The 60,491-nt window shown below is 37.6% G+C and overlaps 2 protein-coding genes and 1 long non-coding RNA gene across 3 annotated transcripts in view; 1 reads left to right on the top strand and 2 right to left on the bottom strand.

Moving 5' to 3' along the window:
• The window catches only part of mpzl1l (myelin protein zero-like 1 like), an 18,521-nt gene extending 18,423 nt beyond the window's left edge, over positions 1–98 (bottom strand). The window contains exon 1 of the mRNA XM_042431634.1: positions 1–98. This exon is cut by the window's left edge and continues 41 nt beyond it. Within this exon, the coding sequence (XP_042287568.1) occupies positions 1–32 (32 nt within the window). The 5' untranslated portion in view covers positions 33–98.
• An 11,509-nt stretch (positions 99–11,607) lies between these two features.
• Positions 11,608–47,084, bottom strand: rabep1 (rabaptin, RAB GTPase binding effector protein 1). The gene is made up of 18 exons (XM_042430773.1): positions 46,924–47,084; positions 41,558–41,686; positions 41,056–41,259; positions 37,859–38,019; positions 36,215–36,334; positions 33,917–34,052; positions 32,470–32,648; positions 31,296–31,406; positions 29,799–30,260; positions 28,646–28,750; positions 27,567–27,683; positions 22,078–22,176; positions 21,107–21,247; positions 17,854–18,043; positions 15,594–15,649; positions 15,079–15,177; positions 14,455–14,571; positions 11,608–12,349 (listed from the first exon to the last, which is right to left on the bottom strand). Exons 1-18 carry the CDS (start codon positions 46,967–46,969, stop codon positions 12,248–12,250), a joined length of 2,574 nt encoding a protein of 857 aa, XP_042286707.1. The 5' UTR covers positions 46,970–47,084; the 3' UTR covers positions 11,608–12,247.
• LOC121909916 lies at positions 28,278–37,965 on the top strand. The gene is made up of 3 exons (XR_006099552.1): positions 28,278–28,319; positions 29,021–29,078; positions 37,880–37,965. It is a non-coding gene; the product is annotated as an uncharacterized LOC121909916 (long non-coding RNA).
• Positions 47,085–60,491: the final 13,407 nt, after the last annotated feature.

The following is a 60,491-nucleotide window of genomic DNA, read 5'->3' as shown; positions in this document are numbered from 1 at the left end:
CTGCAGGTGACATTTGGCAGTTTTATCTCCATTATCTTCTTGTAAACAGGAGTAACGTTAGTTCAGCTCTCTTTTTTTCACCAACTGTCGTCCCGAAGCTTTTCTTCTTCGTGGAATGTTCCTGCGGCGAGATACGTGGTTCATAATGCGTCTGCTGCCCCCTACAGGAAGTACAGGTACTACAGGTACTAAAAGGAATTGCTGCTGCCTCACATTTTAGCAGTGGTGGAAGAAGTATTCATTTACTTAAATAAAAAGTACAGCAAAGTAAAAATACTCCATTACAAGTAAAAGTTCTGCATGAAAAATCCTACTTGAAGATCTCCCCCAGACATGTATTAAGACATTTAAAAATATTCTGCTTGAAACAACAGTACATAATACATTTAATTTGTACCGCACTTTTCATTCATAGTGAAACTCAAAGTGCTACTGTATTAATAACAGAGAACACACAACATAAAGAAAATAGTGCTGAGAATTAAGATGAAAAAGCCTCCCTGAAAAGAAAGGTTTTCAGGCCTAGGGTCTCTGCTGCCCTCAGATGGTTAGCAAGGCTGTTTCACAAGTGTGGTGCAGCAGAGCAGAAGGCTGAATCCCCCATGGTGCGGGGCTTAGTACTGGGGGCCCGGAGGAGCCAGCTGCTGACAGATCTGAGAGTGTGGGTGGAGGTTTGTGGTGTGATCAGTTCCTGTTGATTGGGAGGCACATGTCAGTTGATGGATTAATATGTGAGTAGCAGGAAGGAGACAGTGCAATGAAAACAGAATTGGTGTTATATGTTTCACTCTCATCAGGATCCTGGCAGCGCTGTTCTGAATGTACTGGAGCTTCTGGATGCTCCTGCCAGGGATCCCTGTGAGGAGCACATTGCAGTCCAAGTTTCTCTGCATTTGACAGGGTGTTGCAGATGCAACACTGAAGGACTATGTTAGGGATATTGCTGTAAACTGCTGATGTGTTTCATATATGCCATTATAGTGCTAAACACTTGTTGATGTAAATGCAACAAAACAATGCTTAACACAAACAGCCCAGGACCGTATGCAAAAGCAACGCTACAAATAGAGCTGTTATACTGGCTAAACAAATGACAAGCATGGTAAGAAATAAAGCAAAGTGTAACGGGAATAAATGATATGGTCTCACCAACTTTGTAATACTTTCCCACAGGAAATATGATTAGAAAGGAAAAATACAATACAAACCGCTTCTGAATTCCATTTTAATTTTAACTCCACACTTTTCTTTTTCGCATATCCTCCGCCGAGCAGGGCCACTCTCCTGAGGCAGTGGATTAGCTACCAGGGAATGACAACATGCCAGACAGCCGCACAGTCAGGCTGTCACCATTTGATTTACACATAGGCTAATCAACTCCTAACTGGATCACATTGGACTGCAGGTACATGTAATTTAGGATAGAGTGTGAACTCACAGGGCTTTTGACAGGCAGAGATATCGTGTCCCTCTGGTAATGAAGGAGAGAGGAGTATTAATCTCGTTGGCCCCTGGTAGCTCTGTCATGCTAACTGTGCACAATGATGGAGGCTCGGGAGCCAAACTTTTGTGCTTTGCCAGTTTGATCAACAGCTGACTGACTCTGGAGTTGCCAGTTAATCCAAAGTAACCCCAGTGCAAGTGTCATTTCATCAACCCAAATTAACAGTTCAGTCAGCCAACTCACGTGGAATAGATTATTATTTAAATGTAGAGAATGTACAGCATTAGTGGTTGGCATCTAGGCTCTGACCTCGTTGCTCCCCACAAGGAAACATTGATCTCACACAACAGGAAGTGGGGAGCAACATTATTAACATCCCCCCCGAGGGGAAGATAGACTTCAAAGTCTACAGGTGGATGCTTGGGTGGAGGCGAAGCTTTTGAAACTTTATAGGAACGGCAGCAGCAAACATGTGAGCGGTCTGGCAGCAGGCATGCAGCAGAGCACTGACAACTTAAATACGCTGCCATGATTATAAGGGAGATAAGCAGAGTATTAATATGATGTGTAGAAGAGGTGTTCAGTCTTTACGAAGCAGTTAACACTGACAACACACAACATAACATAGAGTAAAGCTCATGTTTGTATTAAGTATTTGTCTATACAAATAATATAAAGAGGAGAGGTGTAATCAGTAAAGTGGACACACCTTTGTGTTTCTACTGGGCTTCATGTAAAGTTTGTGGGAGACAGACGGAGGAGACGCAGTGAATATCTGAAGATTATTAGATCTACAGTGAGGACTGTTGCTTGTTTCCACAACTGTAATCAATAACTGTGTGTGTGTTTGTTACCTCTTGGAGATCGTTTCCGGTATAAACACCGACCTTGTCTGGACCAGTAGTCCTCATGGGGACAAAATCCTGGTCCTAATGAGGCAAAATGTCATTTCTGAGGTCCTGGTTAAGGTTGGGGGATTGGTGTAAATTGAGGTTAGGCTAAGGTTAGGGATAGGGTTTGGGGTTAGGATGTTCATAACGAACGGAAGTCAATACAATGTCTTAACAAGGACAGCTTCACAAACTTGTATGTGTGTGTGTGATGAGTCCCTGTAGGATACGACATAATAGCTGACATTAAAAATGTCTCCATGAGAGGAGCAAGCATGGATATTAGACCGAGAATTTAACCGTTGGCTTAACCAATCATAGACAGGTGTGTCCGTTTCTGCACAGAGAAGTCCTATCGAAATAATTTTGCCATTCACTTTTCTCTGAGTGGCTTTACTGAAGATGCTGTTGCATTTGATATGTATGTATTCCTTAAAATAAAGGAGCTCCAGCATACACCAATACTATTCATCTTATATATGCTAATATTATTCAGAAAAACTCCATAAATTCTCATCGTTATGCGGATGATACCCAATTATATTTATCAATGAGGCCAGATGAATCCATTCAATTAACTTAACTCCCAGCATGCCTTAAGGACATAAAGATCTGGATGACCTGCAATTTTCTGCTACTAAACTCAGACAAAACTGAAGCTATTGTTGCTCGGCCCTAAACACTTTAGAAACACATTAACTGATGATATAGCTACAGAGCATTGCTCTGGCCTCCAGCACCACCGTAAAGAATCTGGGAGTTATCTTTGATCAGGATATGTCCTTTGACTCCCACATAAAACAAATTTCAAGGTACATCCTGTCTCAAAGGCCAGGCTTGCCTTGGACCAGCCCTCAGTTATGCTGCTATATGTCTAGACTGCCAGGGGACTTCCCATGATGCACTGAGCTCCTCTCTCCTCCTCCTCCTCCTCTCCATCTGTACGCATTCATGTACCATTAATGCATGTAACTAATATGGCTTCTTCCCTGGAGTTTTTGTGCTTTCCCGTCTCACAGGAAAATCCAGAGTCCGAGTTGTGGGCCATGGCTGCGGGCATGGTGATGTGGTCCTGTTTTATTATCATTTTTATTGTTATTATTGTTATTATTATGCTTCTCCGTGTCATCTCTGATCATTTCATGAAAGAGGACAAGTTTGTCTACATTTTGACATTAAAACTGTTTATGAAAGTTGAAAGAAGAGGAAAAGAAAGATGAAAGAAAAAGCTGAAGGAAAATGACAGCTGAAGTTACAGTGAGTGACATCACTGACACAGTACACACTAATGCAAAACTTTGAAGAAGACCAAAAAAAAAAAGCTGAAAACTTAATGATGAGTCAAAAGTTGAAAAGACAACAAAAAGCTGATTTAAAGTTGAAAAGCTGAAAGTCTCTACTGGCTTACAAAGATTAAACGATGACTGTAGCCCAAACTATGATGAAGTAAGAAGCTGACAAAAAGATGAATGTTTGAAGAAGTTTGAAAATTCTTCTCACAGGAATCTATTTAGGAAAAAAAAAAGCTGAGAAAAGTTGTTTCTATGCCAAACGATGCAGAAAGAGATAGACACCATAAAAAGGGGGCAAAAATCCAAACAGACTGTAATTAAAACTGTGTTAGAATTCACACAATATAATGTAATTTCTGGTAGGTTTATTTGACTTAATTTCAGTGCATGTACTGTTCTATTAGTACAGCACAACATCGATGGCCGAAGAGCAAAACCTCCTATCTGAAAAATGCACTTTTTTGAGAAAACTAAAAAAAACTTGTTTTCTTGCAGAATGCTATTTGTTAAGGATACCCAACACATAATACACTGTTTTTGGACTATATTATTATATTATGTGTTAACAATATCGACTAGATATTAAAGCCTCACAGTTGGAAGAGGTTCTATAAAACGATGCTCTAAATTAAGTTAATAATTAAAATTAAATTAAAAATAAAATTAAGTTTGTTTTCAGGTAAAAAGATGTAGTAAATGTAATAGTTACTACATTGTAGTATACTAGGGTCAGAATTCCTTAAGTGGGAAATTCCTTAAATTCAGTGTATTTGCTTCCTCGTCCACTGGAAATGAATGTTCAGTGATTGTGTAACACACTCGTGCTGTAGCCTCTCTACACATCCAGGGACTCTGCGTTGTGTTTTTGTTTTGTTGTGTGACTTTTCCGTCACAACGAAGGGTAGGATTATCTTGCAGACAGACTGAATATGACCAGCCTTCCTTGTTCTCATCATCCAAAGTGAAATCCACCAATCAGAAAATTCTGCAGATAAGAAGTTTTGTGCTTTGGCCATCGACATGGTTTTAATGCCACCTCATGTGGGGGCAAGATGAGATATAACAAGGTTATATTCATTGGGATTTACATGAACCTTGTGTCTATTATATCCTCTATCCACAACAGATTTCTGAAACATTATGATACAGTTTTTATGTAAACTATTAAAGTCAAAACTTCAGTTTTCATGAGGTGGCCAAAATTTTTGCTGGAGGGCCGGCACCATAACTGCTTTTCTACGGAAACATAACAACCCATAACTCTCAAGTCTTGTGAAGGACAAATAGAAAGGACAATAACAATAACAGAGAGAAAATAACATAAATAAATTAAATAATACATTAAAATAAAATAAAGTAAATGCAAATGAACTTCTAAATGTTTTCAAAATTGTAGTTATAATAACTAACTTAGCGAGACATATTAGAAAGTTTTGAAAAATATGTAAAACCATGAAGGAAAATAGTAGCAAACTGGTAATATTTTCAAAAAACACCAAAACACAATCAAATTTTCAGTAAAATCAATCTCTCTATCTTGCACTTAAAATATGTTATAACATCTTTAATATAAAGTTTTAAATTATGTATATGTTGGAAATAAATAACTAAAATCTGACCAAAATTTAGCTGTAAAGTTACACTTGAAAAAGTGGTGAGTGATTCATTTTCTTTTCTACAAAAATATTGACATCAGTAAAGCATGAATTAAAAACATTTTTGGGGTTTATTTTATGTTACTTAGGATTTTAAAATGTATTTCTCACATTTTTTTGAGTATGCAGAATTTATATGGTAATGGTCATGTTTTATTGCAGTCAGTATTCTCAAATTATTCACTTCAATTATTATTCTCTCATTGTTCTTTGTTTTTAAACGAAAAAAAATGTTTAAAAGAAGTGAAATGGTTACTGCCATGTTGTTTTTGTTGCAGTTGAGCTGCGACGACACACACTCGAATCACAATCACAGAAAACGTCCCTGTGAGCATCCTCCCTCCCCCCAAGAGTATTTAGTACCACCTCCGCAGGGGTGCCAACGTTTAGCTCCAGGAACTCGTCTCCAAACCAGGCAGAGGACAGTAGAAACACAAACGGAGATTCAGCGACGGGTCGGTAAATTCCTGCAGTGGAAAAAGCAGCTGTATTAAATTTTACAAATCCTCCTTTGATGATGTGGTGTTACAACGTGAGGGGTAGACGACCACGTTTTCATGAAAACTCAAGACACAAATTCAGTGGGCAGAACTTTATAGTAAATATTGTTTGAATGTCATTGTATTCATCATTCAGTGTGCTGCTCATGCCTCTCTAAAATTACATTTCCAGTCAACATTTCACCTTTTTTTTTTTTTTTTTTTTTTTGGACAGTTTGAATTTGTAACAAGTGGTTTCACAGGAACACACATTAGGATTGGACCGATATGGGTTTTTGAAGGTACATACTGGTATTTCTCATGTGCTAACATTGAAGTTTGACCATTTTTGTGGCATAAAACCCCCAACATCATGAGTATTCAAGGCCTAAAAATGTTATTCTTGTCGGGGTAAAACAGCATTTACACCTCTGCTGAAACGCACAATTATTTTAGGTGGTACACTGAAGGTCTGACTTCTCCCTCAGCTGATTTATTCTAATTTCTTAAAAAGGTAGAAACACCGTCAGACTGAAAGCAGCTTGCTCAATGTCACTGTCAGCAAACAGGAATATGGGTTGAAATCTAGTACAGATCAAATATAAAACATGTTTGCATCAATAACGTATAAAAGCTGCCTCTGAAAGCTCAAACTGTGCACTCGTGAGTCAGAATTAAGTGGTAACAGACATGTTAATTACCAGTAAGATGCAAAAACAAATCTCAAAAGAATCAATCCATATTACCAGTTGTTGTTGGTTCTTTTCACAATTTATTGTCAATGCTTTTTGATGCTAGGACTGACAGGTTACAGCTTAACATGTTGTATAATCTGAGGTTGTGAAAGTTCAGTTTACATTTGTGTAAAAACCGTAGTGATTCAGTAATTCTGGGTTATGAAAATTCAAAAAAGCACATTTCCAACAAGTCAAATACTTGAAAAAAACAAAATCAATACCGCTGATATTTCGATTGCACAAAAAAATCTGGGTTGTGAGTGTACTACATTTGTGGAGAATTTGTTTTTATACTAAAGACCAAGTAGAGGTTAGTACACAGTGTGAGCTTTCAGATCTGTATGTCTCTTAGATCTCATTTTGGGGATTTAATGTTAATTTTGCAAATAATTCAGCAATGTTAGACTTTTGTAGATAAATTATTCAATAAAAAATCAACTCTCGGGGATGACAACAACAAATGAGTGAATGTCTGGGACGCCATGAGTAAAGGATTTGTTACTGTAATAGACTGGCATTAAAGGATAGGTTCACAATTATATCAAGTTTTTCTTATAATAGTCAGGTGCCCAATTGAAACAGGTTTTGCTCACTGTAATCATTCCTCCTGTCCAAACTGGCCACAACATAAGTGATGGGGGATAAAATAAAGTCCTCATTTTGAGCAAAAATGCTTTTAAAGGTTTATCTGAAGATAACATGAGGCTTCAGCCGTCTGAGTCAGTCAAATAAAGTGGATCTCTTCCACAGTTACAGTCTTTTTTGGTGAAAAAAAAATCTCTGTCTCGATGGACAGTGTTTTCCTGCTCAGCTGCAGCAGAAGGATCATAACAAAAAGACTGAAATTGGCACTGAAAAGACTGCAACGTTGAAAGATATCTGCTTGATTTGACTCATATGGACGGCTGGAGCTTCATATTAGTATCAAATAAACTTTTAAATACATTTTTGCACAGAATTTTGGCTGATTTACTCCTTCAGATGCACTTATAGGATGGTTGAATAACTTTGGACCCCCCCGCCCACCTTTCTGACAGCGGATTAGCGGCTGTGCTCGGCCCTTTCTGTAACTTTACAACACCGACGAGCCAACATGCACACCCACTTCCCGCAGTGATTGGGTTTGAACTTCTCCCACTAGCTCTCCTCTTTCTATTCAAGACACAACTATTTATGTCACTTTTCATGTGAGACTGCGACCGCTTTCCAGGAGAGACTGTCCCGAATTTAAACATGTTTCCTTTCTCTACTCCACTTTTGAGTGAAGCCGTTCAGAAAAACTATATAAAACACATTTAATTTCCAATGTGGTAAGACAACACATCCTAATAACCAGTTGGTCAGTATGAACAGGAAGAATGATTACAATAAGAACATGTTTGGGCCCACATCTGGGCAAAATTTAGAACCTGTCCTTTAAATTACATGAGATATCACACATGAAATTAAAACACACCAAGCCAATGCAATAAGGCCTTTTAAAGAACATTATGTCCTGAATTCAACAGTAAAAGGACTCACACCGTAAAATTTCTACTTTAAGTTCACCAGTTGTCAGTCTGTAGCCGAACACATTAACACAACCGATCAGCCCACAATCACACAAGCCAAAGACATACAGTTTTCTGTCAGTGCAACTCAGGCTGGCTTGCCCACACATCCACACTATCTCATAACACATTGCATGAATCTATCATAAATATCAATTCAAGATATCTACAGTATAGACATATGCAACAGAGGGAAATGTAATACATGCAACTCAAAACAAAACAGTGATCAACATGTCTCTAAAACATACAATGCTGCTGTATGGATGCGTATGTATATATATATATATTGTGTACTTTTCAAATCACAATGCAAAGAGAAGCCCTCCATCAGTGGAATATTTTTTTTTTTTTTTTTTTTTTTACAAGAGAAGAAGATTCATTTGTGTTCATATGATCCATGAAACCACATTTGCAGCCTTGTGTAACCAAACATTTCAACTGCTGAGTGCAGAACAATGAGTCACACCTTTACTAGAAGACCTTGACTGTATTATTGAGAAATACATCTTGTTAAAGGGGACGTGTTGTGAACATTTCCAGGCCTATATTTATAATCTAGGGCTCTACTGGAATATCTTTGCATGAATTGCAGTTCAAAAAACTCCTTATTTATCTTATACTGGCCCTTTATGCAGCCCCTCAGTTCAGCCTCTGTCTGAAACAGGCCGTTTTAGCTCCTGTCTCTTTAAGGCCCCGCCTCCCAATAAGCCCATTCTGTTCTGATTGGTCAAATCCTTCGACAGACTTTCTCCTCCTACAGTAGTCGTAGGATATCACTTCTTTTTCTCGTTCTTTACTCAAAATGTCAACTTCTTAAATACATCTATACATGTTCAAGTCAAAATCAGATCCGAAATACGTGGGCGGACAATGTGAACAACCCATTAAACAACCTTAGCAACAAAGATTACAGAACAAACAGCCATTTATGGGCATTCGCGAACAATCTGATGTCAATTTAGAGGTAAAATTACACATAAAGCTCGGGATTTTGACTTTCAGGGAGCATTTTTACATATGTTCACCTCAAGTTTTGGAGCTTTGACCATGTTTAACACAGACATCTGAAATTACAACAGTATATAAATGACAGGAAGTTACAAAAAAGCATAATAAGTCCCCTTTAAGTTTTAACATGTGATGGCAGAAAACATCCCAACTATTCAGTGGGGTTCTCGCCATCATGTATTTTCACTGCCTGCACACTAGATGAAAATATATATATTATTTTTTCAGTCTTACAGATGACAAGTTCCAATTTGTCTATTAAGACTCAAAATTAGAGATGCAATTTATCCATTGACATTGAAAGGTAATCGATTAATCATTTTCAAGCAGTTTGCAGCTTCTCAGGATTTTCTGATAATAAATTGGATAACTATTGTTTTGGTCTGTTGATTGAATGCAACATAAAATTTGAATATATCAGCTTGGCCTGTGGGAAATAATAATGGACATTTTTCACAATTATCTTTTTATAAACCTTTAATTGGTAGACTAACTGATAATGAAACTAATCCTTAGTTGCAGCCTTACTCAAACTTTTTCTGTGCTCACTTTGACTAAATCATAGAGCAGTAAGATGCAGTGGCAGCATTACACATTTATACATACAGTGTATCAACCGAATATGTACTACCTTCTTGAGTTGTGTGATAACTTGTGGTTATTTAAATAGGTCAAAACCTGACACTGGTGAGTACATGAAGCCACATACTTAGACTGATTACAACCTCTCACAGCCAATTAAGATTCTTGCATTTATTTATTCCATTAAGAAAAAACGGTTTGGAGGGGAATGGGCAGCTTTGTTGTGGTTCAGACCCTACTCTTAATCAAACTGCCTGGATTATTATGTTTTATTAAAAGGATGCAGCAAAATAATTGTTTTTTAGTATAGGAAAAGGCCTCAGTATGCTTCAAAAGAAGGTCTTGTCAGATTGGCTAACAGCATCTGAAACCACCTTTCTGACGGCGGAATCCGCAATTATTTGTAACTTTCTCAAACAGATAATTCGACAATCACACCCACTTTACACACTGATTGGCAAGAAGTGTGAACAGTGTGAAAGAAGACGAGTGAACTTCTCTCTCAAGCTCTTTTTTTTCAGTCTTTGCACAACTACCTCCATCGCTTTTCACGTACAACCAAGTGCGACACCATGAAGCCTTTGAGGAGAGACCTCTGAGAGTTTGTGCCGTTATCTACGTTTGTACAAATCGTCGCATCAACATTACAAAGAGTGCAGCGACTGAAAAAGACCAAGTTCATCTGAGACATACCGAGTCCTTTAAACTATATGATAACTCTCCTGCTTGATTTGGGCAGCCACAGTCAGTTAGCATGTCAGTTATCCAAAAATTGGATTTTATGGCTACCAGTAATTAGCCAACATTTAGTCAAGTTGCAAAGTCTTCCAGTTTAACCGTTTTGTTTTTCCTTTTTTTGCCCTTTTTTTTCACAACATATCAAACACAAATCATTCATGCTAACCAAATTACATCCTTCAAAGGGGAACGCCAGCAATTTCACACATCAAAGTCAGTCGCTACTGGCATAACACACCTGAATCTCTGACTGAACTCTGTCCAGAAGCATTGTGGGTAATGTAGGCGCCAGGTTTTAACAAGGAAGAAGAAAGTATGGAATAAAAAAAAGACGATATCTCTGGTTCTGCTGCATTGATTTTGATCCTTTTTTTTTTTATTACTGTTCATTGTAAGTCCAAAAATGTTATAGGAGTGCAATGCTAAATCGGTGGAGTACTCCAACTGCCACCACAGTGTTAAACAATGCGAGTCTGTACAGGGCTAATCTTAATTAAATTCATCAACAGTCTGAGAGAATTTCTTGTAGTGATGAATGAACCGTTTTATTACTAGAAGACACACTGTAGATATGAAGTCCTTTAGCTTGTAATAACCGCTGAATTTTGCAGTCAGACAGAGAAAATATTTGTAAAGAAGTCACTCTGCTCCTCACAGGGTAGCCCGTCAGTTAGAGAGGCTCGTTTTTCCAACTGAGTGAGTCAGGTTCAAACCTCCCACCAGCCTAAAGTGTCCTTAAGCAACCAGCTACCGCCTCTGCATGTGACCCTAACCTCTGATCTCCCTGTGAACGCTCAAAGAAAAACATCTGTGTCCAGTGTTACGAAAGTGTGCTCTTACGTTATAATTTAAAAACTGCCCACTGTAATTTAAGAGCTTTAGAATTATGTTAAGAAAGTCAATTCAAAAAAGCCATCAATAAAAGGAATAAAGTGTTGAATGACAAGACTTAAGTATTAAAATCCTTTATATTCCATTTACACTTTGCCCTTTCCTTTGCCTGACATGAACTGGGTTAACTAGTGTTTCGAGGGAATCCTTGACAGTCAGTCAAGTGTGAAACAGACAAATGAAACCCACAACTTTGAGCATGACTAATGTTTCTTCAATGTATTTCAGCAGCTTAAACAGAAAAGGCTTCTGTCAGACATTATGAGCGAAGACAAAGCAAAAAACAGTGGAGGAGTTTTAAGAAATGGAGGGTATTGCTTGCATTGTGTTACTGTATGTTCCTTTTTTTTTTTTTTTTAATCCCAGTAAGTTATGTGCAAGTATCTTCCATGAATTTCCTTCATCGTGTCTTTGTCATAGATGGAACAGGGTGAAATGACCAGGACAAAGTGGAAAATATCACAGAAAAATAGCCAGAGGGTGAGGGGAAAAAAAACAAAAAAACACATGGAAAGAGGAAGTGAGTGGAACGAGGAAGCGATTATCAACTACTTTGGGAACAGAAGGAGAAAAGTTATGCATCCAATTTTTCTCTATTTACCTGTTTCAGATGAAAAGTGCTTTAGAAGATGACTAACCTTTTTGGTTGAGCTAATACAGACAGTCATATCTACAGTAGAAACAAGACATAAACAGACCCACAGGAAGGTGGACTTGCGTTCCCTCCGTCCATAGACAGACATTTAGTTATTTACATTTTTTTTTTTTTTTAGTAGTGTTCTTCTTCATTATTCTATCCATGGTGTGTTCCAAGACTCTTAATGTACACAAAAAAGGCCATGTCTGTCCTTGTCCCTCCAAACTCTTCCACAGTGGTTAAGGGGAGGAGGGGCTTGGGAGGGTCAGATCAATAACGTTATCGGGCCAGTGATAGAGAAAGAGGGGAATGAAACTGAAGGCAGTTTTCATTCAGTGGCATCATGTCTCTGGTAGCTGGTTGATGTCAGTCAAGTTGGTGTCATTGAGGATTACTTTGATTCGATCCAAGGAGTCCGCCTGTCGTATTCGCTCCAGCTGTACCTGGAGACACGGAAAAACATTGATTGATTAATTTAAATGATCTTGTTAGGAGAATTTAACTGTGAATACCAACAAACAGACAGTTTGTCTACACAGGTGGCTCTATAAGTGTGTAACTTTTACTCTTTAAGTCTATTTTCTTGTGTTTTACGTACATTACCACATTGATTGTTTTTTTGGGCTCTCTATACTCAATAATATGGAGAAAGGTTCATTATACCTTTTCATTTTTAAATCCATGTTTGGTTTAACAACGTTTGTGAAACGTTTTCTCCTGTTTATCAGACCAGATCGTCTATTTGGATAATCTTCAGTCTGCTCAGAACTTGGTAAAACTTTGTATATCTACACCTAAAGTTGTCTTTTCACAGTACTGATGTTGGCGTTTATAACTTATTTTTACTATTTTTCAGTTTATACTTTGTTATTGTTATGTTTGTCTATCTTTGTCTTTGATTGAGCCGTGTCAAAAAGAGGAATTTCTGTAATTACGTGACACACAATAAAGTTTCTTCACCTTTGAATCTTGAAAACTGCATTTTCATATTATGCACCCTGAGCTTGGAAAAATAGAGAGAGATAAACTTTATCTGGAAACACTGCCTTCATATCAGACATTCAAACATCACACTAAAAAAATGTTTCAAGAGGAAAGTAATTGTTTTAAATGGTAAAAGTTTGCATCTTTCTCATGTCTCTCAGGTCCTGTTTTTATTGTGTTGGATGTGATTGTTGTAAATTAATGTGTTTTTATGTAACTTTGTGTGTATCTTATGCTGCCATTTTGGCCAGGTCTCCCTTGTAAAAGAGATGGAAGAGATGAGATATATGTACATGTATGTATAAGAGACTTCCTGGTTAAATAAAAAGATAATAATAAAGTGAACGCATCCGCATAAAAGATGTATTCATAAGGTTTAACACACATGTTGTAATAAGTTAACTGTGTTTTTTGTGTGAGGAGACACAGCCTGCATGGACAAGGAATCCTGCTTCCTTTAACCATCTGTGTGGTGAAAGAAGTTAATTTTTATTCCACTTAACATTTATTGACATTCGTATTGTATTCAATCTGAAACACTGACCACAGTGTAGTCAAACAATGACCATGAAGCCGGATTTTAATTCCTGCTGGCAACAGTTGTGCTAACATCATATTACTTTACACATTTAATTTTTTTTTAAAAGTCAAAAGCTTTAAAGTACGGTTAAGAAAAGTTTGTCTTGTCCTAATTTTTGTTTATGCAATAATTACAAAAAAAACAAATGCACAACATTGCATTACACAAAATGGCAACAAAAGGTTTATGATTTTTTAACACAAATAAATACAATCTCACGTTTAAATGTAGAATATATGTTATTATGTTTTAGTTGGAAAAATGTCAAAACCAAACCACTCAAACTGTTTTATTATGCAATAAGGTTTTATTCAATATTAGCTTTAAAAAATTATGTTTTTTTACTAGTGTTGATGAGGGCCGGGTATCATTTAAAAAGTTACGATACCAGTACCCTTAAAGTCATGCAGATATTAATAGAATACTTCATTCAATACCTTTTTTTTTTCTACTTAATTCAACACCCATCATGTGAATGGAAGCATTCAGTTGCATAAAACACCACCGCTCTTCTCCATCCAAATGATTTTTACATAAATACATTCTGAAAGTGTTCCAATTATTGAAATATTTATTAAATAACTGTGTACAATGAAGTATTATCACCACAGACTGTATGGGGCGTGGCTGCTGCGGTGGTGAGCCAATTGCACGTTGCATTAAATCGAAGAAGGCTTGCTGTGATTGGCTACGAGCAAAACCATACAAATAGTCATTTTTTTCTAGATCTGTGTACAAAAAGGATCAAATGCAGGAGTCGTCTGACTGGAGAAGTTTCGATACTACTTGGTACTGGGTTATTCTAATCGATACTTTAAAGGTTTCGAGAACCGATATCCAGCCCAGGTACTGATTGAATTAAAGTCCCAAAGAAATTTACAGTAAGCTATAACCAGAATTACTCTCTACTGATGCACATTCACCACTCTGTCTTCTTTAAATTTTATACATAATTCTGTCCATGAACCCTCAGTTCGTCCTTACCTGAAGAGTCTGAGAAAGTTTGACGAAGTCCTTCTGAACCTGCTCACTGACATCCAGCTCCGTTTGCAGCCGCTGGGCTTTGTCTTTCTCCTCAAAGACCTGACTCTCTAGTGCACTCTGCAGCAGACACACACATATATACACAGTCAATTAGACAAGCCTAATAGAGCCAGTACACCACAATGAAACAAAAATCAACATTACAGCGTAAATAAACATAAATATTTCACTGAAGCACAGCTGATGAATAATTTAAAATGATGTAGACTCTGAATGGTTCAGTGTCTTCACAGTTCTCTGTTGCATAGAAAGAACCTCATTCTCAACTTCATCTAACCTGCTACTACTTTTGTTTTAAATGAGAAAATATCATATACTGTACTTCTTACCAATAATTTACAATATCAAATAAAACATTCACATAATTGTTGTTGTAATTATAAACAGAAGTTAAGATTTTGTTGAAATACGTTGGTGGATTACATGTTTTATTCTGACAAGAAAAGAATGATGTCTTAAGAGTTAAAAATATGAAAGCTAGGATTTATATGAGATCCTCTCGGCTCTGTTATTATTGGTTAAACAAAGTAGTATCTTGAATAGAGTTTGGGGCGGCAGGTCTACCTTTGCCGTGGTGAGCTCTTTAAGCTGCTGCTCCAGTCTGATCCTCAGGGCTTGGATGCTCTCCAGTGTCTCAGTCTTCTCTGTTAGACTGCTCTGCAACTACATAATCAAGGTAATACATATAAATATACAAAGGTACTGCAAATATTAAGTTCTACCAAGAGTTTACAACTAATGTTTACAACAGTGTTGTTACAATTAGGGATGTCACGAGTAAAAAAAAAACAACACAAAAACTTCTGTAATTATTTGACCAAGAAGAGGAAAGTTAAAGTCAGTTGTTTTCACATTCATCTGCTGAAGGAGGAAAGTTTCTCTGTGCTCATCGTACCTACGAGCATGATTTGTGACATTACAACTAGTCTGGAGCCAATCCTGGTCCAGTATATGACTTACACAAACGTTATGTGCATATACATATGTATAATATAATTTTAAACACATTTAGAAGGGCTGTAAGTAAGTCCTTTTCACTCACTGAGGTGTAATACAACATGATATCACAGAGGAAGTACCTGCTCCTTCTCAGCTTTTACTCTCTCTAGCTCCGTCTTCAAACTGGAGAAAGATGCTGTGGGAAGAAGACATCATTAGAGGCTCATCTGAATCTCAAAGTCCAAATATTCTCTCTGTAATTATTACGTTGGACCCTTAAAGGTAGGTTGGAAATTCATGAATAATGCAAAAAAGCTGCACCTTTAGTGAAGGAAAAGCTGCTGTGTGTGCGACAAACCCTATAAGCTACTGGACCCACTGAGCTTTCACACTAGAGTTGAACTAAAAGAAAAAATTACACTAGAAAACATAAAAAGGTTTATTTTACTATATTGACTTTTTTTGGGAACTTGGCTCACTGGTCACTTTAAAAGAGAACTGGTGCCAATTATTATCTCTGTATACAGCAGATCTGTCAGGTGTGAATGCTCATTTTAAGCACCCAAATTATGAAGACAAACCTTTTAGTGATCCAAACAGTATGTTTTCCATTGTTTATAAATTTTTAAAAAATGAATAAAAACAACTTTTAAATTTTGCACTTTTTGTGGTCACAATTGTTCAGAAAAAGAAATCATAAAACAATAAAAAGTTCCAAACAGATCAATTTCACTTCCAAAAAGTGACTATTTTGTGTATTTATTTTTTAAGGTATGAACTAGACCTGAAAAAATTAGTGAATTAATCGATTGTCAACTGACACCAGGGACAATGATGGAAATAAGTGCAGGACTTTATTGATCTATCCCTAACAAAGTCTGATATGCTGTATTTTATAATATGTTGTCAATAAACCTACAGACAGAAAACTAATTGGTATATTCATATATGTTACAGTTGTTTATTCAGGTAAAAATGGCGAATATTCTCTGCTCCCATCTTCTCAAATGTGAAGATCATCTGCTTTTCCACGTTTTATATAATCTGAAGTTAAATATCTTTGGGGTTTGTTGGTTGGACAAAACAAGACATTGAAAAAAAAAAAAAATCACCTTGTGCTCTCAGAACTTGTAATGGGCTTTTTCACAATGTTTTTGTCATTTAATATGCTTAACGATTAATCGAATGAATAAAATTGAAAAAACAATGGACAAATTAATCAACAATTACAATAGTTGCAGCCATAGTTTAAACGTCATGTTAATGTTAAACCAGACAAAACAATTAACCAAAAACAGACTCAATTTTGACACCAAATCTTCACATGCTGGAAAAGTGACCAGTAAGCTTAAGCTCCCGACAAGTGAGTGCAGTCCTTTCAGCAAACATTAACGCATTCATAATGTTTAGGTTGTGAGTGCAAACATACCATTTTACTAAGTGACCCATCAGTGTTACAAACAAACATCTTTGATATGATATATGAATTTACACTACGATGTGCTCTAACCAATCTGTAGGGCAGCACAACATAAGAGTACGGTGAATTATCTATTAATGCACAATAGCTAGTACAGTTCAAAAAGTGTGAGGGAAAGCACTACGTCTCAAGCTCACTACGGTTATTAGTCTAACAACTTTGTCGTTAACACACACATACAGGCAGTTAAAGTGCGCTTGTTCAAAGTGTTCATCATACCTTCCAAGATGTCTGAATGATAGTGATCAATGAAGAAGAAACACAAGAAGAAACAGAGAAGAATGTAAAAAATGTCCAGAAAATTAAAAATTATGGGTAACACTTTATTTCACAGGTATTTTACATAATTTTATACTAATTTCCCGGAAATTTTCATAGTAATTTGCAGGTATTTCACGGTATTCACGTTTTTAGCACATTTTACAGAAAAGGTGTGCGATTTGGTACAAATCATAAGAAAAATAGGAGAATTCATGTGTAGCTGTTAATTTGTAAACAATTTTAATAGATTAAGACTCTTAATCATTCTTTAACAGTCAGATAATAATTTGTTTTTTCAAGAAATGTTCTCATTAAAGAGTTTTTGTGAAATAATCTAATACGCCAATACTAATACAAACTAAGTGTTTGCTTTTCGTTAAATAATTGTTCTAATTTATTGAGAATTTAACTATGACTCAAAATATTATGAGTTAGAACATTTTTTCTTATAATATGTACCAAAAAACACCATCCTTTCAGTAAGATTTCCTAAAAATTAACCGTCAAATACCTGCACATTACACGGAAAATTTCCAGGAAATTGGTATACAATTAAAGGACCTGTAAAATAAAGAATTACCAAATATGTATCCTGGAAACGTCCCCGTTGGCCTTTTACTAAAAATGATTGGTTTGATATCTTGGTTAGTAAGTCTCACCTATCTCCTCCTTACAGCCCTCAATCTCCAGCTGCAGGGTATCCTCCAGGTTCTCCTTCAGACACTGCTCCGCCTGGATATGCTCCTTCAGAAACAGAATCTCAGCCTTCAGCTTCTCCTCCACGTGATCAGCAGACGTCCGTACCGCCACCATGTCCTCACGAAGCTGCAGCACCAGGCGTTGTAGTTCCTGAAGAAGAATCAAACTATGTTACAGGCATCTAAGTGGGGAATCATCATCATCATCAACTACTTGGTCGAATACCGCACAATGTAACAGAAAATATAATATAGAGGGAGTTTGCAGATGAGACTTTCTTCCTTTAAAGGTCAAGTTAAAATGTAGCTGGAAAAATGTGACACTGTATGCTGATGACAACTGCCTCTATATTCATGTGGTGAAACAGTCTAAACTACAATACAAAGTTACACAGCAGAATAAGTCTGCATTCACTGTGATGAAAATTGAAGTGTTTTGACAAAAAAATCACAGAAATCTGAATGAAATGTTGACAAAGTATAGTAGAGTCTTTCTCACAATAAAAACACACTTTTCAACATGTTGTTCATCAGGAACAAATTTAGCATCATTATAACGTGTTTATTAAGTAAAGCATCAAATTAAAATGAGTTGCACCACGCAAATTTTTACTTACATAGATTAGTTGTCACTAACTAGTTAATACGGTTGGAATATGGGTGACATATCTGACCTGACAAATGAACACAATGCTGTTTAGTTTGTTTAATGATGTAAACTGGAAAGATTTCAAATTACATTTCACAATTTTAAAAAAACCATCAAATTATACCAGTTACATTATGCCACTAATGTATGACTTAATGACTGAATAAGGTCGGTGAAACTGCATAATCAGATAATTCCCACTCACTCTAAATGGCATGAATGTCACTAATTCTGACACTATTTCTTCATGTATGCATATATAAATAAAACAAAGCAATCCCTACATATGCATAGGATTGGAAGTTAAGTTTAATATATCATTTGGTATCTTCTTAAACTATTTATATTTGTGACTGACATTACTGTAGAGCTGTAGCAATTAGACATTTAATTGATCAACATAACATTAATTGGCAGCTGTTTTGATCATCATAATTGTTGTACTTAACAATTTTAAGTAAAAAATCCAAACAATCTCTTGTTTAAGGTTCTCAAATGTTGACAAGTTGCCGCTTTTCTTTGTTGTCACATTGTAGAAAATTGGATTTTTTTTTTTGTTTAAATTACTGGTTGGAAAAAATGACATTTGTTGACATCACTTTGTGCTCTAGTGAATTGCAACAGGCATTTCTTAAACTGTATTCTGATGTTATATAGGTCAAACAACTAATCAATTAATGGAGAAAATAATCGGCAGATTAATTGATTATGAAAATTATCATTAGTTGCAGCCCTGCATTACAGCAAGTGATACTGCAGTGATAACCCTAACCTTTTTGATTGGACGGGTGTTTCCTTGTAATAATGTTGCAACCAGATTTAGTAAATCACTAGATGGAAACTAACTAGGAAGGACTTTACACAAAAGCGTAGTAATGGATTTACAAATATCTGGTGTAACGTGACATAGACCTTACTCAAATTCTAGTAGGCAACCAAGTGCATGACATCTTGCTATAGCTGCAGTATCTTGTGATGATAAATGCTTAGAGGCACAACAAAGACTCAAATGTGAACAATGAGAAGTTACACTGCACCGGTTCTCCCTCATATTAATGTGTTTTGGTGACCTTATCCTACAGTACGTGATTGAGGCTGCACACACCGCAGTGGGAGGTGATCTGGCTAATACAGATCAGATTTAAATGTTATGTGTGCAGCTTGTTTAACCACCAACAAGTTTAAAATGTCACAGGATTGTCAGTGCTACTCTGCCTCCACTAAAACACAGGCCCACTCCTTTTTATACAGCAAAATTCAGAAAGAGGCAGTGAGAAACAGTGTGGGAGGAGATGTGTGTGTTTAAAGAGGGAACAGAGAGGAGAGTACAGAGTCATAAAAAAGATTCTCACCTTGTAAGATAGCTTCAAATGAGTAATGGTGCCATTAATCACTGAAAATGAGCTCGTGGAGCCACTAAGGCATTACCACAGAAGCAATTGAGTCTCTGACCGCTGCACAGCTGGGATTATTTTCCTATAATTTGGTGTCAGTTCCCTTTTCTATATGTGGCATGAATAACACCACTGCTCATACTGTGACAGTGTCTAAATGGAGTGTAGCACGTTGTTCAGTGGCACCCAGAAGCACATCCTCACATAAACCAATATTACTCTTCAATGATTGCAAAATTAGACCATTCATGTTTGTCGAAACATCTATCTAGATGTATATGATTTGCAGAAGATATGTGAGGTGAAACCCAGTGCAAATGCAGAGAAAATTCAGATTATGAGAACTCATATATATGACATATGAATGCATGGCACACAGCGGTTCTGCAAGATAAAGCTTGCAGAATCAGTAACTTAAATCACTTCTTAAAACTCATTTTATAGATACTTTTATGTGATGTCATCTCCTATTCATTTTACTTATTATTATTTTACTTATATTAATATGTTTTCTTAATGTTTTTTTACTGTCTTTTTATCTTTCATTGTCTTTTTGTCTTCTCTCTACTCTGTTTTTGAATCTTTTGTCTTCTTGTCTTGTCGCTATATTCATTTTGTCTTGCTTTTGTTTTGTTTTGGCAGCACATTTGTTAGACCACAAGGATTAACACAGTGCGTTTTGGTGAGTAACACTCAATGTAAACATAACTTTTGTTTACAAGAAAACTCCACAAGGCACCTTTAAGTTTTTGCAAAAACTTTCCCTTTCTGACTCGAGCTTCCTAGCTACTGTAGCTGGCAGTAGTGACGGTTTACTTAAGGTCTGATAGTGTCAACTGAAACTCCACAAATAGAATTCAATAACTTCCTGCAGCACAATCCACTGTTGCACCACTTTTCACTTGTAGCTTATAAATGTGTGAAGTCTCCCAACAGCCCACAACCACAACCAAAAAGAGTGTTACTGTCTACAGCAGGAAAGAATATTCAGACCTTTGTACAATAAATTTAAGACTTTTTAATACCTTCTATGGCTTTATTTTGAAGGAACGGAATTCAAAGCTTTTTAAGACTTTTCAAAAAGTGCAGATACCTTGTTTGAGGTTCGATACCCAGCTGTATTACTAACGTTAATGTTAAGTTTGAAAGATGCGAGTTAGATTTCACATACTTGCACAGTATTGGGCATCTGGAAATCTTCTTGTTGCTGCAGTTCTACGTGCAGTCTGTGTTTTCCCTGCAGGCTCTCGTTGTCTCTCTGTAGTCGGCTTAGTTCATCCGCCACCTGCTCCCTCGACTGCACCAGCACCACCTGAAACAAAAACAAACAAAATAAAGTCACTCCATCTCATCTCATCATGCGTCAGTTTGTTTCCCTTTTTTCTTCTTTTTACTCCTGTAATACGGAACGAGCACCACGTCTCCACACGGTGAAGACTGACTCACCGGCCAACGTCTGCTTTTGGAGCCACATTCCATCTAATTCTCCCTGCAGAACTATCACTTCGCTAGGTGTGTCATTACGACTGAATTTATTCGAGTATTAAGACTCATCCATCTTTAGATCAAAGCCACATGCAGCAAAAGGCATATCTCATTCCTCTGGCTGACAAGTTTGTCTGCAAGGACTTTAGAAGCACATTAATACATGTGCTATGGTCCAACTTGCAGCTGCACATCCATTATTGAAGAATGTTTCTGTCTCACATCTTTCTTCTTGTTTTTCCTTCACAGTTTGGACAATCATCTGTCAGAAAAAGTGAGTGCACGTACTTTACTTGCCAGTGCACACGGTAATTTCTACGGTGATTCATTTGACAGCTGTAGTGGCGGATGAGTAGCTTTTGGATGTATTTAACTTTATTTTTACAAGCGAAAAATCTTCATCTTGTCGACAAATTATTTGCGGTAGTGAGGAGCATTGACGTCACTGCCGTAGAGGCCAAAAAAGTAAATCCAAACAGGCATTATCCATAATTCAGTTTGGCTGCACAGTAGAGCAGATAACAGAGCTAGAGCCTGCTGTCAAACCAACGAATGAATATGCTTATTTGAAAGGCTCAAGTCTCACCATCACTAGCAGGCACCATAACATCAAACACAACTGGCAATAAAACAGCACTTATGGAATATGTTGCTCACCATCTGCTCCTGTGTGTTCCTCTTGGCTTCACTGAAGGCCTGTTGTAGTGTGCTGAGCAGCGTTTCTGACTCCTGGACTCTCTGAATGAGGGCTGACACCTACAACACAGAGAAGAGCATCGCTAAGACGAGAGAAGAGAGTATACTGAACATAAATTATGAATATTGTATAATATAATACAGTTAAATGTAAGGCTTATGCTTGTGGTCATCTTAAAAAAAATACACCGCCATGTTCATGATTCACAAGATCATAAACTCACAATACATACAGCTGCATGTATCTTTATTGCTGACTAAAGTGTATGAAGAGGCATTACAGCAAAGTTACAACCTAACTGTGAAGCTGGAGCAGCAGTTTATTACCACAAAGTATAAAATAAAAGCCAGTAATCTAGTTTAAGAACTACAGCGCTCTATAGCACCGATCTGCAATTGAAAGGATTGCTGACCCCACATTGTTTCAAACAGCTTCAAACTGTTTGCTCAGTAGGAAAGAGGCCAAACTGTTCCTGCACCACAGTGGTGACAACTGCCTAAATTGAACTAAACTGAGGTTTGTGAACTGACAGAAGTTCTCACACTACTGTGGTCTGTGGTCAATGTGACAAGACCTGTGATGCAGAAAATATTATTGTTTGTGCGGTGACACCACAGAACCAACGTGCTGCTCTCAGCTGCTTGAAAAGTCGGCCATATTGTTATCAGACGATAGAGAATTTAAAGAAATTACACATTTCCTGTACTTCCTGCCAGTGGGACTGCTGCACATACACTGTCACAATATGTGGGCTTTAGACACAAATCTAGAAAAAACCTTTCTAGAAAGGCACTGGGTTGTATTTTCATGATTCATGGTGCAGATTGAAAAGCGCAGCAGGCTTTTAGATAGTTGCTTAGCATCCAGGGTACACATGACAATAGGGTGGGATAAGGAAGAATCCATTTTCACGCATTATCAGTTGGCGTGTTAGCAGTTTGTTAGGAATTATTATCACGTTTTTAGGAAAGAAAGAAAATGAGGAAGAGGAGGAAGACTTCTCTTGTATGTTCAAGATCATTTTAAATGTGTAGAAGTACATCTTAATTCCTTACGAGACTCGGAAAGCATTGCTGTCTCTATTGTATTGTCCCCTCATACATCTTTCACTGTTGTTGGCATATACCGACCCTCTAAATCTAATAAAAATTTTTATGACAAACTGAAATCCTTGCTAAAGGTAATGACAAGACGGAGTAAATTAATTGTTTTGGGTGTTTTAATATAAACTGGAAAAAGCTCAAAAGTATCTCAAATCATTAAAATCACACTCAAATAATTCAAGGCCCACCAAGAGTTACTCAATCATCATAAACGCAGATGGATCTTACTTTTAGTAACAAACCTGAAAGAATCACAAAATCTACATTTAAAATCTACCATTTAAAAGCAGCGTTTTCCTCACTACGACATACTGACAGTTTGGTAATAAAGTGGAGTCGGGAAAAGCTTTTTCCTGAGAAGAAACGACAGTAATAAACTCTGAACAGGACAAGCAGAGTTGTAAATGTAAATGTACAACAGCATAAATCTGCTCATGCTTATAATACTTTGATTTTTGACTTCTTAAGTGTAACTGAAAGTCTAGCAGTCACTTTGTTTGCCATACATGATTTTCTTTTTTTTGACTCACAATGATCTACACAATAACCACATTTGCAGTTATGAACGTCACTGTAGTTCAATAAATTATATAAAAGCAAAATTTAAAAGACTGGTCTTGTGTTTTGTCTTCATTCATTGATTGATTGCTTAAGGTTGTATTCAATTTAATATATCTGTGTTACGTGCTGAAAGGATTGGTTGAATAATTGATTATTTAATCGTCAGAAAGTAAATCTGCAACTGTTTTGATAATCACAAAGAAAAATGCCACACATCCTCTGTTTTAAGGTTCTCAAACTTATGAATTTCCTGCTTTTCTTTGTTTTTTGTGATAATAAACTGAATATCTTTTGGTTTTGGACTGTTGGTCTGAAAAAACAAGTAATTTGACGATGACATCTTAACAAATGTTAATTTTTCAGTTCTCTGACATTTTACAGAGCAAACTATAAATTGTTCAATCAAGAAAATAAAAAGAGGATTGATCAATGCTAAAAATAATGGATTTACAGCTCTAGTGTGTTTACAATAACATTATGTTACTAGGGCTGCAACTATTATTTTCATTATCAATTATTTGTTTGATCTATAAAACATCTTTAGATGTCTTGTTTTGTCCAATTAACGGTCCAAAACCTGCACATATTCAATTTACTATCATGTAAGACCATGAAAAGCATCAAATTCACACATTTAAGAACCTGGAGCCATCAAATCCTTTGCATATTTACTTAAAAAATTACTTTAATTCATTATCAAAATAGTTGCCATTTAATTTTCTTTCAATCAGCTTATCGTTATCACACCTGTAAATGTCACTACTGCCAAACTGGGAACAAATAGTCTCTGTGAGGCATCGCACTGCTGCACTAAGTAACAGTTTCACTTAATAATCGTCTGTTAATCATCGACAAATAACTCTATATTAAAGTGTTGTTTCTGGTTACAGTAGTGTGAAATTGAAGCAACATGATTATATGAACAGTCATGATTCTGCTCCACCACATCCTGCTCATCTTCGCACCCACAGGCCCGTTGAATAAAAGATGTGATGCCTCAGGCACTAGTTTTGTTAAACCCGCTCAAAGAGAAGATGACTCATGCGGCTGTTGCCCTGGTAACCTGCTGTTGTTGGATGAGGAGAAAGGACTGATGACTGAGGAGACAGAGTAATGAATTGTGATTTTTTTACGTAAGTGTTCGGACTGTGTGTCCAATGAATCTTGAGGAGATCAGTGTCACTCTTGATGAATATTTCTGCACAAACCGGCATCTGGAGTACTAAGATATAACCCACTTTTTTTTTTTTTTTTTTTTTTTTTTACTACAGTCTGGTGCAATTTGCTCAAGATTTAATCTATGTAACCATGTGTAATAACACTTTCACAATGCTACAAATCACTAAATTAAAGACACCTGCAGAGTGGACACACACATTGCTTTAAGATATATAAAGAGGTAATCAGCTGACGTTTTTCAAGCAAAAATAGAAAACATTCTCTGGTTTTAGCTTCTCAAATGTGAAAAATTGCTGCTTCTGTTTGTCATAAATGATAGTAAACTGATTATGTTTCAGACTGTTGGTTGGACAAAAGATGCTATTTGCATATGGCACTTTGAGCTCTGGGAAATCACACTTTTTTTGACATTTTATACACAATTAATAAAGAAAATAACGAGCAGACTTATCGATAAAGAAAATAACTTTTGAAGAATGTGCAAGAAAGTGAACAGAGAAGCAAAGTATGTGCAACCATTCCTCTCTGAGGAAGACACTGAAACTCTGATTCATGCTTTTATTTCTAGCAGGCTGGATTATTGTGATGTTCTGCTCTCAAGCTTCCCCAAGAAATCTTTAAATAAACACTCAAAATCCAGCAGCACGTCTCCTCATCAAAACTAAACCCAGGGAACATATCGCCCCCGTTTTAAAAGCCCTTCATTGACTCTGCCTTCGTTTTTGAATCTCTTAATGGATCAGCACCAGATTATATTTCTGACATGCTGGTTAGATACGCCCCTCCTAGACCCCTTGAGATCCTCAAACTCTGGTCTCCTGAACGTCCCCCAGACCAGAACTAAGACCTATGGTGATCCTGCATTTTGTTTGCTCCCAGAGGAGGTCAGGGCATCAGACACAGCGGATAACTAAAAGTTTTTTTTTTTAGGCTTGCTTTTATGTAGTTCAGTTCACTATGTTTTAGTTCCTGTTTTTATTTGATCTTATGTCTTTTATGGGTTTCTTTTGTCTTGTGTTTCATCATTTGGATTTTACTGATGTAAAGCACTTTGAATTGCACTTCTTGTTGCTGAAAATAACACCTTTTCAACAGGCGTTTGAGTAATTCTTGTAAGAAGTTGACATTTTATATTTCCTTGTTTTATTGTGTATTTTTCTGTTCACTTTTTCTATGTTTTTTTACTGTGTACTTTTATTACAAATTGTTTATTTCTCCGTATTTATTTGTGGCATCATGCTTATGTAAAGCACTTTGTGACGATTGTCTGTGAAAAGTGCTATATAAATACATTTTACTTACTTATTATTATCTTTATTATTATTATTATTAAAAAGGGTTTGTTTTTAACAACTACAGCAACAGAAAAAGTGCAGAATATAGGTGCACCATGTATTGAACTGGTCCAAGTGCACGATGAAACGCATAAAACACTGAACTTTGTCACCAAAATCTGCCCTCACTGTAGTGACTCACTGGAAAACTCAACCAGCACAGATGAGAAGAAACCTTTCTGTGCTTCTTTGTCTGTGCAAATCTGCACTTTAGGCAATGCACATGCATGTTTTCTTGCACATACAGCAAAACAGGAAGTCAACACCTACACTACTTTCAAAACAATATTAATCTAAATCTGGGTGCTCAGAGGTAGAGCCGGTCGTCTAATAATTGGAGGATGGGTGGTTCGATTCTCAGTTCCTCCACTCTGCATGTCCAAGTGTCCTTGGGCAAGATACTGAACCCCAAATTGCTCCCGTAGGCTGTGCCATCAGTGTGTGAGTGTATGAATGTGTGTGTGAATGGGTGAATGTTGGCATGCAGTCCATTTACCATTTAAATTCCTGAGCTCGAATCATTTGGGATTTTAAGAAGCTGCAAGTTTTTGCTTCATTTCATCCGTTACTGACCGTTAACTCGCCAGGCTAATGCACTGGCTGAACTCTGTTTATTCTACCTGCTTCCCAGAGGGCATTGGTTATCAGCTTGCAACACATGACACGCGTCAACACAGACAATTAGCAGAGAGTCAGTGAGAGAGAGATACGGATAATTAAGTAACATTTGGAAATACTACAACTCTGACCAGAGTGCGAAGCTTTGTGCGAAAAAACCGAGCAGGTGAGGATGCTGAATTCAAGGTTGCACTGAGTCACGTTAGACAAAAAACATGTCAGTTATACATAGACATAATGAACAATGACCGAGCATTATTTAGGAAGAATGTTTCATAACCTTAGATGGTGGGGATCTGTACAACACCAGTATTTTCTCATTTCTTTGATTACATACAGAAATAAAAATGCAGATTGACTCAGTTCTCTTCCTGCTTTAAGGCAGTCCTGCACATTTAATGAGGAATTCAACCCCATGAGAACGAGTACAAAAACATACTGTAGAAATCAACACAATTAATGAACCAGCTTAAACTGGGATGACCTAATTCTCCTCTAGCAATCATTATGCACTATCAAATTGAATCTGAGAATGACATACTGAGACTGAAATTTTAAATGTACTAGTCCGCACTCGCACATCAAACACCTCACATCTGAGGGGCATATTCAGTGTTTTTTTTTAAGTTATTAATACATTCACTGTGTTCATACCTTAGCAGCAGTTTCTTCGTTGCCTAATTTGACTGAATCTTCCAGACTCTGTTTCTCAGTCATCGTCCTCTCCAGCTGATCGTTGGCCTGACGAAGCATCACCTGCAGTTTCTTCACCTGGAGGGGGAGCAGGACACAGAATGGTTAAATCTCAATCCAGTCCACACAATATCATGCTTTAAAAAAAAAACTAGGGCTGTAGTCTGCTGGTCGATTGGTCGATATGCTCTCGTCCGACTAAATTCTCATTGGTCGAATAATCTCCGTGTTATTTTCATAAGGAGAAAAGTGCTACAACAGCTTTCCAGGATTAATCCATTATTTCCTGCGGCGGGAGGGACAAACTAACAAATTACCTGTGAAAACAACGGGGGTGTATTCAAAACACCCCCGTTGTTTTCACAACTTTGAACTCGCCCAACCTAACGGAGACTGCTGGGTCTAACTGTACTCAACGTTTACTGAACGTTTACTGAATCTGTGTTTCTCCATAATGACACAACGAGAACCCCCGCCAGGCCAAAAAAAATATTTTTTAATATTTGATATTTAATATTTCAATATCCATTCATTCGGAGATAGATAGCGTTTGGGAGTCTCTGAGCAGCGCTGTTCCGGTACGTGAGTAAACGTCTGTCGTTGCCTGGGAAACCGTTGGTAGCGTAGCTCCGTTAAGGAGTATGTTTGCGTAGCGAGTGGGAAAGAGCGACGGTCAGAGAAGTGACGGTGGATACGAGCGGGGCAGAGGAAAAGGTTAGTAGTAAGTTGTCAGTCTGGCAGTAAATGTACAGTACAGACTACAGTGCGTCAGTTAATAAATGCTAAAAAGTTACGTCTGTTGTTTCCCCAAATGCGGGAAAAGTGAAGGAGGTTAGCTCCAAAGTTAGCAACAATGGGCTAGCATAACCTGAAGACACAAAACAGAGAAAGAAGAGTTGAAGATTATGTACGATTTTAGTCGACCAAGATTTCTGTTGGTTGACTACAGCCCTAAAAAAAACATCTGTGGTTTGATATCAACAAAAATTTCTGTAGTAAAAAAAAAAAAAAGTTCCTGGAGTGACAGCAAAGACAGGAACCTGATCTCGTGTCTCAGCCTCTTGTCCTTGGATGGCCTGCAGCTGCTTCTCATAGTTGGAGCACATATCACAACGTCTGCCGAGCTTCCTGCCAGCATTCTTCACCTGGTGACAGACCAATAAAATGTCACCCAACATAATGGAATATCTTAAGAGAGACAATTTTAAACATCTATATGGCATATGCATTAACAGCGACTAATTTTTTTTTTTTTACTTTTTGTTTTTTTACTTCAAAACAATTTATGAAATCCTTGGGTTTGCTATTCTGACAATTAATGGAAACGTTAATCAATGAAACGTGGAGATCTTCTCCTCTAGGACTTGGGTTGAATACTGGGAATTGACATCCTGTTATTTGTTGTGAATCCTCAGCAAAATCTGGTCCCGTTTCCTGGAAAACATGCCTGCAGGACCCTGGGATTCTCATCAGGTATTTGCATGTGCGTCTATGTGCACTTGTGTGGTCGTATACTGAAAAATATCGCATGCACTGAAATGAAGAAGCCATCTCCAAACGTCACCGATGCTTCCTTGGAACTGGTCTGAACTTAAATTCCAGTTACTGCAGTAAGATAACTCTTTCAACTTTTCACCTGCAGCAGTTTATTCCACTTACTTTTGATGCTTTATATACTTTTCAGACACACAAATCAGAGCGATATGGCAAATTGCAGAGCAGCATTCAGTAAGTGGAGCACTGAGTGAAGAAGATTGATCTAACATGCTTCAGTTCCTCAAACTACCAAATTAACATGCAGAGAGACTGCATTCGATAGATTTTCCTTCCCTGCCACTGCACGTGTTAATAATCTCAGATAAAACCTATAAAAGATGGCCAAAGCACCACTCAGATGTAAAACAGGCTCAAATTATTCTGTATGGTCAGCGTTTTGGCTTTTTCCACCTCAAAGATCTAAGAAAAATTGTTGTACTACTAAAAGACATTAATTTGAAAGAAAAGATTGGAAAATTAGTCTACAATTAACTTTTTTGATTAATCATTTGCAGAATATCGGGTGGTACATTCACCCCGAGGGAAGCATTTTTAAAAAAAACTTCAACCCTAGCTAGTACTGTACAAATTAAATGGTTGGGACCATATTTAACCATCGCAGTGTATTCAAACTATTAAATCTTCTTGGTGATGCACCTCTTGCTGCAGCAGGTTCCACTCGCTGTCGCTGACGAGTCGGTAGCCTACAGGCGGTAAGAAGGCGGTGTCGGGGGCGTGAGAGATGCTGGACAGCAGCGAAGCCGTCTCTTCCTGCTCGGGCGTCATGGCTTTAATGGCCTTCTCCTGGTCTTTAGTCAGCAGGAAGTGGCTCGCCGTCAGCTTAATAGAGCTTATGGACGAAGTTTCACCAAAACTACTGTCTGTGGCCCCACAGTCGGCCCCCACTAAGGGCCCAAAGTCTGACTCGTCCAAGTGGCTGGCCGACTTGGCTTTGTGGTTTTGGCCGCCGAGGCCCTGCTGAGCAGACAGCGAGGAACCGAGGCTGTCTGTCGACTGAACTCTACGCAGGTTTTCCTTATAGGGGTCCATGGGGCCTCCTACCACCACATCAGCGTCTAAGGAGTGCATAGAGCCATGAGCGCTTAGGTTGGCGTGGGGCTGAGAAAAAAGAGAAAATAAGAGCAAATAAGCTGCCAGAGAAATTTCTAAATAAAGTGTTTTTATAATGTCAGAAAAAAAAAGACATCCACAAGAAAATGTGTTATTGCTGTTTCATTTTTCATTAACACTGAGGATGAGATGGAGAAAAAGCAAATGTGATTATTGAATCAATCCTGATCGATCCATCCATTACGACATGGGATCTGATTCAAACAAGGCAGCGTTACTTTGTGAAATTCTACGATGAACATAAAAAAAGTAAAAATATGGAGCCGCAGATGGTTGGTAATATCCCGGCAATATGATCTGTCTGTTTTGGTTCAGTTCAGCTTTATTTCTATCACAGCTCGGTCTCAATTAAGACTACAGAGGCCTCAACATGTGAAATACTAATAACATTAAATCAAGCTCGCTACAGTTCATAATGGAGCAGCCATGTGAAGCTGACTGAAACTGTCTGAGATGCCAGAAATCCAACTGATCATCCAACAGCGAGGTTATTGATTGTTCAGGCAATTAACGAGGCAAACTGAACATCAAACGACTACAAATCTAACAGAAAATTCTGACATTAGTCGGGGTTAAAAATCAGGCTTAATCCGTACAGTGTTTAACTAGCATTAATGCAACTCAAAACACATAATTATGACTTAAGAGTAATAATGTGTCTTGGTGAACATACATTTTACATGAGATAAAATCATTTGTCACACTAAGTGTTGCTGCACATTTTCTTTGGCTAAAGAAAAACTTAAAGCTTCAACGGAAAAAAATGGTCATTCAGCTTTTTATAATTAAAAAAAAAAGTTTAAATCAAATAAAACAGCCACTGTAAACCTTACATGGAGATAAAATAGCTTTTTCAAACAATCACTGGCGCTCAGTTTTTGACCGCTAGAAACACAACACACAAGGGTGAAAGTGCAACGTTGCCTGTCTGCGGATCGCATTACTCAAAGGTCAATATAACATGATGATAAAAGCCTGCTCTGTTCTCTCTGAAGGACGTATCGGATTACATGATGCTCTCACCTCCTCAACGCTCAGCCCGAGGAATAAGTCCTCCAAAGGCTCAGTGTTGTCTCCTCCATCATCCTCGTGCAGGTCCTTCACTTGGCTCAGTCGCTCTTTTTCATCTTCCTCCTTGGATGAAGAAAAACGTTTCACCATCAAGTAATTTGTCACATAATTATTCCATCTACTAAATTTACTCGGACAGATCCGACCACAATTGAAAAGCACAAATGTACTTAATAGAAAACGGTTTAATTAGCTCCCCGGCCACATTTACTCATCAACATCTCGTCTTTCAGTCAATAATCTGATCAACTATTACAGTCGGTGTCTGGCTGGTCCATTAATTGATCCCAGTTTGAGATTCTGTCTCTACCCAACTCTTACTGGGATGCTGGGAATGGGGATTCTACCCTTTCAATCAGGGCTGCAACTAAGGATTATTTTCATTATTGATTAACCATTTTGTCTATAAAATGTCAGAAAAAAATGTTATAATTTCTTAGAGCTCATGTTGACATCTTCAAATGTCTTCTTTTATCTGATCAACAGTCCAAGATCCAAAGATATTCAAATCCTCATATTTGAAAGCTGCATCCAGCAATTCTTTTGCATTTTTCCTTCAAAAATGACTTAAAACGATTCATCTATTATAAAAATAATTGCTGATTCATTTTCTGTTGCAACTAATTGTTGCAGCTCTACGTTAAACTCACAGCTCAATGAATGAAACACAGGGTTCATTTGATATCAAATCTAAATGAATAATTTAGTAATTCAATTTCATGCTGCTACTACAGGCCATTAAAGATGATGCAGACAGATGGAAAAAGCTGCCACGATCATTTTTGGGTCAAATATCCAAAGTCTACATGTTTCAGATCGGACTGCGGCTCAAACGTGTATGAATGTACTTGAGAAGTTGACATTAGAGCAAAGAACGAGAAGTGAAATTCTATTACAATAGTTTGTTGTGTGGTTTGTTGACGTAGCCTCGGGAGCTGGCCGAGGGGCAGCTTCAGGAAGCTAACCAATCAGAACAGTGAGCTCATCGGGACCGGGGGGCCTTAAAGCGACAACATCCCATATTTCCACAAAAAAAGTCTCCCTTTTTACAGTTTCTCCAAAGCTGATCCTTTATCACTCCAAACACAGTAAACTGAAGTGTTTATGTGTCTGAGTGTGTGTGTACCTGGTCTTTCTTCTTCATCTCCTCCACCTGGCGGAGCTGCTCAGACGACAGCACGCTCTCTATCCTCTGCATGTCCCTCATGAGGAGGCGTTGAGACTCCAGGAACTGGTCGTTGGCTCTCTGCCACGTGTGTTTGAGTTGATTGTGCTGCTGCCGCTCCAGCTCCAGCTTGTGACAGACTACGACAACAAAGAGAGAGAGAGATGAAAGAGAGAGAGAGAGCAAAGGTTGACGTTATAGTGTATTTATGGAAAGTCAGAAACATAATGGTCCAGCTTTCATACACATGTCACACTTCAAAGTGACATTTTGTTTTCCATTATGACTGTTCACAACCCTATTAGCTCGCTGATGTTTATCACAAATGAAGGATCTCAGATCTGAACAGGACAGCGCTGGTGTGTTCCTCTCTCAAGCAGCTGCGGCCCTTTTCTTATGTTCTCCTTCAGTTTGTTTACATGCACTTACTCAGAGAAACCAGTTTATACAGGTCATTTTTCCGCTTGCACATGCAGAATGCAGCAGGTGTGTGATTTCACCAACCTTATATTGGAAGTGGGGCTTAGTGATTTTAACTGTATTGGTGAGAGAGGACACCACTTTCTTTTATAATGGAAATTGTGAGTGTTTTGTGTCCCGATACGCAATAAAAATCTTTTATCCTGCCTTCCCCGGATCTGACAAACTTATCATGCTATCGTCTAAAGATGTGAGGGGTATCTGTGCTGAAATGGACAGAAATAAATGAAAATGAATTTCTTGTTGTCAGACATAATGCAGGATTGTTTCTTGCACATCAATATCCAAGATGTTTGCTATTCAAGAATGTGGGTGGCGTCGGGGTTGTTTGTTTGTGTGCTTGTTCGATTTAGAAGCCAACACAGATGGTGTCGTTCTACTGACTCCCCTCAGGACATGGTAAATGCCAGCTCGACCACTCAGTGCACAAGATATTACAGCGTCCATAGATTCTGCTTCTCCCGTCCGTCTAGTGATCCATCCTTTCGTCTCCTCAATTCTTTCCATCATCTGCAAAAATCCGCTTCTCCGATTTGCCAAAAAACTTTGACAATCAGACAATTTATCTACCAGATTCAACGGTACAAGACTGTGGATTTAACGACGTTGGTTCAGTGCTTCCTGTCGACTCAAACTCTATTTATAGTGATGGCAGTTATACGGGGTTGCTGCTGGGTTGAATATGAATATTTTGACCAATAAAAAAACAACAATAAATGCCAAATTTACCAGATTCAGCAGGTTTCAGTGACATGAGACACAGAAAAACGTGGAGCTAGACGGCAGCATTGGTTCAAAGGAAATTGTTTCTGTCTTAAGAGACTCATTTACCATCCAGACTTCACAAATCTTCCTTCTGACAACTCCTACCTCTATCCAACCTGTTCTTTCCCCTCTATCTCTCAAAAAAAGTTTTGTGAGGAAGTACCATCATGAAGCTCTTTCCGTAGTTTCTCTGCATCTTCCTGCAGGACAGACTTCTGAGTGTTCAGCACGGCCACGTACATCTCCAGGTCCGTACGACACGACTTCTCAGCCTCAAGAACATGATTGAGCTCTTTGACCTGTAAAAGAATTAAGTCATTAAGTCATTTTCCTTAAGTTTAAAAGTTGGACAGACAACTTAAAGCAGTGTTCATCGATTTTTTTTGGCCACTTGGGGGAAGCGGAACAAGCTGTCAACTCGACTGTGACAAATTAACACCTTGTAAAATTGTTGTTGCTAATATGTTATCAAATAGTTGCCTGAAATGGAGCAATTAGCATTCATTTGGAGTCATTTTTCTGACATTACAACAAATATAAGTCCAATATTCACTCTCCGTTTAGCTCTGCTTTCTACCAACTCCTGAGGGAAATATCTGGCTCTTTTAGCTGCTAAATGCTGCGTGATGTTCACCAGCTAGTCGCTAACTTTGCCTTTCTCGGTAGCGTCCAGTACTTATGACACTAAAACACATTTTAGGTGCAACATAACTTCATTTTCTTTTTTCCTGTGCTTATATATAAATACGATTAAGTTTTTATGAGTGTGCAAATCATCAACAACGCTGTCTAACACTAATAATACTGTAATACTTAATACAAACTAAGACTTTAACTGGACTTCTGCAGGGTTTTAAGACCTTTTTTTTACCCCATATAACTAAATTTAATGCAATCATTACAGCCTTATTATGAAAACAAGTAGGAGTTATAAGACCTATAAAATTCTACTCAGTACATGAATTTACTGACATTAAATCACATTTTTGTCAGCACTTTCCAGCTGTATGTAATAATTCCTAATATATAGTCCATTAAATCAATTTGCTACAAAACACTGAATTAATTAAAGGTTATATATAGTATATGAATTGTACAGGTCAGAGGTCCAGAACAATGTCAGCAGATTCTCCAACAAGAATAAAAGTCAATAAATTCTCACTTAAACATAAAATATAAACTCAGTAATTCAACATGTCCAGTAACCTAGCAACACTCAAACAGTTTAATACATGTACAGAAACACACACACACATCTTATAAATAATTAACATCTACAACAGGCAAGAAAAAATAGATTTCTTAATAACTTCAAAGGCCCTTTTTTAAGGGAACAAAATTAAATACTTTTTCAGACTTTTTAGGCCCCTGCAGATACCCGACTTTCAGATCAAATGAAGCAGAAAAAGAAGATTGTGTATCTTATGTAAAAGGTACATTGTCTCTCCATAATGACACTATATCATAACAAGAAGTCATTAAGTGCAATGCCATAATGTCCTGAATGCCATGTAATGAGGGACGGTACATAAAGATCTAGAGCAGGGGTCAGCAACCTTCAGCGTACAAAGAACCATTTGAGCCCATTTCCCACCAAATAAAACCCACCTGGAGCCGCAAAATCTGTTTGATCCCTAAAATGACGATTACATCACTTATAGTCACATTACACTTATGAGTGAATATCTAATTAGGGCTACATATTTCACATAAAGTTTAGAAATTCTCCATCAGTGAACGGCTTCCCTGAGCTGCCACAAAATTAACCGAAGTGCATGAGTTTGTAGACTTCATCCACCTCTTCAAAGTGTTTTTGCTCTGGTCAGTTTTCCGCAGCAGTTCCAAAACTGCTCTTTTTCGATCATCTCCAGCTGGGTATTTTTCAGCGAAAGATAAGTGTTTGTTTTGGAAATGTCTTCCAAGGTTTGATTTTTTGTTGTTCGCCAGTTTCTCCCCACATATTAACCGTTATCATCAATAATAAAAGCAAATAAATCTGTCCATGAAGCATTAAAAGTTCTATTTTCATCAGAAATCTTTCTTTTTTTTTTGATTTTTCCATCGTTAGCTTACCGGGGGTAGACCACTCAAAAAATGCACTTGCCTGTTTCCCGGCAACGGCCTGGCAGGTGATGTATATTTTTTTTTCCATTACAAGATCACCCAACTCTCCAAAATAACAACTATATAACTACATTAAAATAAACTAACTAAATGAAATAAAATAAATTAAAATTAAATAGCCATTATTTATTGATATTTTGTTTCAAAGCCACAGGGAGCTGGGCAGAGGAGCCACGGGTTGCCGACCCCTGATCTAGAATAAGCAGAAAGGCTTTTTACTTGTACTATAATGTAATATTTAAGAAATAGTGGCTGCAATGCCTGGTCAACATCATAATCCATGATCATCTTAACCGTTTCTTTCCCTTTCTGAATCATCGAGTCGTTGCAGACTAACCTTAGAAGCCTCCAGTTCCTTCACCCGGTCCTCGGCTGTTGTCAGTTTGGCTTTCAGGGCTGCGATCTCATGCTCCATGGGCATCACCACTGAACGCAGCTTCTCTGCATCCTCCTGGGCCTTTAAAAAAGTTTTACAATCTCTCATTAAAAATGTACACGTGTAGAGCTACACAGGTTACAACAGGTTTTATATGCTTCATTTCCTTTTACAACCACAAAAACATGAGATAACACGTTGTTAAAGAAACTGACACTGCTTTGCATCCAGAAATTTGTGTAACACTTTATTTTAACCTCTTATATTCATCATTTATAAGCGGTACATAATCAATTAATTGAAACACACTAAAATGTAGCTGTAAGCAGATATAAGGACATCTTTATTGATGTAATTGTCAACAATTAGAACTTCAACTTCAAAGCATTTATAATTGTGCATAAACAGTTAATGAATAATATAAGAAACAAAATATATATGAAATATTTATTACATTAATTAATTATATTCATTCTATATTTATCATTATTATTTATTAAGCATGTAGGAGTAGGTAATTATGAATAAATAAATACTTCTTCAACTCTCCGTAACAACTGAGCAAATACATTAATTAACACTTAAAAATGTTCACATATCTGCTCACATTATAATGTGTTTTAAACAATATATTATACGTTTATATACAGCTTATAAATGCTAAATAAGTAAGGACGTTAATGTAAAGTGTTACAGTGCACTTCAATTCTTACAATAGATAATCAGTTTGATGCAAGGTATTAAATGATAAAATGAAAAAAAAGGAGCAGACAAAACTTAAAGGGGGCATAATATGCTTTAAGTGATTTTCTGTCATTTATATACTGTTGTAATGTCGGATATTAATGTTAAATATGGTCAAAGTTCCAAAACTTGATGTGAAAGTATGTAAAAATTGCACTTTATCAGTAGGCGGGCCTTAAAGAGCCAGGAGCTAAAACGGCCTGTTTCAGACAGAGGCTGAACTGAGGGGCTGCTTAAAGAGCCAGTAGAAGATAAATAAGGAGTTTTTAACTGTAAATCATGCAAAGATATTCCAGTAGAGCCCCAAAATAAAAAATATAGAGCTGGAAATATGCATGATACGTCCTCTTTAAGGTGTAAGATCCAGAGTATTCTTATGGCCCAGTACCAGTTTGATTGGGACCGTTTGACAATAAGAAATGTTTCCACTTCTTGGACTTCTCAAACTTGTCCCTGGCTATGAAAATGGTCAAATTTCAATATGCCAATAGATGACACAAAGCAGCAGCTATCGACAGCTTTAATCTTGAAAACTCCAGAGTGAATAATGGCATCCAATTGCAAAATTCAACATCATTCAGTCCAACTGGCTCGAGCATCCAGCACACAGTGAGCTCTCTGGCACTCAGGTTGTTTTTTTCGAGGGGAAATTCTAAGGAAAACACTAGAAACTTGGGACTTCATATCAGCATAAAATATCATCTCTTCAGCTTCACTGCAAAAAGCTCCGCCAAACCGTAGAAAACTCATTAGCTCCAGTACGGTATTGGAGAACAGTTATAGCATCATATACAAGACACACACACACACACATAGCAGACAAGATACATTCCCACGCCGAGATGTAAAAACAAAGCCTACTTTTTTCATTTCATCCTCCAGGTTCTCCTCCTCCTGGCCCTCGGTGAGGCGGCGTCTCAGTTCGCCAAGCTCCCTCTCCACCGCCTCGCGGTACTGGTTCCACTGGCCTCGCTCCTGCTCCAGACGCTGGTGGAACTGGACCTCATACTCGCACACTGTATCTGAGGGATGTGAGAAAAGGAACAATACCATGAAACAAAAAAAAACTTACATGTTTCAAATTAATTCAGGCTAGCATGGAACCTTAAAGTGTGTTTTGTTTTCTTTGATGGTGGAAAAAAAGGTTTATTTTTATTTCCTAAAGTATTCTACTTATAGAGGCATGTAGACACTTGCTGTATACAGTATGCTATAGGCAATGCAAGCAGATGAACGCCTGCTATATGAACTAAATGCAGAACAGGTTTTTTTTACTTCAGGTATAGACTTGCAGCAGCTGTGTGTGCAGCAGTGCATTTACACATCTACATCTGAAAATGAGCTACTTTTAGCACACACGATTCACACATAAATACTGTAATGTTCTGTATGTCTTGTATATGATGCTATAACTGTTACTCTCTGCCCCGTCTGCCTGTTGCTTGATTTGTGTGGCTGCTATCTGTGTTGTTTCTGCGGGTAGTTCAGCTGCTGTGTGCTCTCCTCCTTCTTCAGACACCCTGTGGTTTTTGGGTTTGACTCACTTTTCTGCACTATACAACACTGCACTGCAGCTACTCATACACTCACCTACACGTCTGATCTCACTGACTACACATGCCATTTTAGGTTTTTCTCTTAGGTTATTCCTCTTTTTTTTTTAATAAATTGGTTGTTAATTGGTTTGTTTGTGTGCGTCTCCCTCTTTTGTCATGGCCGTGCAGCCCGGTTTGTGATAATCAGCATATTTAACAGTTTTATTTGCACTATTTTTAGTTATTTTATTTCTTACTGTTGGTGTGAAAAGTTAAGAAACAGGCATTGGGCCTCATGCAAGAACCACTTTTACAAACAGGTTTATTCTAAAGTGGCACATATGAGTGAGTTAAAGGATATATGGCTTGTGATTTTCTATATTTTTCTTATTGTCAACAAATTTTGTAAATTATAAAGAACTTTAGTACAAAGTCAAGAGGTTGTGATATGGTTTTTTTTGCTTTGCATTGTACTACTTTTGCTTTGTCTGTCAAAGCACTTTGTAAACTGTGTTTTTAAAGGTGCTATATAAATAAAGATTATTATTATTATGTAGCACAACAAGCTAGTGAATCTCTACGCGTCTGCCGTACATGGAACTACTCTCCTGGGAGTGAAAATGTGATCGCTGTTGTAAGCCTTTGGGGCCGTTTCTAAGCACGCTAACTTGTGGTGAAGGAACGTGTCACCTGGTGCAGCTGTGTGGTTCACTGATGTGTTTTTAGTAGTTTTTGGACAACGACACAGAGGAATAATACATATCAAGCTTTGGGTACACAAACAATACTTGTAAATAAGATCACATGAGATTTCTTGACGATAAGAAAAATAAAGAAACTTTAAGAAAACTTCTCACATTCACCATATGGGGAAAAAAAAATACTTTAATTCTTTTTTTTTTTTTTTTTTTACTTTTCTCCCATGAAGCATGTATATGTACTTAGTGGCTGCAGCACTATTATTGCTTCGTGACCGGAGGCTGGTGCTGCACGCACATTGAAATCATAGCAGGAAGGAAAAGGTCATTTTCACTCAGTGAAAAACGTAATCTCCTTGAAACTAATGACAAACTGCCAAAAATGATCCATTCGGATGCAGCAGCGAAGCAACAACCAGCGTTTGAAACAGCTAGTATAAAGCGAAGCTGCCTGTTTCATCACTTTCTATTCATGTAACAAATATACAAATGTCAGTTAGATGGTAATCTGCATGAGAAATAAAGAAAAACAATTTGGTTTTAATAATCATGCACTTATAGCGATCAATTTGACCCGGACAGACATGATCACTATAAGCAGTTTCCAGCTTGTATTTATAATTTAGTCTCAGGAATGAACAAAATTCACAAGTTATTGAGTTGTATGAGTCTGGATAATATGCCTCTCTTCACGGGAAAAACACTTGTTTCACTTAAAAATGACAATGTTTCATGAATTTCTAGTTTAAAGTCCAGGGCAACATCCTCCATCACACCTGACGATGTAACATTACCTACATTACACCTTGACCTCCTCCCGTTTAAGCCGTGGCTGCTTCGCTTTAGACCTTTTTTCCTCATCTACATGAATGTCGAAGCGTTCCTTCTTTACTCCTGTCACAGTTCGGCTCACACAGCATCGACAGCTGTAATAATATTTTAATGTCCCTGAATATGACTTCTGGCGCAGCTAAATTAAAGTTTTCGCCTTCTTCTTTTTACTCCTGGGTGACATTTTAGTGAATGAATCCACACACAAACGGAGCGGAACAATTAAATGGCAAATCAGAGGTGACGATTATGCTAACGACGGCAAAAATCTCACTTTCTCATCAACAGGTGGCCTTCATCGAGGTGAAAGAAACACTTAACAACACATTTGTGCAGTTAAAGCGAGTCTGACTCAGAGCATCCTCACAGAAAAGAGTAAGAGAGGTTTAGGATAAGAATAAAATCATGTTCTCGCATGAGGTCCACTGTGTTGACACTCTTTGCAATTTATTTATAATGTAAGAAGTGCTGTTTTGCCTCCTTTTGACTTCCAACTGCATCGCCTTGCCTTTCTCCCGACACTCACCCGCTGCTTCTCTGCTCCCTTCATGCCGTGTGAAATAAAACGTGTGAGAGTTATTACAAGTCTCTCTCTTTCCCTCCTCCTGTCTCACTCTCTGCTTTCCTCACTCACCCAAATACAGACCGGCTTCCCCTGTCCACTTTAATTTAGAAGTGCTGTGATAAAAACACGGGTAAAAAAAAAAAAAAAAGCAACATTTCACACCAGCAAATAAAGCTTTAGCAAACCATCAGTGAAAACAGTCAGTTCTCTTCTTTCACACGTCTATGTACAAGATCAAATTACTGCGGATCGCTTCATTAATAATGCTACAAGAGCAAATCATGTGTAATAAATGTCATTTATTGTATATTTGGGATCGTTTGCTTCTGTTGAAAACCAGGAAGTATTTGGTGCTCTTTGTTAAATGATAACATGAGATTAAAAATAGAGGTTTTCACTGCGCTGCACACGTAAGAGCAGCTGCTTTACCTTTCATGATGGCCTGCAGCGAGGCCACCTCCTCCTGCCACTGGCTGCGGACCTGGTCGATGGCTTCCTGCTTGGTGTTTTCCGACACGGTGGCCACGGCTTTGATGGTCTCTATCTCGGCCCGGGCCTGAGACAGCTGGACCTGGACGGAGCTCAGCTCGGTCTGGGCGCCTTCCAGCGCCGCCGTCTGTCTCTTCAGCTCCTCTGGAGAAGGAAAAGATGGACAATGAATGATGGGAGAAGGAGGTAAATGTGCGGGAATAGAAAGAAAAGGAACCAGAAGAAGAGGGAGAAGGAACCAGTATGGAGCCAAAAAAATAGCAAAACAAAGGACAGATAAAATAAAGAGCCACACCGTGTTACTGGCTACATTTACATGTGCATTATGAGTATTTCAGATATACCATTATGACCAGCACTATCTTTGTTTCCTAGGCTCTCCTGTCAATGATTTATCCAGGAAAGGAAGCTACTGTATGTAAGAGTCAGGTGAGCTCCGTACCTTCCTTGGACAGGTAGAGCTCTTTGAACTTGGCTCGTTTCTGGTTGAACTCGACCTCCAGCTGCTGCTTGAGTTTGATGAACTCGGCCCGCTCCTGCTCCAGAGCCGCCACTCGCTGCTGGAGCACCTCTGGATCATGGAGGAAATAATAACAACAACAAGACGGGGATGTAATTAATCAACTGCTGATTAAATATCATCAAAAACAGAGAAGTAGATTAATAACACTAATTGATTAAATGTTGGAGAATTGAGTTTAATTAATGAGCCACAATTGAAATACAAATTCAGTAGGGATGAGACTAGTTTGGCAGAAGCTGGTTGGTTAAACTAGACAGTAGCGAGGAGTTATACGAGTCTATATCAGGTTGATGTTTGTCAGTAAAGTTTTGAGGCAACGTTTGATCTGACAGATCGAAACATTGCCTCAAAAAAGTCAATAAAATGATGTATTGGGAGCTCAACAGTGTGCAGATCTCACTCATTTGTGCCCTGCAGTGATTTTTGTCTCATATCACAATATTGATACTGAGACACAAGATTAAATATCATCTTGGATTTTATTCATCATAATATTGTGATATAGCTTAAATTGAGTCTTTTTCCTTTTCTTAAAAGCAGAACAGCTCAGTCACAGCTCTAATTTCTGAACCATAAATCTATTTTTCATTCATAAATATTTCATCAGTCGTTAACAAAAAGGATGATTAATACTTAATGACACTTTCAGAGAGCAGAGACTGTATTCTCTTTAGGTTTGACACTATTTGTTTATGAAGGAAAAACATTTACAATCACATGATATTATGCTCCTATGTTACCTAAAACATACAGCCATCATGATTACAATGAATTTTATTGAATTATTTCATTTGAATGCTGCTTTTTGAATAAATAAAGGTCAAATTTAAGTGAGAACATCCTTTACAACATGTACAGAAATGTTGAAATATTTCCATTTCCGTATATTCTGTGTCACTTTGGGAACATTTCAGGCTGAAAGAAAAGTGTTTCTCATGTTTTTACTGCTATTAAATGTTAAAAAAAAACAACAAAAAAAACGGATTTCATCCAAATTTGATCTGAGCAGTGTGTGAGGACAAATTTACATAACAGCGTATCAGCAGGGGACTATAATCCCATACAAGCGCTGAGTGAGTGCACTTAAATCAAGGATTGGATGTGTCACAATTTACTTCAATTCAAAAGGAAGAACGATTAACAGTCATTTGTAACGTTAAAAACCCCGAACCAAGCCAGAAATGTTGGTGTAGTCATGGACTCAGACCTGAATTTTAACAGCCACATTAAGACAATTACAGAGTCAGCCCACTATCACCTAAAGAATACATCAAGGATTAAAGGACTTATGTCTCAGCAGGATTTGGAAAAACTGCTCCATGAATTTACTTCAATAGACTCGACTACTGTAACAGCGTCTTCACAGGTCTCCCTAAAAAAAATCAATCAGACAGCTGCAGCTGATTGAGAACACTCAGGTCCTCACCAAGACCAAGACAGTGGATCATATGACTCCAGCTCTCAGATCTTTACACTGACTTCCTGTCTGACAAAGAATTGATTTTAAAACACTGCTGTTGGCTCATAAAGCACTAAATGGTTTAGGGCCAAAATACATTTCTGATCTGCTGTTACGTTATGAACCATCCAGACCTCTCAGGTGGTCTAGGACAGGTCTGCTTTCTGTCCCCAGAGTCAAAACTAAACATGGAGAAGCAGCGTTCAGGTTTTCTGCTCCACACATCTCAGTGTTTCCTCATATAATCGTACAGGCCTGGTGGGCCAGCGGGCCAACGAGAAATCTTTATTTGAATCCCATCCATTCATTTGAAAATCAATAATCAATAGCGTTCGAGAGCCTCTGCGCGACACTGTTCCGAAAAGCGAGTTAACCTCCGTGTCGTTGCCTGGGAAACTCTTGATGTGGTGCGAGTGCCGCCGCTATCAAGAGTCCCTTTAAATGACTGCAGAGAGAGAGCGTGTGGGATGCAGGTAACGTAAGCATGGCGCCGCCTTAAAAGAAAAAAAGCTCAAACAAATACATCAACGTTTTTCTCCAAAACTCTGGAGTTAAGCAAAAACACAGATGGGGAATAAAGTGAGAGGGGCATCTTATTAAGTCATCCTCCTCCTTGTGAACACTTTGTTTTAAGTCTTGAATATACCGAGCAAACAAACATTTATATGCATATATAAATTGCAGACCGCCTGCTGCGCCACCTGACCGAAGCCGTCCCGCGTGTCTCGTCCCTTCAGGGGTTTTTTCAGTGCGTACCACCAGGCCTGAACAAAAAAAATCTCAGGGAAACACTTGATCTGGAACAAACTCCCAGAAAACTGCAGGTCTGCTGCTGAAGACTTTTCTGTTTGCTGCTGCTTTTATTAAACCAAATTTGAGGCTTTTGTACTGTTTTATCTGTCTTATTCTATTTCAGCTTATTTCTATAATCTATTTAACTGTTTTTAATTGTATTTCAATGTCTTTTTATCCTGCCTTCTGTTGCTTTTACATTTTATCTTGATGCCTTTTATGTTTGATGTAAAGCACTTTAAACTGCTGTGTTGATTATATTTGTTCTGTTTCTCTCATTATAAAAGCTAAAACAAACTAATATATAACGACACTTCATCAAACATCTAGTCAGTTAAACAATATATCAGCTGACTTATTAGTCTTCCCACACATCAACATTTAGACAGAAATTCATCTGTCACGTAGCATAAAGTATGATATATTTTTTCCTCTATAATAAGTCACAGTTAGTTTTTTTTCCCTACATCTAGTGCATCTTACACCCTTATCTGTGTCGTTTCTTGTTCAAAACCAGCGGAGCGAGGAGAAACAGAGTCGATGATATTCTCAAACACAGACAGACTAATGGAAACATTTACTCGCACAAGCAGAAGGGCGGTTCGACATAAGAACTCCACAGAAATCATGTGACGGCTGAACAAACTCTAAAGCAGAAATTCCACCACCGTGGAAGCTTTAACATACATAAGACACACATTCATAACTTGAGCGGATGCCAGATCGAAAAGCTCTTCTGCACTCCATTTACTGTAATTCATGCTTTTAGAACAGCAACCCAAACACACTTTTAATCATAGTGTGAAAAACAAACACATGAATCTCTATGTAAACAGCAATTAACCACTAGACTTTAATTTCCATTTTCACCAAGGATGCAAATATGGATGAAGCTCAATCTCACAAATGTGGCAACATCCAGGAGGAGAATAGTGAAGCATCTCTACAAACCACGTGGAAGCAGCCTGGATAACAAAAGTATGAGCAAAGAGGCTCCGGAGATAATGAGGGATCATTAAATATAAACTGGGTCAATGTAGATTCCTCAGTGGAAGTGCTGTGGACTGACAGAATTGGCGTCGCCTCGGAATATTTGAAGCGTTACGTGTGCGATGAAGAAAACAATGCAAAACTACAAGCTGTATGTCTGACACGGCCTGCATGATCACCTGATACAACAGGCTGCACAGTGAATGTTCTTCCTGCAACATCATCTCAAAACTAATCCTTATAGATCCTGCATTACACTCCACTATAGCTATTAATACAGCCTCCAATCCAAATACTGATTAATCATTTTTTTTAAATGCTAGTGAGATCTGTGAGTTGATGGAGGTCGAGAAGCGGGTCAGATGCTTTAGTTTTGTCACGGTTTAAGTGATGATGCCGCTCTGAGCTGTAACTTAGTGGTAATAACGCCGGTGAATAAAGCTCCTTCGAAAGGATGAACTGGAGGTTCTATACATGACTTGACTGGCTGAGTAGGTGGTGTGGGATGTTAGGGTACAGACAATTAACTGCCAACTATTTTGATAATCAATTTATCATTTTTAAAAGGAAAAAATATGCCCAAAATTCTCTCATTGCAGCTCCTTAAATGTGAATATCTTCTGGTTTCTGGTTAGCTTACTGTCTTCTATGACAGTAAACTGAATATCTTTGGGTTGTGGACTGTTGGTTGAGACAAAACAAGACATTTTAGGTTGAATCTTGGGCTTTGGAAAACAGTGGTCGACATTTTCTGACAGTCCACAAAATGAATCGATTGATATCGATAATTTGTCATGTGTCCACAGCGGTGACACTGCAGGTAAGAGCTGTCTTTGTCAGGTGTCCATATGAACACTGAAACAGGTTTTCCTCGCTGTAATCATTCCTCCTGTTCATACTGGCTATTAAAAGATCCCCTTCAAATGTGCTTTAGATGTAAATGATATCTGCCATATTTACATTCTTTTTAGCATCAAATTCCCTCTTTGTGTTTCCCTGTTGAGCTGCAGTGGAAGAATAATAACAAAAAGAGGAACACTGGCAATTAAAAACACTGTAACGTTGAAAGATATCTACTTGATTTGACTCATTTGGACGCTGAAGCTTCATATTAGCTTCAGATAAACTTTTAAATACATTTTTGTGCAGAGGGAGGACTGTGGATTTTGTTTCCCCATCACTTAGATTGTGCATTATGAAGGGATCTTCTGATGGTCGGTATAAACAGGAGGAATGATTATTGCAAGAGAAAAACATGTCTCAATGTTCATTTAGGCTCCTGACTGTTGCTTTAAGACAGACTTGAAAAACAGTGAACCCGTCCATTTGTGGGAAGATATTTGTTGCTGTGGCACTGACTGCAAAGATGTATAGTAGTGTGCTGTGGACAACCCTCATACATAATTTGCCACTAAAACCTCCATAATAGGTATAGTTGCTAATAACAACTATATTTTGAGTGCAAAATGGAGCAGAAGCTGATGGCTAAACTGAAATTATTATCTAGTGGGTGTAAGACTCCCTGCAGGACCCCAGGATGGTCCACGGACCCATGTTTGAGAAGCAGAGGGAGAAACCTCCTGCAGGATGGATCAACCTCCTTTATTATGGTCCATCCCCCAAGTGTGTAGGCCATACACAACACACTGTAATGGGCTGATGAGACCCATATGATCCAGGTTAAAGACTGACAAGGCTGGGCCAGGCTGACAGAGGCCAGTGCCGACCTTTAGATCAAATTAGTCAGACTAGCTCAAGCTACGGGCTGAGCAGCTAGGTTGTAGTATGAGTGGTTATATTAGTACGCAATAACACACTCGTATGCATTAATACAAAGCTTAAGTGACCTCCGACTGATTAGTTAAAGTCGATATTTATAAACGCACCCGCTGCATAGTGTAAAATGTACAATGTGAGCCGGTGACAGCCAGTGACACGTCGCCCTGATGATGCTAACAAGCTAATGTTGTCAAGGATGCAGAGGCCGCTGGCTGTCGCCCCACAACACTCCCGCTACAAAACCCCGCAAACACAAGAAATTTACCGTCATGTTGGGACGACAGAGCGGATCCCGAGGCCTGTTCGGCCATGGTTTCCCGAGGGGGGGTCGAGGCAATTACCAGAGCAGTGGGATAAGAGCTAGCAGTGTCCAAGAAGAAAACAAGCTAACATCACAACTAGTGTTAAGCTAGCGAAGTGGGTGGAAGCGTGACTTCCGGTTTAACCTTCAAAATAATATTCAGTGGTCCAGTGGTGAAAGAATTCAGATCCTTTACTGCAGTAAAAGTACATATACTGCAATGTACAAATACTCCATTACAAGTAAAAGTCCTGCATGAAAAATCCTACTTAAGTAGTATTGCAGTAAAAGTAGTAGTTTGGTCCCTCTGACTTATATATTATTCTATATGACATCATTAGATTATTAATAGTGAAACATCAGTGTTAAAGCAGCATGTTACTGTTGAACTACTTTATATACAGTTAGCTAGTTTAGTCCACGGGTTCCCCACCTAGGGGTCAGACTCCCCCAAAGGGTCACCAGATAAATCTGAGGGGTCATGAGATGATTAATGGGAGAGGAAAGAAGAAAAAACAAAGTTCTGATACACAAGACTGTTTTCAGTTTCTGGACTTTTCTCTAATCTTTGATTTTTGATGAAATATTGGATCATTGAATGAATGAAAGCATGTGAGAAGTTTAGAGGAAAAAAATCACTATTTGGTGGAGCTGTTAACAACTCATAGACATGTGAAATGTGACCCCGACTACACACTGCTTTTTTTTTGACAAGACGTCAAAAGCCAAAAAGGTTGGAAACCACTGGTTTCATCTTTAACAATGTGTTGTATTTTAAAAGCTTGTTATATTATCCATTGTGTCAAATCTTCATCTGAAAAGTAACTAAAGCTGTCAAATAAACGTAGTGGAGTAGAAAGTCCAATATTTCCCTGAAATGTAGTGGAGTGGAAGTATAAAGTAGCATCAAATGGAAATACTCAAGTAAAGTACCTTAGAATTGTACTTAAGTACAGTACATGAGTAAATGTACTTAGTTACTTTCCATCACTGCCAGTATCAACATACAAACAAAGAAAATTTTATGGTCGGTGTTAACAGCTTATAACCTAACACAATTTACCGTTTTTATACTAATATTTTGTAGACCAATCGCCTATTTCCTGTTTAATGCGTACTAAATTTAACTAACTTGGATAATTCCGGTGTCACGTTTTAAAATAATTTACATTAATTTTTTTTTTCTTTTCAGAGGAATAGAAAGTATCAAGTTCTATATTCAAATTCAACTTCCCTCTTTTTGACAGGAAAACTGTTTCCGGACAGTATAATTTACATTTTTATTAATATAAGATATTTACATCAGTGGTTCTTAAACATTTTAATATCATGGATCCCTAAACTGACACAAATTAGACGACAGACACTGATAAGATTTTTGCTTTTATATGTTTTATTACAGAAAGTGTATGAAACCAAATAATATATACATATATTATACATAATATAACATATATTATGTAATTGTGTTACTTACGGATGGAGTTATAGTGAAAATAAATTATTCCCCTTTTTGCTGGGACCTCCTAGAACCCCCCTCAAGGACCCCTGGGGATCCCCAGACCCCACTTTGTGAACCACTAATGTACTGTACAAAAACTCAACAATTGCACAACTTCTTTCAATCTATCTCTGGCAGAGCATGTTGGTTAAAACCAACGTAACAAGTTGTCATAAGAGGAACTGAAAATAAAAAGATACTCAGAAATGAAATGTAGAGTTGTGACTGTGGCAAGACATTAACATCATTCATTTTGTTGCACAAAACACTGGTTTTGATGTCTTCATCTTCTCCAAAAACATCACGAAATCTCACACAGATGTATACATTTGGCATGCCTGTTTGACTCACATACACACACACACACACACACACACACACACACACACACACACACACACACACACACTCTCTCTCTCTCTCTCTCTCTCTCTCTCTCTCTGTAGTCACTGGAGCATGGAAGAGGGTGGGGATAGTGAAGTCTCAGCCTCCAGGTTTCTTTATTAAACTAAGAAACTGTCATGCAAATACAGAACATGGTGTTTCTTGCCATATCTCGCCATCCACCATCATCGCCTCATTTCAGCCCAGCAGTGAAGCCATCAGCTGTTTTCTGAGGAGGTGAGGCACATTTTGAGTATTTCGAAAGAAGTCGATTAATGGTAAAAATAACCTTTCGGACTTTAAAGAATCCTAAAGAAGCAGATCAATCATTGGATGATTTATTATAAATATCATTACAATGGGTTTTTTTTTTTAGAAATATAGTAACTGAAACAACAACTACAAACATGGATGACATAAATTCCAGTCACTTGGTACTGAAATATTTATACTTTTATGACTTTAAATGTGTAAAAGAAGCACAATATCCAGCAAGACTTCCTTTTGAATCAGCGGTATTTCAACATTTTTTGTCCTCTGTCTTTTCGTTGGAAGCTAGCAGGAAGCTGTTGTATTGGGAGGATATGGGGCTCTACAGATAAACTGGGGGTGGAGGAGCGTTTATGTCATTCTCTTCATAGAGATATGGGAGTGTCAAGATGTCTTTCTCGCTGGCACAAACGATTCACTCAAAAGCTGCCTTCACCCTTTCAAGTTCGTGTCAAGTACAGGCCCAGGTACATTAGCTGTGTGACAACAAAGCAGCTGAATTATCCGTAAAAATCTTTAAAAAAATTGTAGCAGGAACTAGACTTCTTCACAAGAAAAAAGTCCCTAGAGATTGTCTGGAGGCTTATTTGATTCTCAGAATGCTATTCAATATACCAAAATAACCTTATGACTTAGTCAACACTCAAAAAGAGGAAGTGGTGAATGGTCTTCTTTCCGATCCTCAGGGCTGTATACTAAAAAGCGGTGGCTCAGACATATTGTTGTCTTGTTTCTCTTCTCATGACAGCTTTAATGTGATTTTTCTCTTCTGCTCAATCTTCTGCAGCGTCGAGCAGAATGCCCATGGGTCTTTTGCGTCAATACATATGGTTATGGGTGATATTTGGGATGATTTTTGTGACCATGGTGATCAGCCTCATCTTCATCCTCATCAACAAGTGCATATTCAAAGACGGTAGGTTGATTCTCTGCTCAAAACATCTCTCGCCACCATCATTTGCATGTTGAAACAAAATATTAAAATCTACTTCTTTTTTCCTGCTTATTTTAATGGAAATGCTACTGATAGGACTTATTTACTCTTAGGAAAGCAAAGTGACCCAAACATTATGTAATGGATGTTTATTACATGCAGAGACTGATTGAGTGACACCTGTTTAGACACTTGTACAGCCTAATGTAGAGGAATAAAACATGCAGAAAATGTGAAATATGGTGTAAAAAAAGGTCTTACGGAGGTGGGTTTGTGGAGTATTCCTAAAATCCTGGCTACGGTCCTGCACCTCTATAAAGTTTTGTTGTGCATTCAGTATTTTCCATAACTGTATCAAGGAGAAAAGTGCTCCAACATGTATTTAACACAGTCAGTGGCACCGTTAGATTAGATCAGATATGACAGGTGTCATCTTAATGAAACCAAAACACAACAGGAGGTATTATCTGTATTTAACTCAAGCATTATGTCACATGTGTAACACAGGAAACAAAAGACCATGAAATCATTGTGCAATAGAAATAATAAAAACAAAACGTGCAATATTAAGACATCCATCCATTTTCTTTACCGCTTATCCTCTAGAGGGTTTGCAGGAGCCACTCTGGACAAATTCAGAGGCTAACATATAGTATAGACACAGAGTCACCATTTATCTAAGCTGCGTGTTTTTGGTGTGTGTGTGTGTGTGACAGTGCTAACCACTATACTGCCCTAATATTAAGGCAGACATTAAAAATAGACAGTCGTTTTTAGAGAACTTCTTTTAGATATAGAAATTTTCTCCCACAAAAGATATAAACAGAGGGTTCATGGTATGACTAAAACCAGGTTAATTTTAACTGACCTGCTATTAAAATTGAAAAATAGTTAGAAGTGAAACCTAAAAATAAACTAATCCATTGAACACTTGTGCGTGTGACATAAGATTAGTCTTCTTGTAAAACAACTAAAGAAAGACCTAATATCGATGTGAAGTTGTTGGGGAGACGTTTTCCTTATCCAGATCGAGGGTGTAACGATAGAGGGTGTTGTGTAGGTTGTAAAGTCCTTTGGGGCAATTTTGTGATTTTGGATTATATAAATATATTTGTCTTGACATGATATGACCCTATTATTCTGGATAATCCACAGATGTTTTTCATCTTTGTTAAAAAAGAAAAGTCAACTCAGTGAAAACAGTGAAAACAGTGAAAACCCATGTGGCTTTACATTGAAGTTACAAATTTTCAGAAGTGAAGTGACATTTTTTATTCAAGTTCTGCTTTCCTCCACTGCACCTGTCACATATTCAGATGTGCAGAGACTTTTTTTTTCAATTATTTGAAGACGCAACTCGACAAAATCAGAGCGAAAGTGCAACTTAAGTTTGACTTAAACTTAACTTGAGTGTCCTGATGTGACACTTCACTGTGACTTGCATAAATGACTCTCATAATACTTTCTGCGGTCAGCTCCCACCCTTCTGGTGCACACAAACTTCTCCATCATATCCTAATACAGAAACTACTACTGCTATTAACTTTACTTTACTTTACTTAACTACATTTACAATTGTTTCTTAGTTTTTTGTATCAGCATTATTAATAGTTATTAACAGAAATGTAGTACTGTTATTAGCTAGTAAAAGTACTGGTACTCTAATTGCTACTAGCACAACTATATACTTTCTTTTTGTTATTATTGTTTCACTGGGAGACACCAGTGACCACCAGTATACAGATGGGGTCCCACCCTTGTTTTAGTGTCATATGTTGATTCTTACTGGTATGCCACTTTGACTAGCTGTTCCGTTGTTGCTGTGCGGTTGATATAGGACACAACGCTCACTCCATTTCCATTGCCACACACCACTCCCCAGTAGCTTATGATGATTCTCACTGGCATGTGCTGCTGCTGCCTAATGCTCAACATGTTATTGTTGTTTTAAGGATAAGGCTAGCCATTTTCTATATTTTTCTTGTTGTCAGTAAATCTCATGTGCAGAGCCAAACCAACAATGAACTGATCCTACTTACAAGTATTGTGTGTGTATCCAAAGCCTGTTATATGTTATTCCTCCGTGCCGTAGAGCTCCATTGTTGTCCAAAAGCTACTAAAAACACATCAGTGAGCCACATCGCTGCACTGGGTGACACGTTCCTTCACCAGGAAGAGTTTGAGCATGTTAGTTTTGTGCATATTTGGCTCCAAAGATTAATAACAGCGATCACGTTTTCAGTCTCTGGAGAGTAGTTCAGTGTAAGGCAGATGCCACTAAGTATGTGTGGGAACACGGTTCCATTTACATCCAAGCAGCAACCTCCGGGGCTGAAAAATGACACCAATGCGGAAGTGCCAAAAACTGCAGTTCCCTGAATGGCCACTTGAGGCTGGCCCCAAAGGCGAGTCAATCCCCATAGACCCCCATGTTAAAATGCCCAACTTTACTGCAGAAATGAACATGTTTATAGCCTGGTACAAAAAACGGTTTTGGTCTCTATTGCTAATTTCCGCTTTCATGACAACTATACATATATACACATTAAAACGCAACCATTTAAACTTTATTATGCCGTAAATGTTATGCATAATTAAGGACATGGCCGCTTTGAGTGACAGGTCGCTAGCCACTAGGATGCTTGTTTTTGCAACCAGGCTTCAGTAAGCTTGCCTCAGCTCCACCTCTTTGCGGAGCCGCCCACCTTGAGCTTCAAAACCGCTCTTCAAAAACCAATGGGTGATGTCACGGTGGCTACGTCCATATTTTTTACAGTCTACATTTACATCACAATCTCTTTACTTTGCACTGAAGTTCTTTGAGAAATTTACAATATAACAAAGTCAAGAGATTGTGATTTGTAGCACAACAAGCTCGCAGTGGCATCTGCCTTACATAGGACTACTCTCCAGAGACTGAAAACATGATTGCTGTTATTAGTCTTTGGAGCCGTTTCTAAACAAACTACCGTGCCCAAACTCTTTGTTTTTTCACATAGTACCCTGCAGCAGAGCATGTGTTGATGGTCAAACTCTGTATGGTAGCTTTGGTTCGCTGACAGCTGCCTGCAATCAACAGTCTTTGTCCAGTATAATATTATGACATTAGCTATCAGTTTATTACAGTATCTGCAAGTGAAAAGTGTCACCTGTCAGTGGAATATTAGTGGAATGACATTTTTATATCAACACCAGCAGTGAGGTACCAAACGTCAGTAGCAGCATATTCCAGTGAAGAATCATCATAAACCAGTGGGGATTGGTACATGGCAGTAGAAGAACAGTGAAATGCAGTTGATAAGGGCAATAGGGAAGTTGAACAGCAGCAACATCTCATGAGTCATATAGGTATACTACTAAGAATCAATCTTCATCTTCCTTCTTACAGAAAACAGCCAGTGTCCCCTCAAAATACACATTACTGAGAACTCACTAGCTTTTGAAAATTTTAAGAAGAAATTGTCATCACATTTAATTGATTATTTGTTTTTATAGGATTATTGTCTGATTGGTGGACTCTTCTGTTCTGTTTTTTTGTATTCTAATAAATCGTGTTGTATTTATTAGTTTAGTTTTTTTTTAATTGTTTGTTTCTTTTTAACAATGACGGCAGGTCCGTTGTATGAAAGCTTGCGGTTTCTTGATCTCTCCTGTCACATCTGTTTAATTTCTATTACTTGATATGCTGTTTTCTTTAGTAAGTTAAGTTTTTAATAGGTTATTTGAGTTGTTTTCATACATGTTGTTTCCAATTTCAACAACTCATGATATAGACATAATCCTAACAGAAAAGGCAAAACGAAACGAAACAGCATGTTAAGTAAGTTGGTTGAAAAAAAAGGGGGAAAAGTATAAAAGTAGATTTAATATTACATACATTTATCCTCATATACATATAACACGACTAGCTACACCATTGGTATGCTGTTTTATTTGAGTACAAATTTAAAAATAGAATCTAAAACATGAGTGGCACACCATACGTCAGCAGACAGTGATCAATCCCAGTGAATCAGGGGTGACAAACCATTTATAATTTGCACACAGCAGAAGCGTTTCATAATATGTCTTTCTCATAATGGTATCATATCAATAAAAATCTGTCAGCATTAGTGACACACCATTCATAAGTGTCATAAGCCAGTAGAATGGCACACCACTCCGAATCAGCATGTGCCACCATCATTCACTTTTTGATCTCGGCCTTGGTGTTACTTGACCTTCATGTTGCAAGCATAATGAATTTCATGTCAAACCAAACTGTTAAGTGAATTGAGACACTACTTTCATTTTCAATATTTAACTACCCGTTTTTAGTACACTGAAAAACCAAGAAACTGTCCGTTTTCCCCACAAATAAAAGCCAAAACAGGAAGGGAAACCAAACCATAAGTATGTATGTATGTAGCATTGTCACTGTGGAAGTTGTACTCTAAGGAGCTCATTGCAAAGCAGAAGAAAAATATTATAATTGTATGAATTGCTATTAATAGGGGTACCCTCTGGATTTGATTAGCTTAGATGAAACTTTAATGATCCCAGCAGGGAAACTGAGCTGCAGCAGCAGAAAGTGGGGCTTAGTGTTGGTTTAGGGTATAGATAAACATAAGCAGATAAAGACAACAGATAGTACAAATGAAAACATGAATACTGTATGTACTATATATGTATTCAATCAAGTTAATATGCTAAACTTATAGCTTATTAATTGATCAAATATATATACTAGTAGCCAATGTGCAAATGTATTTATTGTTAGGTTTTGTCCTGATGCAATTACAGCTGAAAATGCATGAAGTACCTTATTATATGGTCTTTCCTGTTATATTTATTTATGTCTTAATTTGCAAAAACATAATCCAAGCCTGCTCCTGCTGAACTGTCAATGAACTCACCAATATAATGGTCCTTTAGTATTTCATAATGGTCAAAGATTTTACATCAAGATTTTAAAAATTTCATCCAAAAGTTTTATTTTTTGTTTATCTTAAATTTAACTGCATGTTTTCTCTTGTTTTTCCACAGGCAAACGCAGAATCTTACAGTTTCAGAAATCATTGGACTTCAGAGTCGAGTAATATATACAATATATTTTTCACATTTAATATATAGATAGATAGAGTACTTTATTAATCAATTAATTAATATTGTATACATGGATTTTCTGTGGACTGTAGTATAGTTTAAAGAATAGTTAGACAGACTTAGACTTTCTCACTTTCTTGCCAAAAGTCAGATGAGAAAATTGATTCTAACTCTAATAAATGTTCACTAAATATGAAGCTACAGCCAGGAGACAGTTAGCTTAGCTTAGCATTAGCATCAAGACTGGAATCAGGGGGAAACACCCAGCTTGACTCAGTCCAGAAGTTTAAAAAAAAACAACCTCCACCTTCCAGCACCTCTAAAGCTAATTAACAGGTTATTTCCTGTTAGTTTAATCCATCCAAAACCAAAGTGTAAAAATTGTCAAGTTGCAGTTAAACAGGGCTACACGATGAGATGAGATCACACATGTGATCACATGAGCTTTAGAGTAGCTGGTTGGCAGTGTTTTAAGAATCTGATTACAAATAGTCACAAATATAAAGTGTTCATGTGTATTTTTATGGAAGCTAATCAAAGAGACAGCCACGCTAGTTGTTTCCCCCTGTTTCCAGTCTTTATGCTTGGCTAAGCTAACGGTTGCTGACAAAAATGAGAGTGGTGTTGATCTTCTCATCTAACTCTCAGCAAAAAAGCATAAGTCCCAAAATGACAAACTGTTTTTTTACATTACATTCAGTTCAACATTTCTCTTCTTGCCCTGTCAGGGGCAACAAATACCAGGAGAGAAACTTTGAAGCAGACATTCCACCTCTACCTCCTCGGACCCAGTTTCTCACAGCAGGCAAGACTATATTGGATCTCTGAGTGGATCATATGATACAATACTTACCCCAAAATCCCCTCTCCTCTTTCAAACCACTCACCCTCCACTCTCTTTCACCACATTATCACAAGAACTCATCTTATATCTGCCATTTTGACAATAAGACAAAATCTAAGGGGCAAAAAAAGGATTATATTTGTGGTGTCACATCAGTTTCGCTTGACAAACCAAACATGTGACCACTGATGACAATAAAATTACACAATATAAATGGCAGTGAAAACTTACCCTCTGTATTTTTACATATAATGGCAGGGGGGAGACTTTTTTTTGTTGTTGCAAAACCTCAAGAACTAGGCTCAGATCCAAGAGAGAACCACATATTCCAGACCAAGCTAAGGTTTCTGAACCAAAGTTCCTCCTGCATCGTCAAATCACACTGGGAGAAAAGTGTAGATGATATCTGACATAAAAACTGTGAACATCAAAGACGAGATTCACATGCTTATCTTGAACCACATTAGAGCTGAAGTTTGACAAAAGCACTGTGAGAAATGTTGGACAAGTTATGTCAGAAAAGGAAATCAGCCCAAAGAGGAAAAGTGCCAGTGTTTTAACAAATCCGACCAAGGTAAATGATTTTTGGGTACAATGATGTACAGTAAATGAAGCAGGAGGTTTTTAAAGGAGGAGTAACCTGCTTTCCCTGCAATTTTCAACAATATGTGCAGAGCCAAACCAATAATGAATTAATCTATTCACAGGTATTATGTGTGTATCCAAAGCCTGATATATTGTATTCCTCTGTTCTATAGACCTCTGTTGTTGTCCAAAATCAATTAAAAATATGCCAATAAGCAACACCGTTGCACTGTTTGATATGTTCCTTTACCACAAAGATTACAGTCACATTAGTTTGTTTAGAAACGGCCTCAAAGACTAACAGCAATCACATTTTCAGTCCCTGGAGAGTATTGATTTGAATAACTCAAGCATAAAGTCAAGAGATTGTGTTATGTAGTACAACAACTAGTGAAGCTCTTTAAACGGAACCATGGTACAGTGCATGTTCATTGGCATCTTGGTCTCACACAGAACTACTCTCTGGAGACTGAAAACATGATCGCTGTTATTAGTCTTTGGAGACATTTCTAAACAAACAAATGTGACCGAAATCTTAGTGGCAAAGGTACAATAGGTGGTAGCAATGGTGTGTCTCACTGACATGTTTTTAATCATTTGGATCATAGGACTATAGTCCAGTCCAGGGGAGAGAGCTAACATGGATTGGATTTTCACAGAAATTTCTTTTCACTTTTTACTGTCATAAATACAATGATAGAAATATTTGGTGATTTAACTATTGTATAAGGAACTGCCACATCCTAGGATATCCCCCTACCACTTCTACAAATGATAATAACAATATATATATATAAACATATATTGATATATCAGAAAACAACAATTTTAGTATCAAGCTTAAATATCAAATATCATCTTTTATAGAGGCCCAGAGCTATGAGAACCTGGCTGAGGTACCTGACTACGAGGAGGCAACGGACAACGTGCATGACTATGAGCAGAATGTGGATGATGTGCACGACTACGAGGAGAGCATGGACGTCGTGCACGACTATGAGCAGAACATGGATGATGTGCACGACTATGAGCAGAGCCTTGACGGGCAGTCCGACTATGTGAAGGTGGAGGATGAAGGGGTGATCCTCCCTCCTCCTCCATACAAGAATCCAGATCCAGCAACAGACAATGACTCCGGGGAGGACTATGATGACATTGGAAACGAAGATGAAGAGGACTATGACGATGTGGCCTAAGACCACCAGAGAACAGATAAGAGATTAATCTAAAAGACACTTTTAACTTTCCTATCTGGATCCTGCTGAGCAGAGAGATCAGAGGGAATTTACATTACCACAGATTTTCTTTTTTACCATTTATATTTTTTACTATTATTATTATTATGAAAAAGAAATAACATATTAAGTTATCTGTATTATGTATACACAACTAGGGAGAAAAGCACAGAGAACAGGACTTAAAGAGTGATATTCAGGAAAAGAGGTCTTATTCTACTCATATATACCGTATATATACCTTTTAATCATTTTTTATGCATAAACATAACCAGCATTTTTGACATGTTACTAACAGTTTATTTGTAGTTATTTGCACAGTTATATTTCACACAGTAGCAGTTAGTCAATATATATCTAATAAACCTTAAAAAATCAATATATATTACATTGTTTAACATTTGGTAATTGTTACTAAGTTTCTGATGCTGATACAAAATATCTGCTAATCAGTGATGGTCTATCATGATAAAAGGAATTAAAACATAGCCTTTTAACCTGGATATTTAAAAACAAGAATATTTAGATTTTTTTTAATTGAAAGGGAGTTTGTTACCTTATTTGCTTTGGCATCCGGTTGACTCCTCATTCAACCTACAGTATACAACAACGTGTACATCGTTTGAAAGAAAAGACATTACAGGTTTATCTCTTTAAACCATTTTAAGCTCCCAATATCACTGTGAAAACAGTTGCTTATTTTACAATCAAAAAGGTACAGTAACGTAAGTAGTAGCAAGTAATTTACTTAGCTCTATTTAGCATTCATAAGCAGGATTATTACAGTACAGCTGTATTATATTGCATTTAAACCTACAGTGCCGAACTTTTACATATAAATGAACATCCGTTACATTCAAGCCCTTGCCAAACAAGTTCACACAATGCTGATTAAGCCTATCAACCCCAGATAAATCTTTGTATTTCACAGTATAACAGAGTTTTTAATCTGATTTACAGGTTTGATACTCCTGCACTGGCCAGATGAATGCATGAGTGTAGACTTCTGCCAGCCAAGCCCGCTAACTTCTGGTTAGCTCTCTGATAACTTGAAGGGGGAATAAAATAATTTAATCGTGTGGCTCTTCTAGACTTTCCCAATGTTATCGGACCAAATGGATCAAATTCTGATAGTGAAATGAATCCACAGTTTTACAGCTGCAGCAGTAGCAACGGAGTAGGTTACAGCAATGCCCATGATGCTAATGTGTCAACAGCGTTTTTTAAATTACTCTCACTGCCAGAAGGGGGAGACAAAAGTCCTGCACTCCAGCTTTAATAAATGGTTTATAACACACTATAAAGTAGTTATAAGCAGATCTGAAGATATTTTCAAATAAGACATATTTTATATTATTAAAACTGTTTATATACCAAGAGGAGTTATAGTTATTGACAAATACATGAATAATGCTGCAGTCATCAGGGTGTCCTTGTAAAAGAAAGCTTGCTCTCACTGGCCCTCCCTGTTTAAATAAAGGTTACATCAGAGTTGTAATTATGGGATTCCCACTTGTAAATAGCGTTCATGTCTTAATTAATCAAATTAATAAAAGACTGAGAAGTACATTTCTCTTTCAAATACGGAAGTACTTGAAAATGTAGGAAACAAGGACGTCTCACATCAGCCAATGTCTGTCATTCATGATGATTAAACCCAAATTTAATGGATATAGTATTACAATATGCTGTCAGTGCACAATATTTTTAACCATAACTCGACCAACTCTGTTATCATACTACTGTCTTGAGTTGTCTTATGACGTGAATGCTTGCTTTTTGTAAAAATGGGAATATTTTCCATCTTTCCCATTAATCCAATATGACGTGAATGTGGCATAAACGTTCATATCTGCTTATAAATACATTATAGTGTGTTAGAAACCATTTATTAAATGTTTGTATACTGCTTATAAATGATAAATAGGTAATAAAGTGTTATTAGTATAAACTAATAAGTGAATGAATAAATATAGGCATTCCTAATTCTGACTTTCTGATTGTAAACTCCCAACTTACCTTTCAGAGGAGACAAGGAGCATGACTGTAATCTGAAAAGTTCAAGACCAGTGAACCAATGTTTTATTTTGGGTATGTCATTTTCAGGCTTGTGCATCTGACAGGGTATGGAGAGCACTGAGACATAAACTGTTGTTGATTTAGATCTTTTCATGCAATTTGTTGACAATAACAAAAATATAGAATATCATAAACCTTTTCCTTTAATATAAATCCTTCAGCCAGGAGAAAAAAACTTCCAACACTTCTTTGCAGACGATGCAGTGCTTGGTACACCAGTGTAGAATATCAGCTTACAAAGTTAAATACTAAATTTGTTGTCACAAAGATGTTATTTTGGTGAGCATTTAGGTTGCCTTTCTATAAAATAAGCATCACTTTTGCATAATGAATTCCCCCTGAGAAGTCTAATGTCTAATGGAGGCTTCTTCTGTTACAGACTGCTCCCTGTGGTCTACTTTGACTTTGCTCTTAAATTCATTGAATTGTGTTGACACTTGGAGAATGTGCCATCTTCATCTTCAGATTTGCTTCTAATCGTTGATTCTGCACCTTTTTGCACAAACAGATGAGTTTCCTCTTGAGAGACGTTTTTGTGCATCATGAGTCAGAGCACCATGGATGGCACAGAGCAGCACTGCTTTGAAAGAGAAGGAATTGTTGTGATTTAATGGG

The sequence above is a fragment of the Thunnus maccoyii genome, chromosome 13 (assembly GCF_910596095.1).
Source record: "Thunnus maccoyii chromosome 13, fThuMac1.1, whole genome shotgun sequence".
NCBI lineage: Eukaryota > Metazoa > Chordata > Actinopteri > Scombriformes > Scombridae > Thunnus > Thunnus maccoyii.
This window is presented reverse-complemented; position numbering and strand designations above follow the sequence as displayed.

Bases quoted from the DNA above. Each gene is read 5' to 3' on its own strand.
- rabep1 (XM_042430773.1), bottom strand. From the start codon at position 46,969: ATGGCCGAACAGGCCTCGGGATCCGCTCTGTCGTCCCAACATGACG. The intron at 31,407-32,469 runs GTACACACACAC...TCTTCATCCAAG, and splicing joins AGATGAAGAAGAAAGACCAG to GAGGAAGATGAAAAAGAGCG. The intron at 28,751-29,798 runs GTGCATCACCAA...GTCTGTCACCAG, and splicing joins GGAACCTGCTGCAGCAAGAG to GTGAAGAATGCTGGCAGGAA.